At 54.9% G+C, this 70,789-nt stretch overlaps 4 pseudogenes; all 4 read left to right on the top strand.

Annotated features, from left to right (window-relative positions):
- Positions 1 to 13,151: 13,151 nt before the first annotated feature.
- On the top strand, positions 13,152 to 24,188 carry LOC133053639 (testis-specific Y-encoded protein 1-like; annotated as a pseudogene).
- A 2,903-nt stretch (positions 24,189 to 27,091) lies between these two features.
- LOC133053657 (testis-specific Y-encoded protein 1-like) lies at positions 27,092 to 29,329 on the top strand (annotated as a pseudogene).
- Positions 29,330 to 48,021: 18,692 nt separating this feature from the next.
- LOC133053575 (testis-specific Y-encoded protein 1-like) lies at positions 48,022 to 50,237 on the top strand (annotated as a pseudogene).
- A 4,763-nt stretch (positions 50,238 to 55,000) lies between these two features.
- LOC133053572 (testis-specific Y-encoded protein 1-like) lies at positions 55,001 to 57,216 on the top strand (annotated as a pseudogene).
- The last annotated feature ends 13,573 nt before the right edge of the window (positions 57,217 to 70,789 follow it).

The raw sequence follows: 70,789 nt of genomic DNA, 5'->3' as shown, positions 1-70,789 counted from the left end.
CCGAGGAGTATCTGGTCAGAGCCACACCTGTAAGTGTCAAAGCCATGACTCGTGGTTTCCCCTTCAGGCCTCCGTCTGAGTAGAATCAGTACCCAGGGCCTCTAGGTCAGGATAACCAGAGAGAGTACACTAGAGCAGCAACTGCAGACATTTATTGTTGTAAATGTGGATGATCACCGGAAATAGCTCAGACGTGGACGTCTCTCACACACACACACACACACACACACATTCAGACATACATATAAACACACACACACCCCAGTTTCCTTCAGATTCAATAATCACAAGGACTGCAAGTCCTAACCATGTTACCAGTGACATGCCACTACCCAGCAAACACGGGCCAGGAGGCGCGCAGCAGAGGTGAGAAATCACCCCTGCTTTTGGGTTGCAGACCACCTGAGCTGCAAAACAGCACAGGAAACCCAGAGCCATGAGCAGGTCTGATGGTAAGGCTTGGTCTGAAGGAGAGAGTCGTGGCCGGGCAAGCGCGAGTGCCAAGCAACCTTGCAGATGCTTGTTCCAGTGTCCTTCTCCAGGCCAGACTAGAGCTGTTGCCCCAGGCTCTTTTTGGCCCGGCATGTGACCTGAATGTCTCCTTGACCCAAAGCAGATTATGAACAACCCTCAAGTGTCAATCATAATCAGCGCCCAGGATGAAGATTTTCTAAGGTACATGATTGACTTCAAGGTCAGAGAGGGAGGCTGAGGATGGGTCGGTAGGGCACTTAACAGGGAGGTGGGGGATGGTGTTATTCATGGGCCTGTACTGTGAGACTTTACAGAGGCGTCATGGAGGCTGTTAAGGCCCGCCTGGGAGGCAAGCAGAGGCCCCTCGATGCTTGCACCTTTTCCTTCCTCCCTGTGCTGGCAGGTGCAAGTACGGAGCCATCCAAGGTCCCGCTGCAAGCTGATCTTCTCCTTTCGGGACAACCCGTACTTCTGGCACACGGTGATTGATAAGGAATGTTACCCTGACATCACTGGTAAACGTGGCTCCCACGGTGGTGAGTGTGGGTATGCAAGGGGGCCGGGGTTTGGGGTGTGGGTGGACATTTCTCCTGCTGCATCTGCCCCTTTCTCCCTGTCTTTCTACAGGGTATAGGGCACGTCATTCCACACCAGTCCACTGGTTCTGGGACTTTGTATGGGGAGCACCCAGCCGCAGGCTGGACACCAGGAGCCTGAAATTTCTCAATTGGCAGTCAGGCCACAACTGCCCAGAATCGAACAGGATTGCTGAGGTGCGTTTGGTTTGGGCCTGCGCACAGTTGGCGATTGATGTTGGAGCTCTTGGCTTCTCACGGGAGGCTTAGGGGCCTGGTCAGCCCCGGGCTGACCTTGCTCTTATTGCCATCAGATCATTGGCCAGGACGCGTGGGACGATCCCCTGAAGTACTACCCCAGGGAGGAAATTTGTGCCACGAGAGGTAGCTGACAGAAACAAAGGTGGTCAGCGGGTCTGCAGGGGGACCCTGAGGGGACATCCGTTTAGAGGCAGAGGCCCTGTCCTTTCCCACAATGGAATCCTGAGGCTCATGCGAGCTGGCTGCGGAGCCTGGGATTGGGTCATGCACGTAGCAGGTGACGTGCTGAGACTGGAGGCGTGGGGACTCGGTGTGGCCGTGAGTGAAGGAAGTCTCCCTCCAAGCAGCTGTGGTTGCAATGCCAGAATCCTCGGTGATTCTGCTCGAGGCAGGGTGAATGACGTCTGTTTGTCAGAATCACCCTTTGGTCAATCGCGCTATCCCCGGCCTTCTGCTGCTCAGAAAGTTTGAGATTTTCTGGGTCCTTGCCTCCCGCCACTGCTCCTGGGATAGCCTATGACTAGAGGGTGTCCTCTCTGGGATCCCAGTGCACTTAGGTGCTGACTTTGGGGTCGTCTGTGAATTTCCACATCCACCACTTGCCGTCTCACCGCCACCACGCAGGACATGCTGGGACCGGTTTCAGGCCGGCTTCGGAAAATACGGAAGAGCTGCGGGACGAGGTGGGCAGCGGGCCCCAAGGCAAGGACATGGTGCCTACTGATGCCATTTCCCACATTGCTGGGAACGGGCATCTTCAGCTACTGACAGAGCTGTGTTCCCTGTTTGTGTTTGGGTCCACATGTCGAGTGTGTGTGTATATACACATGTGGTCTTGTGTCACCTGTGTTGATGTGGGTCTGTGTGTGTGTGTGTGTGTTCCTGGCTCAGGGCAGACGCACAGATGAAGGTGTCAGGAGATGAACTGCCAAGCGACGAGAAGAAAAGTCATGAGGCGTCCCCAGAATGAGGGTTGTTGTTCAAAGTATCTCTGCAGTGATCCTGTCCATGGTGGGAAAGAGGAACGGAGGGCCATTGATAATTCAGAGCATGGACACCTTGTGTGCAACTAGACCGAAAAAGAAAACATGTTCACATTTTCTACCGTATTATATTGTGTATTTGGACCAGGTCGAGGTTTGGGTTGTCAGAGGATTCGTCCAGGGCAAATCAGGTGCGGCTGGGCTTTGAAACCACTGCCTGTGTACCCCTGAGTCTGTGGCAGAGTGGGCCAGCTGATGGAAATGTTGGACGTGGCTATGGCAGGACCTGTGGTGGTGAGGAGGCTAAGGTCCTGTAGAGAAAGGCAGAGACCCGGAGGAGGAGGAATCACAGAGAGCCTGCTGCCCTGGAGCCTTGTTCCACATACGTGAGAAAATACATGGGAGAAGTCCTGGGTCCGTGCTGCCAAGGATCAGCCTGTCAGGCAGCACGCTCCCTCCCGAAGGAGCACACACTGGCATGATCGAACACTACGTGTCAGCTGTGCTGAGGTAGGCTGTCCGTGTGAAACCCCAGGCAACCTAGCAGGCACAGGGTGTGAGCGTGGCATGCCGCCAGGCACTTGCAACCTCCCTGGAAGTGCAGAAATGCGAGGAGAGCACATGTGTGGGGTGTACATGTGTGTCCCTCTGCCGAGTGTGCCTGTGAGGCAGGAAAGTGGGAGGACACAAAGATGGTGGGCTGGCTGCTTGTCCCAAGGTACCTTGAGACAGTGGGAGACAGGAGGGCCCTGGGGTCCTCTCAGAGCCTGCTGGTTTTCCATGGTCTTGCCAAAAGGCACCTCAAGGTTCGTGCTGAGCCCCCTGACGTGAATCCCTTCCCTCCTCTGGGGTCTTGCCCTTGGCTGTAATGCCAGCGTGGCAAAGCTGACAGTCTGAAATTGAGGGTGGATTCTGGCAGTCTCGCTGGAGCAGAATCTCCGATTTGGTCTTAGGGGATCTGCACCATGCGAGACTAAGAGGGATCCTACTTTCCAGGTGTCCGTGTTCTTTGTCACTGGGCACAGCTTGGGACTGCCTTCCTTGGCACGTGGGCTAGGTCGGCAAGCATGGATGCCTGTCTTTCCAGAGTCCTACCCGGGCCTCGTGAGAGCAACTGAAATAAAGGCTTGGCATTTATCAAATTATTGAGGGCTTGGGTGAGATCAAGCCCTCTGGCTGCACTTGAGATAGAAATGGTGCTTTCTGCCCAAGAAGGACATGAGCTCTTGGCCTAAAAGGGCCAGTTTGCCAGGGCATCATCTGTTCAGGGACTCCGTGGGTCTGGGTAATAGTAAACTGAAGGGACTAGTTCTAGGGGTGCCACCTTCCCTTTCTGGCCTCAGATCCCATGCCGTCTACTGGAAGAGACCCTGTAGATGCATGTGCAACTTCTTCATGACATTGTATCATTCCCGGCTTGCCACAGTCTCTTGGGGCTGTTGGAGCCTTGGGCATCTCGTTGGACTTTTCCAGCTACAGGGAGGGAGCGCTGGGGGCACAGTAGTCAGGTGCACACAGAAAGTTCCAAGAAAAGGAGGAGAGGGGCCCACAGCCAGAATGCTGTGGGCCTTAATGGGTTTAGGCATGCAATGGGGCACAGACTTGACAAGGCATGATGTAGAGACGTGCACACGGAGAATGCAGTTCTCCAAGTCAGCTGAGCCCAAAGGCCCTTGTTTTCTGGTTCCCTGAAGCAAAGCACAAGTAATGGAATCATGCCAACATGACTGGTATTGTGAACCTGCACGATGTTATGGGAGAATGTGGAACACAGGCACAACTCACTCAGCTGTCCATACCGAGCACTTCCAGGCCTGCCAGACTCTCTGCAGGTCTGTCCCTGTCATGAACAATGCCAAGATTTTGTCAACATTGAGCACACATCAATAAGATAGAAGTGCAAGCTGACAGGATCAACCAGCAAGTGAAGGAAAATAACATGGACAAAGCATGTCGGGTGCTTACCAAAATCCATATTTCTGGACAAGAAAGCCTGTACCTCCACACATGTGTAAGTCTCCTCTCAGGGATGTGAGTGTGGACATGTGTGCATATTCGTGCACAGAAGCGCCTACAAGAACACTTGTGAGGGTGAGCAGTCGGAAGACACCGAGCTACGTGACGCAAGAAAGGACATCTGAAACATGAAGGGAACATAAACTCTGGCCAGCAGAAGCAGTGAAGCCAGGGAATCATGCCCTATGATCTCACTGAGTTAGCCAGTTCTACATGGAAATAGACGCCTGCATCCCAGACCTCTGGCAGAAAGGAGAGGCAGGAAGAAATCACCTGGGCATGGTCGGTGAGTGCAGCCGAGCCGAGACACAGATTGGGCTGCAATCCCAGCACAGAAGCTGCGGTGGTTGAGCCTACAGCCCTTTGAACAAACAGCTACGAGGGCCTTGGCATCCATCTTAAGTGCTGGGCATTCTTTCCATGTCCTGGCCAGGAGCATCAGCACCCCTTGCCTTTTGTGTAAGGTTTTGGAGATACATCGACACTGGAGCATAAGCACCTGCTACGTGCAGAATCATCGAGTGTGAGACATCTCTCTTTGTACAATTTGCAGAACACAGATACCGCATATGAGGACTATAGGTAAGATGGATTAGCTGGGTCGTTTTGTTGGTAGCAGCCTCACAGCTTCAGGGCCACTTGGTAGGCTGGGATGTGTTCTCACCTGGAGAACAGAACCTCTTTGAAAGGGCCTGCATAGGGTAAATGGGCCATCGTGCAGGCCTCCGGCACTGGTGTGTCATGGAACTCAGCGTGGTGGTGTCCTTAGCCTCTCACTGGTAGGCATTCCAGCATGCTTCAGGGAATTCCGTCATGCCAATAGACTGTGACACGTTTCTCCCTCTGCGCAAGGTGTGGCCGTGCCACCAGAGTCCTGAGCAGCATTCATGTCTGCCCAGAGAGGGAAGGAGGGTCGTCTGTCCCTTCTGTGCTTCAGCAGTGACCACCCACCGTGTGCTTTCCAGTTTGAGAGAGCACTCTCCGACCCTGTGGCCCAGAACCATCTCATCTGCCGTGGGTGCGACTCATTGAGGAGAAGGGCTTGACTTCACTCCAAGTTTAAGCGTCTCTTCTGATCGCTGGTGTCCAGAGAATAGCAGAGGACCACAGTACCACTTATTGAGTCGGAGACAAAGAGACAGCATTCCTTGGTGCACACACAGCAGGATCGCCAGAAACAGTGATAGCCGTGAAGCAGAGACAAACAGAGATCTCTGCCGTATTGCTCATGTGCCCCAGAAGAGTGGAGGTCAATTGTTGCAAACGTTGAGGTTTGTACACACCCCCCGACCATCCAGACAGCAGCAGGCTCCTATCCCTGGGAGGAAAGTATCCAGCCACTTTGTGCCCCTGCCTAACATTTAGACACTCAGGGAGAGCTCCCACGGATGGGCCGTCCCATGCGACACAGCAGTGTGCTCTTTGGATTACAGAGCGAGTACACATGGCTTGAAATTCCAGAGGCCAATTCAATGCCAGCGCCTTCAGGAACGCCAGATGCAATAGCCCTGCCCTCCCTGAAGCCGAGTGTGGCCACGTCTCTGCCCTGGAGCCAAAGAAGAGAAGAAGCCACCCTCTGGTCTAGGGGCATTTCCCTCAGGGTGCCGCCCACTACCCTCTCTGCCATTGGTCGCGATTTGACCCAGCAACCTGAGCCTGTCTCACAGCCTAGGGGTCTCGCGTGTTGGGCTGATCTCCGGGCACCCTCTCCTGGCCTTTCTGGAAGCCCTTTCTTCAACCTCAGGACACCCGCACACACCAGGCCCAAAGTGCTGCCCATTCCGATCTCACCCCACCCCAAAGTGGTAGCGAGCCACATCCGGTTACACCTGGGCCGCCATTGCGCACCACTTGCTGTGATATTATGTCCGGTCCCTTTGCATCTGCCCCAGCTCGGGGTCACAGCCATGTCCCAGAGGAGCCTGAGAGGGGGCCAGAGGAAGGTGGGAGCGTCCCGGGACTCCGGACCTTCTTAGCTGGGAGCCCGGGTGCTCAGGGGGCAGTGGCCAGGTGGCCTGCCATTGCCATGCCATGCACAGATGGGACTTTGGAGCCACCAGGTAGCACAGCAGTTGAAGAGGTCACCCTTTATGTGGTGTAGGCGGTGGAGGACAGCGGGGTCGGAGGGGGACTGGTGGACGAGACGAGGCGGGAATTGGGCGAGTGTGCCAGCTGCTGGCGGAAGACGTTATGGAGGAGGTGGAGGTTGTGGCAGATTAGGAGCGGGATCAGGGATCCTCCCAGGATCTGAAGGAGAAGACACTGGAGAAGCAGGGCCTGGAAAGACCTGGAGGCCCGAGTGAGCAGCCGGCGCCAAATGTGCTACAGGCACTGACCGCCCTGCAGTTGGAAGTGAGATCCCTGCGTGACGAAAACTGCCGGGCCTCCGTTCGCTTCATGCGAATGAACCATGTGAGAAGGATGCGTCACTTGGTTCGGAGAAGCGCCATACTGCAGGGCATCCCCGGCTTCTGGGCCAAAGCTGTATCCTTCCTGCGGCAACTAGCTGTTTGCCTGTCAGGAAGAGGAGGAGGAAGTGGAGCAAAAGCAGCAGCATGTGCAGGAGTGGGGGGTGAAGTTGTGTGGCGAGGGTAGAGGAAGGGTCGTGCAGGCCATTGACAGAAGTGTGTTCCTGGGTATTGGCAGGTTCCAAAGGCACAGCCGAGGAGTATCTGGTCAGAGCCACACCTGTAAGTGTCAAAGCCATGACTCGTGGTTTCCCCTTCAGGCCTCCGTCTGAGTAGAATCAGTACCCAGGGCCTCTAGGTCAGGATGACCAGAGAGAGTACACTAGAGCAGCAACTGCAGACATTTATTGTTGTAAATGTGGATGATCACCGGAAATAGCTCAGACGTGGACGTCTCTCTCTCACACACACACACACACACACACACACACATTCAGACATACATATAAACACACACACACCCCAGTTTCCTTCAGATTCAATAATCACAAGGACTGCAAGTCCTAACCATGTTACCAGTGACATGCCACTACCCAGCAAACACGGGCCAGGAGGCGCGCAGCAGAGGTGAGAAATCACCCCTGCTTTTGGGTTGCAGACCACCTGAGCTGCAAAACAGCACAGGAAACCCAGAGCCATGAGCAGGTCTGATGGTAAGGCTTGGTCTCAAGGAGAGAGTCGTGGCCGGGCAAGCGCGAGTGCCAAGCAACCTTGCAGATGCTTGTTCCAGTGTCCTTCTCCAGGCCAGACTAGAGCTGTTGCCCCAGGCTCTTTTTGGCCTGGCATGTGACCTGAATGTCTCCTTGACCCAAAGCAGATTATGAACAACCCTCAAGTGTCAATCATAACCAGCGCCCAGGATGAAGATTTTCTAAGGTACATGATTGACTTCAAGGTCAGAGAGGGAGGCTGAGGATGGGTCGGTAGGGCACTTGACAGGGAGGTGGGGGATGGTGTTATTCATGGGCCTGTACTGTGAGACTTTACAGAAGCGTCATGGAGGCTGTTAAGGCCCGCCTGGGAGGCAAGCAGAGGCCCCTCGATGCTTGCACCTTTTCCTTCCTCCCTGTGCTGGCAGGTGCAAGTACGGAGCCATCCAAGGTCCCGCTGCAAGCTGATCTTCTCCTTTCGGGACAACCCGTACTTCTGGCACACGGTGATTGATAAGGAATGTTACCCTGACATCACTGCTAAACGTGGCTCCCACGGTGGTGAGTGTGGGTATGCAAGGGGGCCGGGGTTTGGGGTGTGGGTGGACGTTTCTCCTGCTGCATCTGCCCCTTTCTCCCTGTCTTTCTACAGGGTATAGGGCACGTCATTCCACACCAGTCCACTGGTTCTGGGACTTTGTATGGGGAGCACCCAGCCGCAGGCTGGACACCAGGAGCCTGAAATTTCTCAATTGGCAGTCAGGCCACAACTGCCCAGAATCGAACAGGATTGCTGAGGTGCGTTTGGTTTGGGCCTGCGCACAGTTGGCGATTGATGTTGGAGCTCTTGGCTTCTCACGGGAGGCTTAGGGGCCTGGTCAGCCCCGGGCTGACCTTGCTCTTATTGCCATCAGATCATTGGCCAGGACGCGTGGGACGATCCCCTGAAGTACTACCCCAGGGAGGAAATTTGTGCCACGAGAGGTAGCTGACAGAAACAAAGGTGGTCAGCGGGTCTGCAGGGGGACCCTGAGGGGACATCCGTTTAGAGGCAGAGGCCCTGTCCTTTCCCACAATGGAATCCTGAGGCTCATGCGAGCTGGCTCCGGAGCCTGGGATTGGGTCATGCACGTAGCAGGTGACGTGCTGAGACTGGAGGCGTGGGGACTCGGTGTGGCCGTGAGTGAAGGAAGTCTCCCTCCAAGCAGCTGTGGTTGCAATGCCAGAATCCTCGGTGATTCTGCTCGAGGCAGGGTGAATGACGTCTGTTTGTCAGAATCACCCTTTGGTCAATCGCGCTATCCCCGGCCTTCTGCTGCTCAGAAAGTTTGAGATTTTCTGGGTCCTTGCCTCCCGCCACTGCTCCTGGGATAGCCTATGACTAGAGGGTGTCCTCTCTGGGATCCCAGTGCACTTAGGTGCTGACTTTGGGGTCGTCTGTGAATTTCCACATCCACCACTTGCCGTCTCACCGCCACCACGCAGGACATGCTGGGACCGGTTTCAGGCCGGCTTCGGAAAATACGGAAGAGCTGCGGGACGAGGTGGGCAGCGGGCCCCAAGGCAAGGACATGGTGCCTACTGATGCCATTTCCCACATTGCTGGGAACGGGCATCTTCAGCTACTGACAGAGCTGTGTTCCCTGTTTGTGTTTGGGTCCACATGTCGAGTGTGTGTGTATATACACATGTGGTCTTGTGTCACCTGTGTTGATGTGGGTCTGTGTGTGTGTGTGTGTGTTCCTGGCTCAGGGCAGACGCACAGATGAAGGTGTCAGGAGATGAACTGCCAAGCGACGAGAAGAAAAGTCATGAGGCGTCCCCAGAATGAGGGTTGTTGTTCAAAGTATCTCTGCAGTGATCCTGTCCATGGTGGGAAAGAGGAACGGAGGGCCATTGATAATTCAGAGCATGGACACCTTGTGTGCAACTAGACCGAAAAAGAAAACATGTTCACATTTTCTACCGTGTTATATTGTGTATTTGGACCAGGTCGAGGTTTGGGTTGTGAGAGGATTCGTCCAGGGCAAATCAGGTGCGGCTGGGCTTTGAAACCACTGCCTGTGTACCCCTGAGTCTGTGGCAGAGTGGGCCAGCTGATGGAAATGTTGGACGTGGCTATGGCAGGACCTGTGGTGGTGAGGAGGCTAAGGTCCTGTAGAGAAAGGCAGAGACCCGGAGGAGGAGGAATCACAGAGAGCCTGCTGCCCTGGAGCCTTGTTCCACATACGTGAGAAAATACATGGGAGAAGTCCTGGGTCCGTGCTGCCAAGGATCAGCCTGTCAGGCAGCACGCTCCCTCCCGAAGGAGCACACACTGGCATGATCGAACACTACGTGTCAGCTGTGCTGAGGTAGGCTGTCCGTGTGAAACCCCAGGCAACCTAGCAGGCACAGGGTGTGAGCGTGGCATGCCGCCAGGCACTTGCAACCTCCCTGGAAGTGCAGAAATGCGAGGAGAGCACATGTGTGGGGTGTACATGTGTGTCCCTCTGCCGAGTGTGCCTGTGAGGCAGGAAAGTGGGAGGACACAAAGATGGTGGGCTGGCTGCTTGTCCCAAGGTACCTTGAGGCAGTGGGAGACAGGAGGGCCCTGGGGTCCTCTCAGAGCCTGCTGGTTTTCCATGGTCTTGCCAAAAGGCACCTCAAGGTTCGTGCTGAGCCCCCTGACGTGAATCCCTTCCCTCCTCTGGGGTCTTGCCCTTGGCTGTAATGCCAGTGTGGCAAAGCTGACAGTCTGAAATTGAGGGTGGATTCTGGCAGTCTCGCTGGAGCAGAATCTCCGATTTGGTCTTAGGGGATCTGCACCATGCGAGACTAAGAGGGATCCTACTTTCCAGGTGTCCGTGTTCTTTGTCACTGGGCACAGCTTGGGACTGCCTTCCTTGGCACGTGGGCTAGGTCGGCAAGCATGGATGCCTGTCTTTCCAGAGTCCTACCCGGGCCTCGTGAGAGCAACTGAAATAAAGGCTTGGCATTTATCAAATTATTGAGGGCTTGGGTGAGATCAAGCCCTCTGGCTGCACTTGAGATAGAAATGGTGCTTTCTGCCCAAGAAGGACATGAGCTCTTGGCCTAAAAGGGCCAGTTTGCCAGGGCATCATCTGTTCAGGGACTCCGTGGGTCTGGGTAATAGTAAACTGAAGGGACTAGTTCTAGGGGTGCCACCTTCCCTTTCTGGCCTCAGATCCCATGCCGTCTACTGGAAGAGACCCTGTAGATGCATGTGCAACTTCTTCATGACATTGTATCATTCCCGGCTTGCCACAGTCTCTTGGGGCTGTTGGAGCCTTGGGCATCTCGTTGGACTTTTCCAGCTACAGGGAGGGAGCGCTGGGGGCACAGTAGTCAGGTGCACACAGAAAGTTCCAAGAAAAGGAGGAGAGGGGCCCACAGCCAGAATGCTGTGGGCCTTAATGGGTTTAGGCATGCAATGGGGCACAGACTTGACAAGGCATGATGTAGAGACGTGCACACGGAGAATGCAGTTCTCCAAGTCAGCTGAGCCCAAAGGCCCTTGTTTTCTGGTTCCCTGAAGCAAAGCACAAGTAATGGAATCATGCCAACATGACTGGTATTGTGAACCTGCACGATGTTATGGGAGAATGTGGAACACAGGCACAACTCACTCAGCTGTCCATACCGAGCACTTCCAGGCCTGCCAGACTCTCTGCAGGTCTGTCCCTGTCATGAACAATGCCAAGATTTTGTCAACATTGAGCACACATCAATAAGATAGAAGTGCAAGCTGACAGGATCAACCAGCAAGTGAAGGAAAATAACATGGACAAAGCATGTCGGGTGCTTACCAAAATCCATATTTCTGGACAAGAAAGCCTGTACCTCCACACATGTGTAAGTCTCCTCTCAGGGATGTGAGTGTGGACATGTGTGCATATTCGTGCACAGAAGCGCCTACAAGAACACTTGTGAGGGTGAGCAGTCGGAAGACACCGAGCTAGGTGACGCAAGAAAGGACATCTGAAACATGAAGGGAACATAAACTCTGGCCAGCAGAAGCAGTGAAGCCAGGGAATCATGCCCTATGATCTCACTGAGTTAGCCAGTTCTACATGGAAATAGACGCCTGCATCCCAGACCTCTGGCAGAAAGGAGAGGCAGGAAGAAATCACCTGGGCATGGTCGGTGAGTGCAGCCGAGCCGAGACACAGATTGGGCTGCAATCCCAGCACAGAAGCTGCGGTGGTTGAGCCTACAGCCCTTTGCACAAACAGCTACGAGGGCCTTGGCATCCATCTTAAGTGCTGGGCATTCTTTCCATGTCCTGGCCAGGAGCATCAGCACCCCTTGCCTTTTGTGTAAGGTTTTGGAGATACATCGACACAGGAGCATAAGCACCTGCTACGTGCAGAATCATCGAGTGTGAGACATCTCTCTTTGTACAATTTGCAGAACACAGATACCGCATATGAGGACTATAGGTAAGATGGATTAGCTGGGTCGTTTTGTTGGTAGCAGCCTCACAGCTTCAGGGCCACTTGGTAGGCTGGGATGTGTTCTCACCTGGAGAACAGAACCTCTTTGAAAGAGCCTGCATAGGGTAAATGGGCCATCGTGCAGGCCTCCGGCACTGGTGTGTCATGGAACTCAGCGTGGTGGTGTCCTTAGCCTCTCACTGGTAGGCATTCCAGCATGCTTCAGGGAATTCCGTCATGCCAATAGACTGTGACACGTTTCTCCCTCTGCGCAAGGTGTGGCCGTGCCACCAGAGTCCTGAGCAGCATTCATGTCTGCCCAGAGAGGGAAGGAGGGTCGTCTGTCCCTTCTGTGCTTCAGCAGTGACCACCCACCGTGTGCTTTCCAGTTTGAGAGAGCACTCTCCGACCCTGTGGCCCAGAACCATCTCATCTGCCGTGGGTGCGACTCATTGAGGAGAAGGGCTTGACTTCACTCCAAGTTTAAGCGTCTCTTCTGATCGCTGGTGTCCAGAGAATAGCAGAGGACCACAGTACCACTTATTGAGTCGGAGACAAAGAGACAGCATTCCTTGGTGCACACACAGCAGGATCGCCAGAAACAGTGATAGCCGTGAAGCAGAGACAAACAGAGATCTCTGCCGTATTGCTCATGTGCCCCAGAAGAGTGGAGGTCAATTGTTGCAAACGTTGAGGTTTGTACACACCCCCCGACCATCCAGACAGCAGCAGGCTCCTATCCCTGGGAGGAAAGTATCCAGCCACTTTGTGCCCCTGCCTAACATTTAGACACTCAGGGAGAGCTCCCACGGATGGGCCGTCCCATGCGACACAGCAGTGTGCTCTTTGGATTACAGAGCGAGTACACATGGCTTGAAATTCCAGAGGCCAATTCAATGCCAGCGCCTTCAGGAACGCCAGATGCAATAGCCCTGCCCTCCCTGAAGCCGAGTGTGGCCACGTCTCTGCCCTGGAGCCAAAGAAGAGAAGAAGCCACCCTCTGGTCTAGGGGCGTTTCCCTCAGGGTGCCGCCCACTACCCTCTCTGCCATTGGTCTCGATTTGACCCAGCAACCTGAGCCTGTCTCACAGCCTAGGGGTCTCGCGTGTTGGGCTGATCTCCGGGCACCCTCTCCTGGCCTTTCTGGAAGCCCTTTCTTCAACCTCAGGACACCCGCACACACCAGGCCCAAAGTGCTGCCCATTCCGATCTCACCCCACCCCAAAGTGGTAGCGAGCCACATCCGGTTACACCTGGGCCGCCATTGCGCACCACTTGCTGTGATATTATGTCCGGTCCCTTTGCATCTGCCCCAGCTCGGGGTCACAGCCATGTCCCAGAGGAGCCTGAGAGGGGGCCAGAGGAAGGTGGGAGCATCCCGGGACTCCGGACCTTCTTAGCTGGGAGCCCGGGTGCTCAGGGGGCAGTGGCCAGGTGGCCTGCCATTGCCATGCCATGCACAGATGGGACTTTGGAGCCACCAGGTAGCACAGCAGTTGAAGAGGTCACCCTTTATGTGGTGTAGGTGGTGGAGGACAGCGGGGTCGGAGGGGGACTGGTGGACGAGACGAGGCGGGAATTGGGCGAGTGTGCCAGCTGCTGGCGGAAGACGTTATGGAGGAGGTGGAGGTTGTGGCAGATTAGGAGCGGGATCAGGGATCCTCCCAGGATCTGAAGGAGAAGACACTGGAGAAGCAGGGCCTGGAAAGACCTGGAGGCCCGAGTGAGCAGCCGGCGCCAAATGTGCTACAGGCACTGACCGCCCTGCAGTTGGAAGTGAGATCCCTGCGTGACGAAAACTGCCGGGCCTCCGTTCGCTTCATGCGAATGAACCATGTGAGAAGGATGCGTCACTTGGTTCGGAGAAGCGCCATACTGCAGGGCATCCCCGGCTTCTGGGCCAAAGCTGTATCCTTCCTGCGGCAACTAGCTGTTTGCCTGTCAGGAAGAGGAGGAGGAAGTGGAGCAAAAGCAGCAGCATGTGCAGGAGTGGGGGGTGAAGGTGTGTGGCGAGGGTAGAGGAAGGGTCCTGCAGGCCATTGACAGAAGTGTGTTCCTGGGTATTGGCAGGTTCCAAAGGCACAGCCGAGGAGTATCTGGTCAGAGCCACACCTGTAAGTGTCAAAGCCATGACTCGTGGTTTCCCCTTCAGGCCTCCGTCTGAGTAGAATCAGTACCCAGGGCCTCTAGGTCAGGATGACCAGAGAGAGTACACTAGAGCAGCAACTGCAAACATTTATTGTTGTAAATGTGGATGATCACCGGAAATAGCTCAGACGTGGACGTCTCTCACACACACACACACACATTCAGACACACATATAAACACACACACACCCCAGTTTCCTTCAGATTCAATAATCACAAGGACTGCAAGTCCTAACCATGTTACCAGTGACATGCCACTACCCAGCAAACACGGGCCAGGAGGCGCGCAGCAGAGGTGAGAAATCACCCCTGCTTTTGGGTTGCAGACCACCTGAGCTGCAAAACAGCACAGGAAACCCAGAGCCATGAGCAGGTCTGATGGTAAGGCTTGGTCTCAAGGAGAGAGTCGTGGCCGGGCAAGCGCGAGTGCCAAGCAACCTTGCAGATGCTTGTTCCAGTGTCCTTCTCCAGGCCAGACTAGAGCTGTTGCCCCAGGCTCTTTTTGGCCTGGCATGTGACCTGAATGTCTCCTTGACCCAAAGCAGATTATGAACAACCCTCAAGTGTCAATCATAACCAGCGCCCAGGATGAAGATTTTCTAAGGTACATGATTGACTTCAAGGTCAGAGAGGGAGGCTGAGGATGGGTCGGTAGGGCACTTGACAGGGAGGTGGGGGATGGTGTTATTCATGGGCCTGTACTGTGAGACTTTACAGAAGCGTCATGGAGGCTGTTAAGGCCCGCCTGGGAGGCAAGCAGAGGCCCCTCGATGCTTGCACCTTTTCCTTCCTCCCTGTGCTGGCAGGTGCAAGTACGGAGCCATCCAAGGTCCCGCTGCAAGCTGATCTTCTCCTTTCGGGACAACCCGTACTTCTGGCACACGGTGATTGATAAGGAATGTTACCCTGACATCACTGGTAAACGTGGCTCCCACGGTGGTGAGTGTGGGTATGCAAGGGGGCCGGGGTTTGGGGTGTGGGTGGACGTTTCTCCTGCTGCATCTGCCCCTTTCTCCCTGTCTTTCTACAGGGTATAGGGCACGTCATTCCACACCAGTCCACTGGTTCTGGGACTTTGTATGGGGAGCACCCAGCCGCAGGCTGGACACCAGGAGCCTGAAATTTCTCAATTGGCAGTCAGGCCACAACTGCCCAGAATCGAACAGGATTGCTGAGGTGCGTTTGGTTTGGGCCTGCGCACAGTTGGCGATTGATGTTGGAGCTCTTGGCTTGTCACGGGAGGCTTAGGGGCCTGGTCAGCCCCGGGCTGACCTTGCTCTTATTGCCATCAGATCATTGGCCAGGACGCGTGGGACGATCCCCTGAAGTACTACCCCAGGGAGGAAATTTGTGCCACGAGAGGTAGCTGACAGAAACAAAGGTGGTGAGCGGGTCTGCAGGGGGACCCTGAGGGGACATCCGTTTAGAGGCAGAGGCCCTGTCCTTTCCCACAATGGAATCCTGAGGCTCATGCGAGCTGGCTGCGGAGCCTGGGATTGGGTCATGCACGTAGCAGGTGACGTGCTGAGACTGGAGGCGTGGGGACTCGGTGTGGCCGTGAGTGAAGGAAGTCTCCCTCCAAGCAGCTGTGGTTGCAATGCCAGAATCCTCGGTGATTCTGCTCGAGGCAGGGTGAATGACGTCTGTTTGTCAGAATCACCCTTTGGTCAATCGCGCTATCCCCGGCCTTCTGCTGCTCAGAAAGTTTGAGATTTTCTGGGTCCTTGCCTCCCGCCACTGCTCCTGGGATAGCCTATGACTAGAGGGTGTCCTCTCTGGGATCCCAGTGCACTTAGGTGCTGACTTTGGGGTCGTCTGTGAATTTCCACATCCACCACTTGCCGTCTCACCGCCACCACGCAGGACATGCTGGGACCGGTTTCAGGCCGGCTTCGGAAAATACGGAAGAGCTGCGGGACGAGGTGGGCAGCGGGCCCCAAGGCAAGGACATGGTGCCTACTGATGCCATTTCCCACATTGCTGGGAACGGGCATCTTCAGCTACTGACAGAGCTGTGTTCCCTGTTTGTGTTTGGGTCCACATGTCGAGTGTGTGTGTATATACACATGTGGTCTTGTGTCACCTGTGTTGATGTGGGTCTGTGTGTGTGTGTGTGTGTTCCTGGCTCAGGGCAGACGCACAGATGAAGGTGTCAGGAGATGAACTGCCAAGCGACGAGAAGAAAAGTCATGAGGCGTCCCCAGAATGAGGGTTGTTGTTCAAAGTATCTCTGCAGTGATCCTGTCCATGGTGGGAAAGAGGAACGGAGGGCCATTGATAATTCAGAGCATGGACACCTTGTGTGCAACTAGACCGAAAAAGAAAACATGTTCACATTTTCTACCGTGTTATATTGTGTATTTGGACCAGGTCGAGGTTTGGGTTGTCAGAGGATTCGTCCAGGGCAAATCAGGTGCGGCTGGGCTTTGAAACCACTGCCTGTGTACCCCTGAGTCTGTGGCAGAGTGGGCCAGCTGATGGAAATGTTGGACGTGGCTATGGCAGGACCTGTGGTGGTGAGGAGGCTAAGGTCCTGTAGAGAAAGGCAGAGACCCGGAGGAGGAGGAATCACAGAGAGCCTGCTGCCCTGGAGCCTTGTTCCACATACGTGAGAAAATACATGGGAGAAGTCCTGGGTCCGTGCTGCCAAGGATCAGCCTGTCAGGCAGCACGCTCCCTCCCGAAAGAGCACACACTGGCATGATCGAACACTACGTGTCAGCTGTGCTGAGGTAGGCTGTCCGTGTGAAACCCCAGGCAACCTAGCAGGCACAGGGTGTGAGCGTGGCATGCCGCCAGGCACTTGCAACCTCCCTGGAAGTGCAGAAATGCGAGGAGAGCACATGTGTGGGGTGTACATGTGTGTCCCTCTGCCGAGTGTGCCTGTGAGGCAGGAAAGTGGGAGGACACAAAGATGGTGGGCTGGCTGCTTGTCCCAAGGTACCTTGAGACAGTGGGAGACAGGAGGGCCCTGGGGTCCTCTCAGAGCCTGCTGGTTTTCCATGGTCTTGCCAAAAGGCACCTCAAGGTTCGTGCTGAGCCCCCTGACGTGAATCCCTTCCCTCCTCTGGGGTCTTGCCCTTGGCTGTAATGCCAGCGTGGCAAAGCTGACAGTCTGAAATTGAGGGTGGATTCTGGCAGTCTCGCTGGAGCAGAATCTCCGATTTGGTCTTAGGGGATCTGCACCATGCGAGACTAAGAGGGATCCTACTTTCCAGGTGTCCGTGTTCTTTGTCACTGGGCACAGCTTGGGACTGCCTTCCTTGGCACGTGGGCTAGGTCGGCAAGCATGGATGCCTGTCTTTCCAGAGTCCTACCCGGGCCTCGTGAGAGCAACTGAAATAAAGGCTTGGCATTTATCAAATTATTGAGGGCTTGGGTGAGATCAAGCCCTCTGGCTGCACTTGAGATAGAAATGGTGCTTTCTGCCCAAGAAGGACATGAGCTCTTGGCCTAAAAGGGCCAGTTTGCCAGGGCATCATCTGTTCAGGGACTCCGTGGGTCTGGGTAATAGTAAACTGAAGGGACTAGTTCTAGGGGTGCCACCTTCCCTTTCTGGCCTCAGATCCCATGCCGTCTACTGGAAGAGACCCTGTAGATGCATGTGCAACTTCTTCATGACATTGTATCATTCCCGGCTTGCCACAGTCTCTTGGGGCTGTTGGAGCCTTGGGCATCTCGTTGGACTTTTCCAGCTACAGGGAGGGAGCGCTGGGGGCACAGTAGTCAGGTGCACACAGAAAGTTCCAAGAAAAGGAGGAGAGGGGCCCACAGCCAGAATGCTGTGGGCCTTAATGGGTTTAGGCATGCAATGGGGCACAGACTTGACAAGGCATGATGTAGAGACGTGCACACGGAGAATGCAGTTCTCCAAGTCAGCTGAGCCCAAAGGCCCTTGTTTTCTGGTTCCCTGAAGCAAAGCACAAGTAATGGAATCATGCCAACATGACTGGTATTGTGAGCCTGCACGATGTTATGGGAGAATGTGGAACACAGGCACAACTCACTCAGCTGTCCATACCGAGCACTTCCAGGCCTGCCAGACTCTCTGCAGGTCTGTCCCTGTCATGAACAATGCCAAGATTTTGTCAACATTGAGCACACATCAATAAGATAGAAGTGCAAGCTGACAGGATCAACCAGCAAGTGAAGGAAAATAACATGGACAAAGCATGTCGGGTGCTTACCAAAATCCATATTTCTGGACAAGAAAGCCTGTACCTCCACACATGTGTAAGTCTCCTCTCAGGGATGTGAGTGTGGACATGTGTGCATATTCGTGCACAGAAGCGCCTACAAGAACACTTGTGAGGGTGAGCAGTCGGAAGACACCGAGCTACGTGACACAAGAAAGGACATCTGAAACATGAAGGGAACATAAACTCTGGCCAGCAGAAGCAGTGAAGCCAGGGAATCATGCCCTATGATCTCACTGAGTTAGCCAGTTCTACATGGAAATAGACGCCTGCATCCCAGACCTCTGGCAGAAAGGAGAGGCAGGAAGAAATCACCTGGGCATGGTCGGTGAGTGCAGCCGAGTCGAGACACAGATTGGGCTGCAATCCCAGCACAGAAGCTGCGGTGGTTGAGCCTACAGCCCTTTGCACAAACAGCTACAAGGGCCTTGGCATCCATCTTAAGTGCTGGGCATTCTTTCCATGTCCTGGCCAGGAGCATCAGCACCCCTTGCCTTTTGTGTAAGGTTTTGGAGATACATCGACACTGGAGCATAAGCACCTGCTACGTGCAGAATCATCGAGTGTGAGACATCTCTCTTTGTACAATTTGCAGAACACAGATACCGCATATGAGGACTATAGGTAAGATGGCTTAGCTGGGTTGTTTTGTTGGTAGCAGCCTCACAGCTTCGGGGCCACTTGGTAGGCTGGGATGTGTTCTCACCTGGAGAACAGAACCTCTTTGAAAGGGCCTGCATAGGGTAAATGGACCATCGTGCAGGCCTCCGGCACTGGTGTGTCATGGAACTCAGCGTGGTGGTGTCCTTAGCTTCTCACTGGTAGGCATTCCAGCAAGCTTCAGGGAATTCCGTCATGCCAATAGACTGTGACACGTTTCTCCCTCTGCGCAAGGTGTGGCCGTGCCACCAGAGTCCTGAGCAGCATTCATGTCTGCCCAGAGAGGGAAGGAGGGTCGTCTGTCCCTTCTGTGCTTCAGCAGTGACCACCCACCGTGTGCTTTCCAGTTTGAGAGAGCACTCTCCGACCCTGTGGCCCAGAACCATCTCATCTGCCGTGGGTGCGACTCATTGAGGAGAAGGGCTTGACTTCACTCCAAGTTTAAGCGTCTCTTCTGATCGCTGGTGTCCAGAGGATAGCAGAGGACCACAGTACCACTTATTGAGTCGGAGACAAAGAGACAGCATTCCTTGGTGCACACACAGCAGGATCGCCAGAAACAGTGATAGCCGTGAAGCAGAGACAAACAGAGATCTCTGCCGTATTGCTCATGTGCCCCAGAAGAGTGGAGGTCAATTGTTGCAAACGTTGAGGTTTGTACACACCCCCCGACCATCCAGACAGCAGCAGGCTCCTATCCCTGGGAGGAAAGTATCCAGCCACTTTGTGCCCCTGCCTAACATTTAGACACTCAGGGAGAGCTCCCAGGGATGGGCCGTCCCATGGGACACAGCAGTGTGCTCTTTGGATTACAGAGCGAGTACACATGGCTTGAAATTCCAGAGGCCAATTCAATGCCAGCGCCTTCAGGAACGCCAGATGCAATAGCCCTGCCCTCCCTGAAGCCGAGTGTGGCCACGTCTCTGCCCTGGAGCCAAAGAAGAGAAGAAGCCACCCTCTGGTCTAGGGGCGTTTCCCTCAGGGTGCCGCCCACTACCCTCTCTGCCATTGGTCTCGATTTGACCCAGCAACCTGAGCCTGTCTCACAGCCTAGGGGTCTCGCGTGTTGGGCTGATCTCCGGGCACCCTCTCCTGGCCTTTCTGGAAGCCCTTTCTTCAACCTGAGGACACCCGCACACACCAGGCCCAAAGTGCTGCCCATTCCGATCTCACCCCACCCCAAAGTGGTAGCGAGCCACATCCGGTTACACCTGGGCCGCCATTGCGCACCACTTGCTGTGATATTATGTCCGGTCCCTTTGCATCTGCCCCAGCTTGGGGTCACAGCCATGTCCCAGAGGAGCCTGAGAGGGGGCCAGAGGAAGGTGGGAGCGTCCCGGGACTCCGGACCTTCTTAGCTGGGAGCCCGGGTGCTCAGGGGGCAGTGGCCAGGTGGCCTGCCATTGCCATGCCATGCACAGATGGGACTTTGGAGCCACCAGGTAGCACAGCAGTTGAAGAGGTCACCCTTTATGTGGTGTAGGCGGTGGAGGACAGCGGGGTCGGAGGGGGACTGGTGGACGAGACGAGGCGGGAATTGGGCGAGTGTGCCAGCTGCTGGCGGAAGACGTTATGGAGGAGGTGGAGGTTGTGGCAGATTAGGAGCGGGATCAGGGATCCTCCCAGGATCTGAAGGAGAAGACACTGGAGAAGCAGGGCCTGGAAAGACCTGGAGGCCCGAGTGAGCAGCCGGCGCCAAATGTGCTACAGGCACTGACCGCCCTGCAGTTGGAAGTGAGATCCCTGCGTGACGAAAACTGCCGGGCCTCCGTTCGCTTCATGCGAATGAACCATGTGAGAAGGATGCGTCACTTGGTTCGGAGAAGCGCCATACTGCAGGGCATCCCCGGCTTCTGGGCCAAAGCTGTATCCTTCCTGCGGCAACTAGCTGTTTGCCTGTCAGGAAGAGGAGGAGGAAGTGGAGCAAAAGCAGCAGCATGTGCAGGAGTGGGGGGTGAAGGTGTGTGGCGAGGGTAGAGGAAGGGTCGTGCAGGCCATTGACAGAAGTGTGTTCCTGGGTATTGGCAGGTTCCAAAGGCACAGCCGAGGAGTATCTGGTCAGAGCCACACCTGTAAGTGTCAAAGCCATGACTCGTGGTTTCCCCTTCAGGCCTCCGTCTGAGTAGAATCAGTACCCAGGGCCTCTAGGTCAGGATGACCAGAGAGAGTACACTAGAGCAGCAACTGCAGACATTTATTGTTGTAAATGTGGATGATCACCGGAAATAGCTCAGACGTGGACGTCTCTCTCTCACACACACACACACACACACACACACACATTCAGACATACATATAAACACACACACACCCCAGTTTCCTTCAGATTCAATAATCACAAGGACTGCAAGTCCTAACCATGTTACCAGTGACATGCCACTACCCAGCAAACACGGGCCAGGAGGCGCGCAGCAGAGGTGAGAAATCACCCCTGCTTTTGGGTTGCAGACCACCTGAGCTGCAAAACAGCACAGGAAACCCAGAGCCATGAGCAGGTCTGATGGTAAGGCTTGGTCTCAAGGAGAGAGTCGTGGCCGGGCAAGCGCGAGTGCCAAGCAACCTTGCAGATGCTTGTTCCAGTGTCCTTCTCCAGGCCAGACTAGAGCTGTTGCCCCAGGCTCTTTTTGGCCCGGCATGTGACCTGAATGTCTCCTTGACCCAAAGCAGATTATGAACAACCCTCAAGTGTCAATCATAACCAGCGCCCAGGATGAAGATTTTCTAAGGTACATGATTGACTTCAAGGTCAGAGAGGGAGGCTGAGGATGGGTCGGTAGGGCACTTGACAGGGAGGTGGGGGATGGTGTTATTCATGGGCCTGTACTGTGAGACTTTACAGAAGCGTCATGGAGGCTGTTAAGGCCCGCCTGGGAGGCAAGCAGAGGCCCCTCGATGCTTGCACCTTTTCCTTCCTCCCTGTGCTGGCAGGTGCAAGTACGGAGCCATCCAAGGTCCCGCTGCAAGCTGATCTTCTCCTTTCGGGACAACCCGTACTTCTGGCACACGGTGATTGATAAGGAATGTTACCCTGACATCACTGCTAAACGTGGCTCCCACGGTGGTGAGTGTGGGTATGCAAGGGGGCCGGGGTTTGGGGTGTGGGTGGACGTTTCTCCTGCTGCATCTGCCCCTTTCTCCCTGTCTTTCTACAGGGTATAGGGCACGTCATTCCACACCAGTCCACTGGTTCTGGGACTTTGTATGGGGAGCACCCAGCCGCAGGCTGGACACCAGGAGCCTGAAATTTCTCAATTGGCAGTCAGGCCACAACTGCCCAGAATCGAACAGGATTGCTGAGGTGCGTTTGGTTTGGGCCTGCGCACAGTTGGCGATTGATGTTGGAGCTCTTGGCTTCTCACGGGAGGCTTAGGGGCCTGGTCAGCCCCGGGCTGACCTTGCTCTTATTGCCATCAGATCATTGGCCAGGACGCGTGGGACGATCCCCTGAAGTACTACCCCAGGGAGGAAATTTGTGCCACGAGAGGTAGCTGACAGAAACAAAGGTGGTCAGCGGGTCTGCAGGGGGACCCTGAGGGGACATCCGTTTAGAGGCAGAGGCCCTGTCCTTTCCCACAATGGAATCCTGAGGCTCATGCGAGCTGGCTCCGGAGCCTGGGATTGGGTCATGCACGTAGCAGGTGACGTGCTGAGACTGGAGGCGTGGGGACTCGGTGTGGCCGTGAGTGAAGGAAGTCTCCCTCCAAGCAGCTGTGGTTGCAATGCCAGAATCCTCGGTGATTCTGCTCGAGGCAGGGTGAATGACGTCTGTTTGTCAGAATCACCCTTTGGTCAATCGCGCTATCCCCGGCCTTCTGCTGCTCAGAAAGTTTGAGATTTTCTGGGTCCTTGCCTCCCGCCACTGCTCCTGGGATAGCCTATGACTAGAGGGTGTCCTCTCTGGGATCCCAGTGCACTTAGGTGCTGACTTTGGGGTCGTCTGTGAATTTCCACATCCACCACTTGCCGTCTCACCGCCACCACGCAGGACATGCTGGGACCGGTTTCAGGCCGGCTTCGGAAAATACGGAAGAGCTGCGGGACGAGGTGGGCAGCGGGCCCCAAGGCAAGGACATGGTGCCTACTGATGCCATTTCCCACATTGCTGGGAACGGGCATCTTCAGCTACTGACAGAGCTGTGTTCCCTGTTTGTGTTTGGGTCCACATGTCGAGTGTGTGTGTATATACACATGTGGTCTTGTGTCACCTGTGTTGATGTGGGTCTGTGTGTGTGTGTGTGTGTTCCTGGCTCAGGGCAGACGCACAGATGAAGGTGTCAGGAGATGAACTGCCAAGCGACGAGAAGAAAAGTCATGAGGCGTCCCCAGAATGAGGGTTGTTGTTCAAAGTATCTCTGCAGTGATCCTGTCCATGGTGGGAAAGAGGAACGGAGGGCCATTGATAATTCAGAGCATGGACACCTTGTGTGCAACTAGACCGAAAAAGAAAACATGTTCACATTTTCTACCGTGTTATATTGTGTATTTGGACCAGGTCGAGGTTTGGGTTGTCAGAGGATTCGTCCAGGGCAAATCAGGTGCGGCTGGGCTTTGAAACCACTGCCTGTGTACCCCTGAGTCTGTGGCAGAGTGGGCCAGCTGATGGAAATGTTGGACGTGGCTATGGCAGGACCTGTGGTGGTGAGGAGGCTAAGGTCCTGTAGAGAAAGGCAGAGACCCGGAGGAGGAGGAATCACAGAGAGCCTGCTGCCCTGGAGCCTTGTTCCACATACGTGAGAAAATACATGGGAGAAGTCCTGGGTCCGTGCTGCCAAGGATCAGCCTGTCAGGCAGCACGCTCCCTCCCGAAGGAGCACACACTGGCATGATCGAACACTACGTGTCAGCTGTGCTGAGGTAGGCTGTCCGTGTGAAACCCCAGGCAACCTAGCAGGCACAGGGTGTGAGCGTGGCATGCCGCCAGGCACTTGCAACCTCCCTGGAAGTGCAGAAATGCGAGGAGAGCACATGTGTGGGGTGTACATGTGTGTCCCTCTGCCGAGTGTGCCTGTGAGGCAGGAAAGTGGGAGGACACAAAGATGGTGGGCTGGCTGCTTGTCCCAAGGTACCTTGAGGCAGTGGGAGACAGGAGGGCCCTGGGGTCCTCTCAGAGCCTGCTGGTTTTCCATGGTCTTGCCAAAAGGCACCTCAAGGTTCGTGCTGAGCCCCCTGACGTGAATCCCTTCCCTCCTCTGGGGTCTTGCCCTTGGCTGTAATGCCAGTGTGGCAAAGCTGACAGTCTGAAATTGAGGGTGGATTCTGGCAGTCTCGCTGGAGCAGAATCTCCGATTTGGTCTTAGGGGATCTGCACCATGCGAGACTAAGAGGGATCCTACTTTCCAGGTGTCCGTGTTCTTTGTCACTGGGCACAGCTTGGGACTGCCTTCCTTGGCACGTGGGCTAGGTCGGCAAGCATGGATGCCTGTCTTTCCAGAGTCCTACCTGGGCCTCGTGAGAGCAACTGAAATAAAGGCTTGGCATTTATCAAATTATTGAGGGCTTGGGTGAGATCAAGCCCTCTGGCTGCACTTGAGATAGAAATGGTGCTTTCTGCCCAAGAAGGACATGAGCTCTTGGCCTAAAAGGGCCAGTTTGCCAGGGCATCATCTGTTCAGGGACTCCGTGGGTCTGGGTAATAGTAAACTGAAGGGACTAGTTCTAGGGGTGCCACCTTCCCTTTCTGGCCTCAGATCCCATGCCGTCTACTGGAAGAGACCCTGTAGATGCATGTGCAACTTCTTCATGACATTGTATCATTCCCGGCTTGCCACAGTCTCTTGGGGCTGTTGGAGCCTTGGGCATCTCGTTGGACTTTTCCAGCTACAGGGAGGGAGCGCTGGGGGCACAGTAGTCAGGTGCACACAGAAAGTTCCAAGAAAAGGAGGAGAGGGGCCCACAGCCAGAATGCTGTGGGCCTTAATGGGTTTAGGCATGCAATGGGGCACAGACTTGACAAGGCATGATGTAGAGACGTGCACACGGAGAATGCAGTTCTCCAAGTCAGCTGAGCCCAAAGGCCCTTGTTTTCTGGTTCCCTGAAGCAAAGCACAAGTAATGGAATCATGCCAACATGACTGGTATTGTGAACCTGCACGATGTTATGGGAGAATGTGGAACACAGGCACAACTCACTCAGCTGTCCATACCGAGCACTTCCAGGCCTGCCAGACTCTCTGCAGGTCTGTCCCTGTCATGAACAATGCCAAGATTTTGTCAACATTGAGCACACATCAATAAGATAGAAGTGCAAGCTGACAGGATCAACCAGCAAGTGAAGGAAAATAACATGGACAAAGCATGTCGGGTGCTTACCAAAATCCATATTTCTGGACAAGAAAGCCTGTACCTCCACACATGTGTAAGTCTCCTCTCAGGGATGTGAGTGTGGACATGTGTGCATATTCGTGCACAGAAGCGCCTACAAGAACACTTGTGAGGGTGAGCAGTCGGAAGACACCAAGCTAGGTGACGCAAGAAAGGACATCTGAAACATGAAGGGAACATAAACTCTGGCCAGCAGAAGCAGTGAAGCCAGGGAATCATGCCCTATGATCTCACTGAGTTAGCCAGTTCTACATGGAAATAGACGCCTGCATCCCAGACCTCTGGCAGAAAGGAGAGGCAGGAAGAAATCACCTGGGCATGGTCGGTGAGTGCAGCCGAGCCGAGACACAGATTGGGCTGCAATCCCAGCACAGAAGCTGCGGTGGTTGAGCCTACAGCCCTTTGCACAAACAGCTACGAGGGCCTTGGCATCCATCTTAAGTGCTGGGCATTCTTTCCATGTCCTGGCCAGGAGCATCAGCACCCCTTGCCTTTTGTGTAAGGTTTTGGAGATACATCGACACAGGAGCATAAGCACCTGCTACGTGCAGAATCATCGAGTGTGAGACATCTCTCTTTGTACAATTTGCAGAACACAGATACCGCATATGAGGACTATAGGTAAGATGGATTAGCTGGGTCGTTTTGTTGGTAGCAGCCTCACAGCTTCAGGGCCACTTGGTAGGCTGGGATGTGTTCTCACCTGGAGAACAGAACCTCTTTGAAAGGGCCTGCATAGGGTAAATGGGCCATCGTGCAGGCCTCCGGCACTGGTGTGTCATGGAACTCAGCGTGGTGGTGTCCTTAGCCTCTCACTGGTAGGCATTCCAGCATGCTTCAGGGAATTCCGTCATGCCAATAGACTGTGACACGTTTCTCCCTCTGCGCAAGGTGTGGCCGTGCCACCAGAGTCCTGTGTAGCATTCATGTCTGCCCAGAGAGGGAAGGAGTGTCGTCTGTCCCTTCTGTGCTTCAGCAGTGACCACCCACCGTGTGCTTTCCAGTTTGAGAGAGCACTCTCCGACCCTGTGGCCCAGAACCATCTCATCTGCCGTGGGTGCGACTCATTGAGGAGAAGGGCTTGACTTCACTCCAAGTTTAAGCGTCTCTTCTGATCGCTGGTGTCCAGAGAATAGCAGAGGACCACAGTACCACTTATTGAATCGGAGACAAAGAGACAGCATTCCTTGGTGCACACACAGCAGGATCGCCAGAAACAGTGATAGCCGTGAAGCAGAGACAAACAGAGATCTCTGCCGTATTGCTCATGTGCCCCAGAAGAGTGGAGGTCAATTGTTGCAAACGTTGAGGTTTGTACACACCCCCCGACCATCCAGACAGCAGCAGGCTCCTATCCCTGGGAGGAAAGTATCCAGCCACTTTGTGCCCCTGCCTAACATTTAGACACTCAGGGAGAGCTCCCAGGGATGGGCCGTCCCATGGGACACAGCAGTGTGCTCTTTGGATTACAGAGCGAGTACACATGGCTTGAAATTCCAGAGGCCAATTCAATGCCAGCGACTTCAGGAACGCCAGATGCCATAGCCCTGCCCTCCCTGAAGCCGAGTGTGGCCACGTCTCTGCCCTGGAGCCAAAGAAGAGAGGAAGCCACCCTCTGGTCTAGGGGCGTTTCCCTCAGGGTGCCGCCCACTACCCTCTCTGCCATTGGTCTCGATTTGACCCAGCAACCTGAGCCTGTCTCACAGCCTAGGGGTCTCGCGTGTTGGGCTGATCTCCGGGCACCCTCTCCTGGCCTTTCTGGAAGCCCTTTCTTCAACCTCAGGACACCCGCACACACCAGGCCCAAAGTGCTGCCCATTCCGATCTCACCCCACCCCAAAGTGGTAGCGAGCCACATCCGGTTACACCTCGGCCGCCATTGCGCACCACTTGCTGTGATATTATGTCCGGTCCCTTTGCATCTGCCCCAGCTCGGGGTCACAGCCATGTCCCAGAGGAGCCTGAGAGGGGGCCAGAGGAAGGTGGGAGCGTCCCGGGACTCCGGACCTTCTTAGCTGGGAGCCCCGGTGCTCAGGGGGCAGTGGCCAGGTGGCCTGCCATTGCCATGCCATGCACAGATGGGACTTTGGAGCCACCAGGTAGCGCAGCAGTTGAAGAGGTCACCCTTTATGTGGTGTAGGCGGTGGAGGACAGCGGGGTCGGAGGGGGACTGGTGGACGAGACGAGGCGGGAATTGGGCGAGTGTGCCAGCTGCTGGCGGAAGACGTTATGGAGGAGGTGGAGGTTGTGGCAGATTAGGAGCGGGATCAGGGATCCTCCCAGGATCTGAAGGAGAAGACACTGGAGAAGCAGGGCCTGGAAAGACCTGGAGGCCCGAGTGAGCAGCCGGCGCCAAATGTGCTACAGGCACTGACCGCCCTGCAGTTGGAAGTGAGATCCCTGCGTGACGAAAACTGCCGGGCCTCCGTTCGCTTCATGCGAATGAACCATGTGAGAAGGATGCGTCACTTGGCTCGGAGAAGCGCCATACTGCAGGGCATCCCCGGCTTCTGGGCCAAAGCTGTATCCTTCCTGCGGCAACTAGCTGTTTGCCTGTCAGGAAGAGGAGGAGGAAGTGGAGCAAAAGCAGCAGCATGTGCAGGAGTGGGGGGTGAAGGTGTGTGGCGAGGGTAGAGGAAGGGTCCTGCAGGCCATTGACAGAAGTGTGTTCCTGGGTACTGGCAGGTTCCAAAGGCACAGCCGAGGAGTATCTGGTCAGAGCCACACCTGTAAGTGTCAAAGCCATGACTCGTGGTTTCCCCTTCAGGCCTCCGTCTGAGTAGAATCAGTACCCAGGGCCTCTAGGTCAGGATGACCAGAGAGAGTACACTAGAGCAGCAACTGCAGACATTTATTGTTGTAAATGTGGATGATCACCGGAAATAGCTCAGACGTGGACGTCTCTCACACACACACACACACACACACACATTCAGACACACATATAAACACACACACACCCCAGTTTCCTTCAGATTCAATAATCACAAGGACTGCAAGTCCTAACCATGTTACCAGTGACATGCCACTACCCAGCAAACACGGGCCAGGAGGCGCGCAGCAGAGGTGAGAAATCACCCCTGCTTTTGGGTTGCAGACCACCTGACCTGCAAAACAGCACAGGAAACCCAGAGCCATGAGCAGGTCTGGTGGTAAGGCTTGGTCTGAAGGAGAGAGTCGTGGCCGTGCAAGCGCGAGTGCCAAGCATCCTTGCAGATGCTTGTTCCAGTGTCCTTCTCCAGGCCAGACTAGAGTTGTTGCCCCAGGCTGTTTTTGGCCCGGCATGTGACCTGAATGTCTCCTTGACCCAAAGCAGATTATGAACAACCCTCAAGTGTCAATCATAATCAGCGCCCAGGATGAAGATTTTCTAAGGTACATGATTGACTTCAAGGTCAGAGAGGGAGGCTGAGGATGGGTCGGTAGGGCACTTGACAGGGAGGTGGGGGATGGTGTTATTCATGGGCCTGTACTGTGAGACTTTACAGAGGCGTCATGGAGGCTGTTAAGGCCCGCCTGGGAGGCAAGCAGAGGCCCCTCGATGCTTGCACCTTTTCCTTCCTCCCTGTGCTGGCAGGTGCAAGTGCGGAGCCATCCAAGGTCCCGCTGCAAGCTGATCTTCTCCTTTCGGGACAACCCGTACTTCTGGCACACGGTGATTGATAAGGAATGTTACCCTGACATCACTGGTAAACGTGGCTCCCACGGTGGTGAGTGTGGGTATGCAAGGGGGCCGGGGTTTGGGGTGTGGGTGGACGTTTCTCCTGCCGCATCTGCCCCTTTCTCCCTGTCTTTCTACGGGGTATAGGGCACGTCATTCCACACCAGTCCACTGGTTCTGGGACTTTGAACGGGGAGCACCCAGCCGCAGGCTGGACACCAGGAGCCTGAAATTTCTCAATTGGCAGTCAGGCCACAACTGCCCAGAATCGAACAGGATTGCTGAGGTGCGTTTGGTTTGGGCCTGCGCACAGTTGGCGATTGATGTTGGAGCTCTTGGCTTCTCACGGGAGGCTTAGGGGCCTGGTCAGCCCCGGGCTGACCTTGCTCTTATTGCCATCAGATCATTGGCCAGGACGCGTGGGACGATCCCCTGAAGTACTACCCCAGGGAGGAAATTTGTGCCATGAGAGATAGCTGACAGAAACAAAGGTGGTGAGCGGGTCTGCAGGGGGACCCTGAGGGGACATCCGTTAAGAGGCAGAGGCCCTGTCCTTTCCCACAATGGAATCCTGAGGCTTATGCGAGCTGGCTGCGGAGCCTGGGATTGGGTCATGCACGTAGCAGGTGACGTGCTGAGACTGGAGGCGTGGGGACTCGGTGTGGCCGTGAGTGAAGGAAGTCTCCCTCCAAGCAGATGTGGTTGCAATGCCAGAAACCTCGGTGATTCTGCTCGAGGCAGGGTGAATGACGTCTGTTTGTCAGAATCACCCTTTGGTCAATCGCGCTATCCCCGGCCTTCTGCTGCTCAGAAAGTTTGAGATTTTCTGGGTCCTTGCCTCCCGCCTCTGCTCCTGGGATAGCCTATGACTAGAGGGTGTCCTCTCTGGGATTCCAGTGTACTTAGGTGCTGACTTTGGGGTCGTCTGTGAATTTCCACATCCACCAATTGCCGTCTCACCGCCACCACGCAGGACATGCTGGGACCGGTTTCAGGCCGGCTTCGGAAAATACGGAAGAGCTGCGGGACGAGGTGGGCAGCGGGCCCCAAGGCAAGGACATGGTGCCTACTGATGCCATTTCCCACATTGCTGGGAACGGGCATCTTCAGCTACTGACAGAGCTGTGTTCCCTGTTTGTGTTTGGGTCCACATGTCGAGTGTGTGTGTATATACACATGTGGTCTTGTGTCACCTGTGTTAATGTGGGTCTGTGTGTGTGTGTGTGTGTTCCTGGCTCAGGGCAGACGCACAGATGAAGGTGTCAGGAGATGAACTGCCAAGCGACGAGAAGAAAAGTCATGAGGCGTCCCCAGAATGAGGGTTGTTGTTCAAAGTATCTCTGCAGTGATCCTGTCCATGGTGGGAAAGAGGAACGGAGGGCCATTGATAATTCAGAGCATGGACACCTTGTGTGCAACTAGACCGAAAAAGAAAACATGTTCACATTTTCTACCGTGTTATATTGTGTATTTGGACCAGGTCGAGGTTTGGGTTGTCAGAGGATTCGTCCAGGGCAAATCAGGTGCGGCTGGGCTTTGAAACCACTGCCTGTGTACCCCTGAGTCTGTGGCAGAGTGGGCCAGCTGATGGAAATATTGGACGTGGCTATGGCAGGACCTGTGGTGGTGAGGAGGCTAAGGTCCTGTAGAGAAGGGCAGAGACCCGGAGGAGGAGGAGTCACAGAGAGCCTGCTGCCCTGGAGCCTTGTTCCACATATGTGAAAAAATAATGGGAGAAGTCCTGGGTCCGTGCTGCCAAGGATCAGCCTGTCAGGCAGCACGCTCCCTCCCGAAGGAGCACACACTGACATGATCGAATACTACGTGTCAGCTGTGCTGAGGTAGGCTGTCCGTGTGAAACCCCAGGCAACCTAGCAGGCACAGGGTGTGAGCGTGGCATGCCGCCAGGCACTTGCAACCTCCCTGGAAGTGCAGAAATGCGAGGAGAGCACATGTGTGGGGTGTACATGTGTGTCCCTCTGCCGAGTGTGCCTGTGAGGCAGGAAAGTGGGAGGACGCAAAGATGGTGGGCTGGCTGCTTGTCCCAAGGTACCTTGAGACAGTGGGAGACAAGGAGGGCCCTGGGGTCCTCTCAGAGCCTGCTGGTTTTCCGTGGTCTTGCCAAAAGACACCTCAAGGTTCGTGCTGAGCCCCCTGACGTGAATCCCTTCCCTCCTCTGGGGTCTTGCCCTTGGCTGTAATGCCAGCGTGGCAAAGCTGACAGTCTGAAATTGAGGGTGGATTCTGGCAGTCTCGCTGGAGCAGAATCTCCGATTTGGTCTTAGGGGATCTGCACCATGCGAGACTAAGAGGGATCCTACTTTCCAGGTGTCCGTGTTCTTTGTCACTGGGCACAGCTTGGGACTGCCTTCCTTGGCACGTGGGCTAGGTCGGCAAGCATGGATGCCTGTCTTTCCAGAGTCCTACCTGGGCCTCGTGAGAGCAACTGAAATAAAGGCTTGGCATTTATCAAATTATTGAGGGCTTGGGTGAGATCAAGCCCTCTGGCTGCACTTGAGATAGAAATGGTGCTTTCTGCCCAAGAAGGACATGAGCTCTTGGCCTAAAAGGGCCAGTTTGCCAGGGCATCATCTGTTCAGGGACTCCGTGGGTCTGGGTAATAGTAAACTGAAGGGACTAGTTCTAGGGGTGCCACCTTCCCTTTCTGGCCTCAGATCCCATGCCGTCTACTGGAAGAGACCCTGTAGATGCATGTGCAACTTCTTCATGACATTGTATCATTCCCGGCTTGCCACAGTCTCTTGGGGCTGTTGGAGCCTTGGGCATCTCGTTGGACTTTTCCAGCTACAGGGAGGGAGCGCTGGGGGCACAGTAGTCAGGTGCACACAGAAAGTTCCAAGAAAAGGAGGAGAGGGGCCCACAGCCAGAATGCTGTGGGCCTTAATGGGTTTAGGCATGCAATGGGGCACAGACTTGACAAGGCATGATGTAGAGACGTGCACACGGAGAATGCAGTTCTCCAAGTCAGCTGAGCCCAAAGGCCCTTGTTTTCTGGTTCCCTGAAGCAAAGCACAAGTAATGGAATCATGCCAACATGACTGGTATTGTGAACCTGCACGATGTTATGGGAGAATGTGGAACACAGGCACAACTCACTCAGCTGTCCATACCGAGCACTTCCAGGCCTGCCAGACTCTCTGCAGGTCTGTCCCTGTCATGAACAATGCCAAGATTTTGTCAACATTGAGCACACATCAATAAGATAGAAGTGCAAGCTGACAGGATCAACCAGCAAGTGAAGGAAAATAACATGGACAAAGCATGTCGGGTGCTTACCAAAATCCATATTTCTGGACAAGAAAGCCTGTACCTCCACACATGTGTAAGTCTCCTCTCAGGGATGTGAGCGTGGACATGTGTGCATATTCGTGCACAGAAGCGCCTACAAGACACTTGTGAGGGTGAGCAGTCGGAAGACACCGAGCTAGGTGTCGCAAGAAAGGACATCTGAAACATGAAGGGAACATAAACTCTGGCCAGCAGAAGCAGTGAAGCCAGGGAATCATGCCCTATGATCTCACTGAGTTAGCCAGTTCTACATGGAAATAGACGCCTGCATCCCAGACCTCTGGCAGAAAGGAGAGGCAGGAAGAAATCACCTGGGCGTGGTCGGTGAGTGCAGCCGAGCCGAGACACAGATTGGGCTGCAATCCCAGCACAGAAGCTGCGGTGGTTGAGCCTACAGCCCTTTGCACAAACAGCTACGAGGGCCTTGGCATCCATCTTAAGTGCTGGGCATTCTTTCCATGTCCTGGCCAGGAGCATCAGCACCCCTTGCCTTTTGTGTAAGGTTTTGGAGATACATCGACACTGGAGCATAAGCACCTGCTACGTGCAGAATCATCGAGTGTGAGACATCTCTCTTTGTACAATTTGCAGAACACAGATACCGCATATGAGGACTATAGGTAAGATGGCTTAGCTGGGTCGTTTTGTTGGTAGCAGCCTCACAGCTTCGGGGCCACTTGGTAGGCTGGGATGTGTTCTCACCTGGAGAACAGAACCTCTTTGAAAGAGCCTGCATAGGGTAAATGGGCCATCGTGCAGGCCTCCGGCACTGGTGTGTCATGGAACTCAGCGTGGTTGGTGTCCTTAGCCTCTCACTGGTAGGCATTCCAGCATGCTTCAGGGAATTCCGTCATGCCAATAGACTGTGACACGTTTCTCCCTCTGCACAAGGTGTGGCCGTGCCACCAGAGTCCTGTGCAGCATTCATGTCTGCCCAGAGAGGGAAGGAGGGTCGTCTGTCCCTTCTGTGCTTCAGCAGTGACCACCCACCGTGTGCTTTCCAGTTTGAGAGAGCACTCTCCGACCCTGTGGCCCAGAACCATCTCATCTGCCGTGGGTGCGACTCATTGAGGAGAAGGGCTTGACTTCACTCCAAGGTTAAGCGTCTCTTCTGATCGCTGGTGTCCAGAGAATAGCAGAGGACCACAGTACCACTTATTGAGTCGGAGACAAAGAGACAGCATTCCTTGGTGCACACACAGCAGGATCGCCAGAAACAGTGATAGGCGTGAAGCAGAGACAAACAGAGATCTCTGCCGTATTGCTCTTTTGCCCCTGAAGAGTGGAGGTCAATTTTTGCAAACGTTGAGGTTTGTACACACCCCCCGACCATCCAGACAGCAGCAGGCTCCTATCCCTGGGAGGAAAGTATCCAGCCACTTTGTGCCCCTGCCTAACATTTAGACACTCAGGGAGAGCTCCCACGGATGGGCCGTCCCATGGGACACAGCAGTGTGCTCTTTGGATTACAGAGCGAGTACACATGGCTTGAAATTCCAGAGGCCAATTCAATGCCAGCGCCTTCAGGAACGCCAGATGCAATAGCCCTGCCCTCCCTGAAGCCGAGTGTGGCCACGTCTCTGCCCTGGAGCCAAAGAAGAGAGGAAGCCACCCTCTGGTCTAGGGGCGTTTCCCTCAGGGTGCCGCCCACTACCCTCTCTGCCATTGGTCTCAATTTGACCCAGCAACCTGAGCCTGTCTCACAGCCTAGGGGTCTCGCGTGTTGGGCTGATCTCCGGGCACCCTCTCCTGGCCTTTCTGGAAGCCCTTTCTTCAACCTCAGGACACCCGCACACACCAGGCCCAAAGTGCTGCCCATTCCGATCTCACCCCACCCCAATGTGGTAGCGAGCCACATCCGGTTACACCTGGGCCGCCATTGCGCACCACTTGCTGTGATATTATGTCCGGTCCCTTTGCATCTGCCCCAGCTCGGGGTCACAGCCATGTCCCAGAGGAGCCTGAGAGGGGGCCAGAGGAAGGTGGGAGCGTCCCGGGACTCCGGACCTTCTTAGCTGGGAGCCCGGGTGCTCAGGGGGCAGTGGCCAGGTGGCCTGCCATTGCCATGCCATGCACAGATGGGACTTTGGAGCCACCAGGTAGCACAGCAGTTGAAGAGGTCACCCTTTATGTGGTGTAGGCGGTGGAGGACAGCGGGGTCGGAGGGGGACTGGTGGACGAGACGAGGCGGGAATTGGGCGAGTGTGCCAGCTGCTGGTGGAAGACGTTATGGAGGAGGTGGAGGTTGTGGCAGATTAGGAGCGGGATCAGGGATCCTCCCAGGATCTGAAGGAGAAGACACTGGAGAAGCAGGGCCTGGAAAGACCTGGAGGCCCGAGTGAGCAGCCGGCGCCAAATGTGCTACAGGCACTGACCGCCCTGCAGTTGGAAGTGAGATCCCTGCGTGACGAAAACTGCCGGGCCTCCGTTCGCTTCATGCGAATGAACCATGTGAGAAGGATGCGTCACTTGGTTCGGAGAAGCGCCATACTGCAGGGCATCCCCGGCTTCTGGGCCAAAGCTGTATCCTTCCTGCGGCAACTAGCTGTTTGCCTGTCAGGAAGAGGAGGAGGAAGTGGAGCAAAAGCAGCAGCATGTGCAGGAGTGGGGGGTGAAGGTGTGTGGCGAGGGTAGAGGAAGGGTCCTGCAGGCCATTGACAGAAGTGTGTTCCTGGGTATTGGCAGGTTCCAAAGGCACAGCCGAGGAGTATCTGGTCAGAGCCACACCTGTAAGTGTCAAAGCCATGACTCGTGGTTTCCCCTTCAGGCCTCCGTCTGAGTAGAATCAGTACCCAGGGCCTCTAGGTCAGGATGACCAGAGAGAGTACACTAGAGCAGCAACTGCAGACATTTATTGTTGTAAATGTGGATGATCACCGGAAATAGCTCAGACGTGGACGTCTCTCTCTCTCACACACACACACACACACACACACACACATTCAGACATACATATAAACACACACACACCCCAGTTTCCTTCAGATTCAATAATCACAAGGACTGCAAGTCCTAACCATGTTACCAGTGACATGCCACTACCCAGCAAACACGGGCCAGGAGGCGCGCAGCAGAGGTGAGAAATCACCCCTGCTTTTGGGTTGCAGACCACCTGAGCTGCAAAACAGCACAGGAAACCCAGAGCCATGAGCAGGTCTGATGGTAAGGCTTGGTCTGAAGGAGAGAGTCGTGGCCGGGCAAGCGCGAGTGCCAAGCAACCTTGCAGATGCTTGTTCCAGTGTCCTTCTCCAGGCCAGACTAGAGCTGTTGCCCCAGGCTCTTTTTGGCCCGGCATGTGACCTGAATGTCTCCTTGACCCAAAGCAGATTATGAACAACCCTCAAGTGTCAATCATAATCAGCGCCCAGGATGAAGATTTTCTAAGGTACATGATTGACTTCAAGGTCAGAGAGGGAGGCTGAGGATGGGTCGGTAGGGCACTTAACAGTGAGGTGGGGGATGGTGTTATTCATGGGCCTGTACTGTGAGACTTTACAGAGGCGTCATGGAGGCTGTTAAGGCCCGCCTGGGAGGCAAGCAGAGGCCCCTCGATGCTTGCACCTTTTCCTTCCTCCCTGTGCTGGCAGGTGCAAGTACGGAGCCATCCAAGGTCCCGCTGCAAGCTGATCTTCTCCTTTCGGGACAACCCGTACTTCTGGCACACGGTGATTGATAAGGAATGTTACCCTGACATCACTGGTAAACGTGGCTCCCACGGTGGTGAGTGTGGGTATGCAAGGGGGCCGGGGTTTGGGGTGTGGGTGGACGTTTCTCCTGCTGCATCTGCCCCTTTCTCCCTGTCTTTCTACAGGGTATAGGGCACGTCATTCCACACCAGTCCACTGGTTCTGGGACTTTGTATGGGGAGCACCCAGCCGCAGGCTGGACACCAGGAGCCTGAAATTTCTCAATTGGCAGTCAGGCCACAACTGCCCAGAATCGAACAGGATTGCTGAGGTGCGTTTGGTTTGGGCCTGCGCACAGTTGGCGATTGATGTTGGAGCTCTTGGCTTCTCACGGGAGGCTTAGGGGCCTGGTCAGCCCCGGGCTGACCTTGCTCTTATTGCCATCAGATCATTGGCCAGGACGCGTGGGACGATCCCCTGAAGTACTACCCCAGGGAGGAAATTTGTGCCACGAGAGGTAGCTGACAGAAACAAAGGTGGTCAGCGGGTCTGCAGGGGGACCCTGAGGGGACATCCGTTTAGAGGCAGAGGCCCTGTCCTTTCCCACAATGGAATCCTGAGGCTCATGCGAGCTGGCTGCGGAGCCTGGGATTGGGTCATGCACGTAGCAGGTGACGTGCTGAGACTGGAGGCGTGGGGACTCGGTGTGGCCGTGAGTGAAGGAAGTCTCCCTCCAAGCAGCTGTGGTTGCAATGCCAGAATCCTCGGTGATTCTGCTCGAGGCAGGGTGAATGACGTCTGTTTGTCAGAATCACCCTTTGGTCAATCGCGCTATCCCCGGCCTTCTGCTGCTCAGAAAGTTTGAGATTTTCTGGGTCCTTGCCTCCCGCCACTGCTCCTGGGATAGCCTATGACTAGAGGGTGTCCTCTCTGGGATCCCAGTGCACTTAGGTGCTGACTTTGGGGTCGTCTGTGAATTTCCACATCCACCACTTGCCGTCTCACCGCCACCACGCAGGACATGCTGGGACCGGTTTCAGGCCGGCTTCGGAAAATACGGAAGAGCTGCGGGACGAGGTGGGCAGCGGGCCCCAAGGCAAGGACATGGTGCCTACTGATGCCATTTCCCACATTGCTGGGAACGGGCATCTTCAGCTACTGACAGAGCTGTGTTCCCTGTTTGTGTTTGGGTCCACATGTCGAGTGTGTGTGTATATACACATGTGGTCTTGTGTCACCTGTGTTGATGTGGGTCTGTGTGTGTGTGTGTGTGTTCCTGGCTCAGGGCAGACGCACAGATGAAGGTGTCAGGAGATGAACTGCCAAGCGACGAGAAGAAAAGTCATGAGGCGTCCCCAGAATGAGGGTTGTTGTTCAAAGTATCTCTGCAGTGATCCTGTCCATGGTGGGAAAGAGGAACGGAGGGCCATTGATAATTCAGAGCATGGACACCTTGTGTGCAACTAGACCGAAAAAGAAAACATGTTCACATTTTCTACCGTATTATATTGTGTATTTGGACCAGGTCGAGGTTTGGGTTGTCAGAGGATTCGTCCAGGGCAAATCAGGTGCGGCTGGGCTTTGAAACCACTGCCTGTGTACCCCTGAGTCTGTGGCAGAGTGGGCCAGCTGATGGAAATGTTGGACGTGGCTATGGCAGGACCTGTGGTGGTGAGGAGGCTAAGGTCCTGTAGAGAAAGGCAGAGACCCGGAGGAGGAGGAGTCACAGAGAGCCTGCTGCCCTGGAGCCTTGTTCCACATACGTGAGAAAATACATGGGAGAAGTCCTGGGTCCGTGCTGCCAAGGATCAGCCTGTCAGGCAGCACGCTCCCTCCCGAAGGAGCACACACTGGCATGATCGAACACTACGTGTCAGCTGTGCTGAGGTAGGCTGTCCGTGTGAAACCCCAGGCAACCTAGCAGGCCCAGGGTGTGAGCGTGGCATGCCGCCAGGCACTTGCAACCTCCCTGGAAGTGCAGAAATGCGAGGAGAGCACATGTGTGGGGTGTACATGTGTGTCCCTCTGCCGAGTGTGCCTGTGAGGCAGGAAAGTGGGAGGACACAAAGATGGTGGGCTGGCTGCTTGTCCCAAGGTACCTTGAGACAGTGGGAGACAGGAGGGCCCTGGGGTCCTCTCAGAGCCTGCTGGTTTTCCATGGTCTTGCCAAAAGGCACCTCAAGGTTCGTGCTGAGCCCCCTGACGTGAATCCCTTCCCTCCTCTGGGGTCTTGCCCTTGGCTGTAATGCCAGCGTGGCAAAGCTGACAGTCTGAAATTGAGGGTGGATTCTGGCAGTCTCGCTGGAGCAGAATCTCCGATTTGGTCTTAGGGGATCTGCACCATGCGAGACTAAGAGGGATCCTACTTTCCAGGTGTCCGTGTTCTTTGTCACTGGGCACAGCTTGGGACTGCCTTCCTTGGCACGTGGGCTAGGTCGGCAAGCATGGATGCCTGTCTTTCCAGAGTCCTACCCGGGCCTCGTGAGAGCAACTGAAATAAAGGCTTGGCATTTATCAAATTATTGAGGGCTTGGGTGAGATCAAGCCCTCTGGCTGCACTTGAGATAGAAATGGTGCTTTCTGCCCAAGAAGGACATGAGCTCTTGGCCTAAAAGGGCCAGTTTGCCAGGGCATCATCTGTTCAGGGACTCCGTGGGTCTGGGTAATAGTAAACTGAAGGGACTAGTTCTAGGGGTGCCACCTTCCCTTTCTGGCCTCAGATCCCATGCCGTCTACTGGAAGAGACCCTGTAGATGCATGTGCAACTTCTTCATGACATTGTATCATTCCCGGCTTGCCACAGTCTCTTGGGGCTGTTGGAGCCTTGGGCATCTCGTTGGACTTTTCCAGCTACAGGGAGGGAGCGCTGGGGGCACAGTAGTCAGGTGCACACAGAAAGTTCCAAGAAAAGGAGGAGAGGGGCCCACAGCCAGAATGCTGTGGGCCTTAATGGGTTTAGGCATGCAATGGGGCACAGACTTGACAAGGCATGATGTAGAGACGTGCACACGGAGAATGCAGTTCTCCAAGTCAGCTGAGCCCAAAGGCCCTTGTTTTCTGGTTCCCTGAAGCAAAGCACAAGTAATGGAATCATGCCAACATGACTGGTATTGTGAACCTGCACGATGTTATGGGAGAATGTGGAACACAGGCACAACTCACTCAGCTGTCCATACCGAGCACTTCCAGGCCTGCCAGACTCTCTGCAGGTCTGTCCCTGTCATGAACAATGCCAAGATTTTGTCAACATTGAGCACACATCAATAAGATAGAAGTGCAAGCTGACAGGATCAACCAGCAAGTGAAGGAAAATAACATGGACAAAGCATGTCGGGTGCTTACCAAAATCCATATTTCTGGACAAGAAAGCCTGTACCTCCACACATGTGTAAGTCTCCTCTCAGGGATGTGAGCGTGGACATGTGTGCATATTCGTGCACAGAAGCGCCTACAAGACACTTGTGAGGGTGAGCAGTCGGAAGACACCGAGCTAGGTGTCGCAAGAAAGGACATCTGAAACATGAAGGGAACATAAACTCTGGCCAGCAGAAGCAGTGAAGCCAGGGAATCATGCCCTATGATCTCACTGAGTTAGCCAGTTCTACATGGAAATAGACGCCTGCATCCCAGACCTCTGGCAGAAAGGAGAGGCAGGAAGAAATCACCTGGGCGTGGTCGGTGAGTGCAGCCGAGCCGAGACACAGATTGGGCTGCAATCCCAGCACAGAAGCTGCGGTGGTTGAGCCTACAGCCCTTTGCACAAACAGCTACGAGGGCCTTGGCATCCATCTTAAGTGCTGGGCATTCTTTCCATGTCCTGGCCAGGAGCATCAGCACCCCTTGCCTTTTGTGTAAGGTTTTGGAGATACATCGACACTGGAGCATAAGCACCTGCTACGTGCAGAATCATCGAGTGTGAGACATCTCTCTTTGTACAATTTGCAGAACACAGATACCGCATATGAGGACTATAGGTAAGATGGCTTAGCTGGGTCGTTTTGTTGGTAGCAGCCTCACAGCTTCGGGGCCACTTGGTAGGCTGGGATGTGTTCTCACCTGGAGAACAGAACCTCTTTGAAAGGGCCTGCATAGGGTAAATGGGCCATCGTGCAGGCCTCCGGCACTGGTGTGTCATGGAACTCAGCGTGGTTGGTGTCCTTAGCCTCTCACTGGTAGGCATTCCAGCATGCTTCAGGGAATTCCGTCATGCCAATAGACTGTGACACGTTTCTCCCTCTGCACAAGGTGTGGCCGTGCCACCAGAGTCCTGTGCAGCATTCATGTCTGCCCAGAGAGGGAAGGAGGGTCGTCTGTCCCTTCTGTGCTTCAGCAGTGACCACCCACCGTGTGCTTTCCAGTTTGAGAGAGCACTCTCCGACCCTGTGGCCCAGAACCATCTCATCTGCCGTGGGTGCGACTCATTGAGGAGAAGGGCTTGACTTCACTCCAAGGTTAAGCGTCTCTTCTGATCGCTGGTGTCCAGAGAATAGCAGAGGACCACAGTACCACTTATTGAGTCGGAGACAAAGAGACAGCATTCCTTGGTGCACACACAGCAGGATCGCCAGAAACAGTGATAGGCGTGAAGCAGAGACAAACAGAGATCTCTGCCGTATTGCTCTTTTGCCCCTGAAGAGTGGAGGTCAATTTTTGCAAACGTTGAGGTTTGTACACACCCCCCGACCATCCAGACAGCAGCAGGCTCCTATCCCTGGGAGGAAAGTATCCAGCCACTTTGTGCCCCTGCCTAACATTTAGACACTCAGGGAGAGCTCCCACGGATGGGCCGTCCCATGGGACACAGCAGTGTGCTCTTTGGATTACAGAGCGAGTACACATGGCTTGAAATTCCAGAGGCCAATTCAATGCCAGCGCCTTCAGGAACGCCAGATGCAATAGCCCTGCCCTCCCTGAAGCCGAGTGTGGCCACGTCTCTGCCCTGGAGCCAAAGAAGAGAGGAAGCCACCCTCTGGTCTAGGGGCGTTTCCCTCAGGGTGCCGCCCACTACCCTCTCTGCCATTGGTCTCAATTTGACCCAGCAACCTGAGCCTGTCTCACAGCCTAGGGGTCTCGCGTGTTGGGCTGATCTCCGGGCACCCTCTCCTGGCCTTTCTGGAAGCCCTTTCTTCAACCTCAGGACACCCGCACACACCAGGCCCAAAGTGCTGCCCATTCCGATCTCACCCCACCCCAATGTGGTAGCGAGCCACATCCGGTTACACCTGGGCCGCCATTGCGCACCACTTGCTGTGATATTATGTCCGGTCCCTTTGCATCTGCCCCAGCTCGGGGTCACAGCCATGTCCCAGAGGAGCCTGAGAGGGGGCCAGAGGAAGGTGGGAGCGTCCCGGGACTCCGGACCTTCTTAGCTGGGAGCCCGGGTGCTCAGGGGGCAGTGGCCAGGTGGCCTGCCATTGCCATGCCATGCACAGATGGGACTTTGGAGCCACCAGGTAGCACAGCAGTTGAAGAGGTCACCCTTTATGTGGTGTAGGCGGTGGAGGACAGCGGGGTCGGAGGGGGACTGGTGGACGAGACGAGGCGGGAATTGGGCGAGTGTGCCAGCTGCTGGTGGAAGACGTTATGGAGGAGGTGGAGGTTGTGGCAGATTAGGAGCGGGATCAGGGATCCTCCCAGGATCTGAAGGAGAAGACACTGGAGAAGCAGGGCCTGGAAAGACCTGGAGGCCCGAGTGAGCAGCCGGCGCCAAATGTGCTACAGGCACTGACCGCCCTGCAGTTGGAAGTGAGATCCCTGCGTGACGAAAACTGCCGGGCCTCCGTTCGCTTCATGCGAATGAACCATGTGAGAAGGATGCGTCACTTGGTTCGGAGAAGCGCCATACTGCAGGGCATCCCCGGCTTCTGGGCCAAAGCTGTATCCTTCCTGCGGCAACTAGCTGTTTGCCTGTCAGGAAGAGGAGGAGGAAGTGGAGCAAAAGCAGCAGCATGTGCAGGAGTGGGGGGTGAAGGTGTGTGGCGAGGGTAGAGGAAGGGTCCTGCAGGCCATTGACAGAAGTGTGTTCCTGGGTATTGGCAGGTTCCAAAGGCACAGCCGAGGAGTATCTGGTCAGAGCCACACCTGTAAGTGTCAAAGCCATGACTCGTGGTTTCCCCTTCAGGCCTCCGTCTGAGTAGAATCAGTACCCAGGGCCTCTAGGTCAGGATGACCAGAGAGAGTACACTAGAGCAGCAACTGCAGACATTTATTGTTGTAAATGTGGATGATCACCGGAAATAGCTCAGACGTGGACGTCTCTCTCTCTCACACACACACACACACACACACACACACATTCAGACATACATATAAACACACACACACCCCAGTTTCCTTCAGATTCAATAATCACAAGGACTGCAAGTCCTAACCATGTTACCAGTGACATGCCACTACCCAGCAAACACGGGCCAGGAGGCGCGCAGCAGAGGTGAGAAATCACCCCTGCTTTTGGGTTGCAGACCACCTGAGCTGCAAAACAGCACAGGAAACCCAGAGCCATGAGCAGGTCTGATGGTAAGGCTTGGTCTGAAGGAGAGAGTCGTGGCCGGGCAAGCGCGAGTGCCAAGCAACCTTGCAGATGCTTGTTCCAGTGTCCTTCTCCAGGCCAGACTAGAGCTGTTGCCCCAGGCTCTTTTTGGCCCGGCATGTGACCTGAATGTCTCCTTGACCCAAAGCAGATTATGAACAACCCTCAAGTGTCAATCATAATCAGCGCCCAGGATGAAGATTTTCTAAGGTACATGATTGACTTCAAGGTCAGAGAGGGAGGCTGAGGATGGGTCGGTAGGGCACTTAACAGGGAGGTGGGGGATGGTGTTATTCATGGGCCTGTACTGTGAGACTTTACAGAGGCGTCATGGAGGCTGTTAAGGCCCGCCTGGGAGGCAAGCAGAGGCCCCTCGATGCTTGCACCTTTTCCTTCCTCCCTGTGCTGGCAGGTGCAAGTACGGAGCCATCCAAGGTCCCGCTGCAAGCTGATCTTCTCCTTTCGGGACAACCCGTACTTCTGGCACACGGTGATTGATAAGGAATGTTACCCTGACATCACTGGTAAACGTGGCTCCCACGGTGGTGAGTGTGGGTATGCAAGGTGGCCGGGGTTTGGGGTGTGGGTGGACGTTTCTCCTGCTGCATCTGCCCCTTTCTCCCTGTCTTTCTACAGGGTATAGGGCACGTCATTCCACACCAGTCCACTGGTTCTGGGACTTTGTATGGGGAGCACCCAGCCGCAGGCTGGACACCAGGAGCCTGAAATTTCTCAATTGGCAGTCAGGCCACAACTGCCCAGAATCGAACAGGATTGCTGAGGTGCGTTTGGTTTGGGCCTGCGCACAGTTGGCGATTGATGTTGGAGCTCTTGGCTTCTCACGGGAGGCTTAGGGGCCTGGTCAGCCCCGGGCTGACCTTGCTCTTATTGCCATCAGATCATTGGCCAGGACGCGTGGGACGATCCCCTGAAGTACTACCCCAGGGAGGAAATTTGTGCCACGAGAGGTAGCTGACAGAAACAAAGGTGGTGAGCGGGTCTGCAGGGGGACCCTGAGGGGACATCCGTTTAGAGGCAGAGGCCCTGTCCTTTCCCACAATGGAATCCTGAGGCTCATGCGAGCTGGCTGCGGAGCCTGGGATTGGGTCATGCACGTAGCAGGTGACGTGCTGAGACTGGAGGCGTGGGGACTCGGTGTGGCCGTGAGTGAAGGAAGTCTCCCTCCAAGCAGCTGTGGTTGCAATGCCAGAATCCTCGGTGATTCTGCTCGAGGCAGGGTGAATGACGTCTGTTTGTCAGAATCACCCTTTGGTCAATCGCGCTATCCCCGGCCTTCTGCTGCTCAGAAAGTTTGAGATTTTCTGGGTCCTTGCCTCCCGCCACTGCTCCTGGGATAGCCTATGACTAGAGGGTGTCCTCTCTGGGATCCCAGTGCACTTAGGTGCTGACTTTGGGGTCGTCTGTGAATTTCCACATCCACCACTTGCCGTCTCACCGCCACCACGCAGGACATGCTGGGACCGGTTTCAGGCCGGCTTCGGAAAATACGGAAGAGCTGCGGGACGAGGTGGGCAGCGGGCCCCAAGGCAAGGACATGGTGCCTACTGATGCCATTTCCCACATTGCTGGGAACGGGCATCTTCAGCTACTGACAGAGCTGTGTTCCCTGTTTGTGTTTGGGTCCACATGTCGAGTGTGTGTGTATATACACATGTGGTCTTGTGTCACCTGTGTTGATGTGGGTCTGTGTGTGTGTGTGTGTGTTCCTGGCTCAGGGCAGACGCACAGATGAAGGTGTCAGGAGATGAACTGCCAAGCGACGAGAAGAAAAGTCATGAGGCGTCCCCAGAATGAGGGTTGTTGTTCAAAGTATCTCTGCAGTGATCCTGTCCATGGTGGGAAAGAGGAACGGAGGGCCATTGATAATTCAGAGCATGGACACCTTGTGTGCAACTAGACCGAAAAAGAAAACATGTTCACATTTTCTACCGTATTATATTGTGTATTTGGACCAGGTCGAGGTTTGGGTTGTCAGAGGATTCGTCCAGGGCAAATCAGGTGCGGCTGGGCTTTGAAACCACTGCCTGTGTACCCCTGAGTCTGTGGCAGAGTGGGCCAGCTGATGGAAATGTTGGACGTGGCTATGGCAGGACCTGTGGTGGTGAGGAGGCTAAGGTCCTGTAGAGAAAGGCAGAGACCCGGAGGAGGAGGAATCACAGAGAGCCTGCTGCCCTGGAGCCTTGTTCCACATACGTGAGAAAATACATGGGAGAAGTCCTGGGTCCGTGCTGCCAAGGATCAGCCTGTCAGGCAGCACGCTCCCTCCCGAAGGAGCACACACTGGCATGATCGAACACTACGTGTCAGCTGTGCTGAGGTAGGCTGTCCGTGTGAAACCCCAGGCAACCTAGCAGGCACAGGGTGTGAGCGTGGCATGCCGCCAGGCACTTGCAACCTCCCTGGAAGTGCAGAAATGCGAGGAGAGCACATGTGTGGGGTGTACATGTGTGTCCCTCTGCCGAGTGTGCCTGTGAGGCAGGAAAGTGGGAGGACACAAAGATGGTGGGCTGGCTGCTTGTCCCAAGGTACCTTGAGACAGTGGGAGACAGGAGGGCCCTGGGGTCCTCTCAGAGCCTGCTGGTTTTCCATGGTCTTGCCAAAAGGCACCTCAAGGTTCGTGCTGAGCCCCCTGACGTGAATCCCTTCCCTCCTCTGGGGTCTTGCCCTTGGCTGTAATGCCAGCGTGGCAAAGCTGACAGTCTGAAATTGAGGGTGGATTCTGGCAGTCTCGCTGGAGCAGAATCTCCGATTTGGTCTTAGGGGATCTGCACCATGCGAGACTAAGAGGGATCCTACTTTCCAGGTGTCCGTGTTCTTTGTCACTGGGCACAGCTTGGGACTGCCTTCCTTGGCACGTGGGCTAGGTCGGCAAGCATGGATGCCTGTCTTTCCAGAGTCCTACCCGGGCCTCGTGAGAGCAACTGAAATAAAGGCTTGGCATTTATCAAATTATTGAGGGCTTGGGTGAGATCAAGCCCTCTGGCTGCACTTGAGATAGAAATGGTGCTTTCTGCCCAAGAAGGACATGAGCTCTTGGCCTAAAAGGGCCAGTTTGCCAGGGCATCATCTGTTCAGGGACTCCGTGGGTCTGGGTAATAGTAAACTGAAGGGACTAGTTCTAGGGGTGCCACCTTCCCTTTCTGGCCTCAGATCCCATGCCGTCTACTGGAAGAGACCCTGTAGATGCATGTGCAACTTCTTCATGACATTGTATCATTCCCGGCTTGCCACAGTCTCTTGGGGCTGTTGGAGCCTTGGGCATCTCGTTGGACTTTTCCAGCTACAGGGAGGGAGCGCTGGGGGCACAGTAGTCAGGTGCACACAGAAAGTTCCAAGAAAAGGAGGAGAGGGGCCCACAGCCAGAATGCTGTGGGCCTTAATGGGTTTAGGCATGCAATGGGGCACAGACTTGACAAGGCATGATGTAGAGACGTGCACACGGAGAATGCAGTTCTCCAAGTCAGCTGAGCCCAAAGGCCCTTGTTTTCTGGTTCCCTGAAGCAAAGCACAAGTAATGGAATCATGCCAACATGACTGGTATTGTGAACCTGCACGATGTTATGGGAGAATGTGGAACACAGGCACAACTCACTCAGCTGTCCATACCGAGCACTTCCAGGCCTGCCAGACTCTCTGCAGGTCTGTCCCTGTCATGAACAATGCCAAGATTTTGTCAACATTGAGCACACATCAATAAGATAGAAGTGCAAGCTGACAGGATCAACCAGCAAGTGAAGGAAAATAACATGGACAAAGCATGTCGGGTGCTTACCAAAATCCATATTTCTGGACAAGAAAGCCTGTACCTCCACACATGTGTAAGTCTCCTCTCAGGGATGTGAGTGTGGACATGTGTGCATATTCGTGCACAGAAGCGCCTACAAGAACACTTGTGAGGGTGAGCAGTCGGAAGACACCGAGCTAGGTGACGCAAGAAAGGACATCTGAAACATGAAGGGAACATAAACTCTGGCCAGCAGAAGCAGTGAAGCCAGGGAATCATGCCCTATGATCTCACTGAGTTAGCCAGTTCTACATGGAAATAGACGCCTGCATCCCAGACCTCTGGCAGAAAGGAGAGGCAGGAAGAAATCACCTGGGCATGGTCGGTGAGTGCAGCCGAGCCGAGACACAGATTGGGCTGCAATCCCAGCACAGAAGCTGCGGTGGTTGAGCCTACAGCCCTTTGCACAAACAGCTACGAGGGCCTTGGCATCCATCTTAAGTGCTGGGCATTCTTTCCATGTCCTGGCCAGGAGCATCAGCACCCCTTGCCTTTTGTGTAAGGTTTTGGAGATACATCGACACTGGAGCATAAGCACCTGCTACGTGCAGAATCATCGAGTGTGAGACATCTCTCTTTGTACAATTTGCAGAACACAGATACCGCATATGAGGACTATAGGTAAGATGGATTAGCTGGGTCGTTTTGTTGGTAGCAGCCTCACAGCTTCAGGGCCACTTGGTAGGCTGGGATGTGTTCTCACCTGGAGAACAGAACCTCTTTGAAAGGGCCTGCATAGGGTAAACGGGCCATCGTGCAGGCCTCCGGCACTGGTGTGTCATGGAACTCAGCGTGGTGGTGTCCTTAGCCTCTCACTGGTAGGCATTCCAGCATGCTTCAGGGAATTCCGTCATGCCAATAGACTGTGACACGTTTCTCCCTCTGCGCAAGGTGTGGCCGTGCCACCAGAGTCCTGAGCAGCATTCATGTCTGCCCAGAGAGGGAAGGAGGGTCGTCTGTCCCTTCTGTGCTTCAGCAGTGACCACCCACCGTGTGCTTTCCAGTTTGAGAGAGCACTCTCCGACCCTGTGGCCCAGAACCATCTCATCTGCCGTGGGTGCGACTCATTGAGGAGAAGGGCTTGACTTCACTCCAAGTTTAAGCGTCTCTTCTGATCGCTGGTGTCCAGAGGATAGCAGAGGACCACAGTACCACTTATTGAGTCGGAGACAAAGAGACAGCATTCCTTGGTGCACACACAGCAGGATCGCCAGAAACAGTGATAGCCGTGAAGCAGAGACAAACAGAGATCTCTGCCGTATTGCTCATGTGCCCCAGAAGAGTGGAGGTCAATTGTTGCAAACGTTGAGGTTTGTACACACCCCCCGACCATCCAGACAGCAGCAGGCTCCTATCCCTGGGAGGAAAGTATCCAGCCACTTTGTGCCCCTGCCTAACATTTAGACACTCAGGGAGAGCTCCCACGGATGGGCCGTCCCATGGGACACAGCAGTGTGCTCTTTGGATTACAGAGCGAGTACACATGGCTTGAAATTCCAGAGGCCAATTCAATGCCAGCGCCTTCAGGAACGCCAGATGCAATAGCCCTGCCCTCCCTGAAGCCGAGTGTGGCCACGTCTCTGCCCTGGAGCCAAAGAAGAGAAGAAGCCACCCTCTGGTCTAGGGGCGTTTCCCTCAGGGTGCCGCCCACTACCCTCTCTGCCATTGGTCTCGATTTGACCCAGCAACCTGAGCCTGTCTCACAGCCTAGGGGTCTCGCGTGTTGGGCTGATCTCCGGGCACCCTCTCCTGGCCTTTCTGGAAGCCCTTTCTTCAACCTCAGGACACCCGCACACACCAGGCCCAAAGTGCTGCCCATTCCGATCTCACCCCACCCCAAAGTGGTAGCGAGCCACATCCGGTTACACCTGGGCCGCCATTGCGCACCACTTGCTGTGATATTATGTCCGGTCCCTTTGCATCTGCCCCAGCTCGGGGTCACAGCCATGTCCCAGAGGAGCCTGAGAGGGGGCCAGAGGAAGGTGGGAGCGTCCCGGGACTCCGGACCTTCTTAGCTGGGAGCCCGGGTGCTCAGGGGGCAGTGGCCAGGTGGCCTGCCATTGCCATGCCATGCACAGATGGGACTTTGGAGCCACCAGGTAGCACAGCAGTTGAAGAGGTCACCCTTTATGTGGTGTAGGCGGTGGAGGACAGCGGGGTCGGAGGGGGACTGGTGAACGAGACGAGGCGGGAATTGGGCGAGTGTGCCAGCTGCTGGCGGAAGACGTTATGGAGGAGGTGGAGGTTGTGGCAGATTAGGAGCGGGATCAGGGATCCTCCCAGGATCTGAAGGAGAAGACACTGGAGAAGCAGGGCCTGGAAAGACCTGGAGGCCCGAGTGAGCAGCCGGCGCCAAATGTGCTACAGGCACTGACCGCCCTGCAGTTGGAAGTGAGATCCCTGCGTGACGAAAACTGCCGGGCCTCCGTTCGCTTCATGCGAATGAACCATGTGAGAAGGATGCGTCACTTGGTTCGGAGAAGCGCCATACTGCAGGGCATCCCCGGCTTCTGGGCCAAAGCTGTATCCTTCCTGCGGCAACTAGCTGTTTGCCTGTCAGGAAGAGGAGGAGGAAGTGGAGCAAAAGCAGCAGCATGTGCAGGAGTGGGGGGTGAAGGTGTGTGGCGAGGGTAGAGGAAGGGTCGTGCAGGCCATTGACAGAAGTGTGTTCCTGGGTATTGGCAGGTTCCAAAGGCACAGCCGAGGAGTATCTGGTCAGAGCCACACCTGTAAGTGTCAAAGCCATGACTCGTGGTTTCCCCTTCAGGCCTCCGTCTGAGTAGAATCAGTACCCAGGGCCTCTAGGTCAGGATGACCAGAGAGAGTACACTAGAGCAGCAACTGCAGACATTTATTGTTGTAAATGTGGATGATCACCGGAAATAGCTCAGACGTGGACGTCTCTCTCTCTCACACACACACACACACACACACACACATTCAGACATACATATAAACACACACACACCCCAGTTTCCTTCAGATTCAATAATCACAAGGACTGCAAGTCCTAACCATGTTACCAGTGACATGCCACTACCCAGCAAACACGGGCCAGGAGGCGCGCAGCAGAGGTGAGAAATCACCCCTGCTTTTGGGTTGCAGACCACCTGAGCTGCAAAACAGCACAGGAAACCCAGAGCCATGAGCAGGTCTGATGGTAAGGCTTGGTCTCAAGGAGAGAGTCGTGGCCGGGCAAGCGCGAGTGCCAAGCAACCTTGCAGATGCTTGTTCCAGTGTCCTTCTCCAGGCCAGACTAGAGCTGTTGCCCCAGGCTCTTTTTGGCCTGGCATGTGACCTGAATGTCTCCTTGACCCAAAGCAGATTATGAACAACCCTCAAGTGTCAATCATAACCAGCGCCCAGGATGAAGATTTTCTAAGGTACATGATTGACTTCAAGGTCAGAGAGGGAGGCTGAGGATGGGTCGGTAGGGCACTTGACAGGGAGGTGGGGGATGGTGTTATTCATGGGCCTGTACTGTGAGACTTTACAGAAGCGTCATGGAGGCTGTTAAGGCCCGCCTGGGAGGCAAGCAGAGGCCCCTCGATGCTTGCACCTTTTCCTTCCTCCCTGTGCTGGCAGGTGCAAGTACGGAGCCATCCAAGGTCCCGCTGCAAGCTGATCTTCTCCTTTCGGGACAACCCGTACTTCTGGCACACGGTGATTGATAAGGAATGTTACCCTGACATCACTGGTAAACGTGGCTCCCACGGTGGTGAGTGTGGGTATGCAAGGGGGCCGGGGTTTGGGGTGTGGGTGGACGTTTCTCCTGCTGCATCTGCCCCTTTCTCCCTGTCTTTCTACAGGGTATAGGGCACGTCATTCCACACCAGTCCACTGGTTCTGGGACTTTGTATGGGGAGCACCCAGCCGCAGGCTGGACACCAGGAGCCTGAAATTTCTCAATTGGCAGTCAGGCCACAACTGCCCAGAATCGAACAGGATTGCTGAGGTGCGTTTGGTTTGGGCCTGCGCACAGTTGGCGATTGATGTTGGAGCTCTTGGCTTCTCACGGGAGGCTTAGGGGCCTGGTCAGCCCCGGGCTGACCTTGCTCTTATTGCCATCAGATCATTGGCCAGGACGCGTGGGACGATCCCCTGAAGTACTACCCCAGGGAGGAAATTTGTGCCACGAGAGGTAGCTGACAGAAACAAAGGTGGTCAGCGGGTCTGCAGGGGGACCCTGAGGGGACATCCGTTTAGAGGCAGAGGCCCTGTCCTTTCCCACAATGGAATCCTGAGGCTCATGCGAGCTGGCTCCGGAGCCTGGGATTGGGTCATGCACGTAGCAGGTGACGTGCTGAGACTGGAGGCGTGGGGACTCGGTGTGGCCGTGAGTGAAGGAAGTCTCCCTCCAAGCAGCTGTGGTTGCAATGCCAGAATCCTCGGTGATTCTGCTCGAGGCAGGGTGAATGACGTCTGTTTGTCAGAATCACCCTTTGGTCAATCGCGCTATCCCCGGCCTTCTGCTGCTCAGAAAGTTTGAGATTTTCTGGGTCCTTGCCTCCCGCCACTGCTCCTGGGATAGCCTATGACTAGAGGGTGTCCTCTCTGGGATCCCAGTGCACTTAGGTGCTGACTTTGGGGTCGTCTGTGAATTTCCACATCCACCACTTGCCGTCTCACCGCCACCACGCAGGACATGCTGGGACCGGTTTCAGGCCGGCTTCGGAAAATACGGAAGAGCTGCGGGACGAGGTGGGCAGTGGGCCCCAAGGCAAGGACATGGTGCCTACTGATGCCATTTCCCACATTGCTGGGAACGGGCATCTTCAGCTACTGACAGAGCTGTGTTCCCTGTTTGTGTTTGGGTCCACATGTCGAGTGTGTGTGTATATACACATGTGGTCTTGTGTCACCTGTGTTGATGTGGGTCTGTGTGTGTGTGTGTGTGTTCCTGGCTCAGGGCAGACGCACAGATGAAGGTGTCAGGAGATGAACTGCCAAGCGACGAGAAGAAAAGTCATGAGGCGTCCCCAGAATGAGGGTTGTTGTTCAAAGTATCTCTGCAGTGATCCTGTCCATGGTGGGAAAGAGGAACGGAGGGCCATTGATAATTCAGAGCATGGACACCTTGTGTGCAACTAGACCGAAAAAGAAAACATGTTCACATTTTCTACCGTGTTATATTGTGTATTTGGACCAGGTCGAGGTTTGGGTTGTCAGAGGATTCGTCCAGGGCAAATCAGGTGCGGCTGGGCTTTGAAACCACTGCCTGTGTACCCCTGAGTCTGTGGCAGAGTGGGCCAGCTGATGGAAATGTTGGACGTGGCTATGGCAGGACCTGTGGTGGTGAGGAGGCTAAGGTCCTGTAGAGAAAGGCAGAGACCCGGAGGAGGAGGAATCACAGAGAGCCTGCTGCCCTGGAGCCTTGTTCCACATACGTGAGAAAATACATGGGAGAAGTCCTGGGTCCGTGCTGCCAAGGATCAGCCTGTCAGGCAGCACGCTCCCTCCCGAAGGAGCACACACTGGCATGATCGAACACTACGTGTCAGCTGTGCTGAGGTAGGCTGTCCGTGTGAAACCCCAGGCAACCTAGCAGGCACAGGGTGTGAGCGTGGCATGCCGCCAGGCACTTGCAACCTCCCTGGAAGTGCAGAAATGCGAGGAGAGCACATGTGTGGGGTGTACATGTGTGTCCCTCTGCCGAGTGTGCCTGTGAGGCAGGAAAGTGGGAGGACACAAAGATGGTGGGCTGGCTGCTTGTCCCAAGGTACCTTGAGACAGTGGGAGACAAGGAGGGCCCTGGGGTCCTCTCAGAGCCTGCTGGTTTTCCGTGGTCTTGCCAAAAGACACCTCAAGGTTCGTGCTGAGCCCCCTGACGTGAATCCCTTCCCTCCTCTGGGGTCTTGCCCTTGGCTGTAATGCCAGCGTGGCAAAGCTGACAGTCTGAAATTGAGGGTGGATTCTGGCAGTCTCGCTGGAGCAGAATCTCCGATTTGGTCTTAGGGGATCTGCACCATGCGAGACTAAGAGGGATCCTACTTTCCAGGTGTCCGTGTTCTTTGTCACTGGGCACAGCTTGGGACTGCCTTCCTTGGCACGTGGGCTAGGTCGGCAAGCATGGATGCCTGTCTTTCCAGAGTCCTACCTGGGCCTCGTGAGAGCAACTGAAATAAAGGCTTGGCATTTATCAAATTATTGAGGGCTTGGGTGAGATCAAGCCCTCTGGCTGCACTTGAGATAGAAATGGTGCTTTCTGCCCAAGAAGGACATGAGCTCTTGGCCTAAAAGGGCCAGTTTGCCAGGGCATCATCTGTTCAGGGACTCCGTGGGTCTGGGTAATAGTAAACTGAAGGGACTAGTTCTAGGGGTGCCACCTTCCCTTTCTGGCCTCAGATCCCATGCCGTCTACTGGAAGAGACCCTGTAGATGCATGTGCAACTTCTTCATGACATTGTATCATTCCCGGCTTGCCACAGTCTCTTGGGGCTGTTGGAGCCTTGGGCATCTCGTTGGACTTTTCCAGCTACAGGGAGGGAGCGCTGGGGGCACAGTAGTCAGGTGCACACAGAAAGTTCCAAGAAAAGGAGGAGAGGGGCCCACAGCCAGAATGCTGTGGGCCTTAATGGGTTTAGGCATGCAATGGGGCACAGACTTGACAAGGCATGATGTAGAGACGTGCACACGGAGAATGCAGTTCTCCAAGTCAGCTGAGCCCAAAGGCCCTTGTTTTCTGGTTCCCTGAAGCAAAGCACAAGTAATGGAATCATGCCAACATGACTGGTATTGTGAACCTGCACGATGTTATGGGAGAATGTGGAACACAGGCACAACTCACTCAGCTGTCCATACCGAGCACTTCCAGGCCTGCCAGACTCTCTGCAGGTCTGTCCCTGTCATGAACAATGCCAAGATTTTGTCAACATTGAGCACACATCAATAAGATAGAAGTGCAAGCTGACAGGATCAACCAGCAAGTGAAGGAAAATAACATGGACAAAGCATGTCGGGTGCTTACCAAAATCCATATTTCTGGACAAGAAAGCCTGTACCTCCACACATGTGTAAGTCTCCTCTCAGGGATGTGAGTGTGGACATGTGTGCATATTCGTGCACAGAAGCGCCTACAAGAACACTTGTGAGGGTGAGCAGTCGGAAGACACCGAGCTACGTGACGCAAGAAAGGACATCTGAAACATGAAGGGAACATAAACTCTGGCCAGCAGAAGCAGTGAAGCCAGGGAATCATGCCCTATGATCTCACTGAGTTAGCCAGTTCTACATGGAAATAGACGCCTGCATCCCAGACCTCTGGCAGAAAGGAGAGGCAGGAAGAAATCACCTGGGCATGGTCGGTGAGTGCAGCCGAGTCGAGACACAGATTGGGCTGCAATCCCAGCACAGAAGCTGCGGTGGTTGAGCCTACAGCCCTTTGCACAAACAGCTACGAGGGCCTTGGCATCCATCTTAAGTGCTGGGCATTCTTTCCATGTCCTGGCCAGGAGCATCAGCACCCCTTGCCTTTTGTGTAAGGTTTTGGAGATACATCGACACTGGAGCATAAGCACCTGCTACGTGCAGAATCATCGAGTGTGAGACATCTCTCTTTGTACAATTTGCAGAACACAGATACCGCATATGAGGACTATAGGTAAGATGGCTTAACTGGGTTGTTTTGTTGGTAGCAGCCTCACAGCTTCGGGGCCACTTGGTAGGCTGGGATGTGTTCTCACCTGGAGAACAGAACCTCTTTGAAAGGGCCTGCATAGGGTAAATGGACCATCGTGCAGGCCTCCGGCACTGGTGTGTCATGGAACTCAGCGTGGTGGTGTCCTTAGCCTCTCACTGGTAGGCATTCCAGCAAGCTTCAGGGAATTCCGTCATGCCAATAGACTGTGACACGTTTCTCCCTCTGCGCAAGGTGTGGCCGTGCCACCAGAGTCCTGAGCAGCATTCATGTCTGCCCAGAGAGGGAAGGAGGGTCGTCTGTCCCTTCTGTGCTTCAGCAGTGACCACCCACCGTGTGCTTTCCAGTTTGAGAGAGCACTCTCCGACCCTGTGGCCCAGAACCATCTCATCTGCCGTGGGTGCGACTCATTGAGGAGAAGGGCTTGACTTCACTCCAAGTTTAAGCGTCTCTTCTGATCGCTGGTGTCCAGAGGATAGCAGAGGACCACAGTACCACTTATTGAGTCGGAGACAAAGAGACAGCATTCCTTGGTGCACACACAGCAGGATCGCCAGAAACAGTGATAGCCGTGAAGCAGAGACAAACAGAGATCTCTGCCGTATTGCTCATGTGCCCCAGAAGAGTGGAGGTCAATTGTTGCAAACGTTGAGGTTTGTACACACCCCCCGACCATCCAGACAGCAGCAGGCTCCTATCCCTGGGAGGAAAGTATCCAGCCACTTTGTGCCCCTGCCTAACATTTAGACACTCAGGGAGAGCTCCCACGGATGGGCCGTCCCATGGGACACAGCAGTGTGCTCTTTGGATTACAGAGCGAGTACACATGGCTTGAAATTCCAGAGGCCAATTCAATGCCAGCGCCTTCAGGAACGCCAGATGCAATAGCCCTGCCCTCCCTGAAGCCGAGTGTGGCCACGTCTCTGCCCTGGAGCCAAAGAAGAGAAGAAGCCACCCTCTGGTCTAGGGGCGTTTCCCTCAGGGTGCCGCCCACTACCCTCTCTGCCATTGGTCTCGATTTGACCCAGCAACCTGAGCCTGTCTCACAGCCTAGGGGTCTCGCGTGTTGGGCTGATCTCCGGGCACCCTCTCCTGGCCTTTCTGGAAGCCCTTTCTTCAACCTCAGGACACCCGCACACACCAGGCCCAAAGTGCTGCCCATTCCGATCTCACCCCACCCCAAAGTGGTAGCGAGCCACATCCGGTTACACCTGGGCCGCCATTGCGCACCACTTGCTGTGATATTATGTCCGGTCCCTTTGCATCTGCCCCAGCTCGGGGTCACAGCCATGTCCCAGAGGAGCCTGAGAGGGGGCCAGAGGAAGGTGGGAGCGTCCCGGGACTCCGGACCTTCTTAGCTGGGAGCCCGGGTGCTCAGGGGGCAGTGGCCAGGTGGCCTGCCGTTGCCATGCCATGCACAGATGGGACTTTGGAGCCACCAGGTAGCACAGCAGTTGAAGAGGTCACCCTTTATGTGGTGTAGGCGGTGGAGGACAGCGGGGTCGGAGGGGGACTGGTGGACGAGACGAGGCGGGAATTGGGCGAGTGTGCCAGCTGCTGGCGGAAGACGTTATGGAGGAGGTGGAGGTTGTGGCAGATTAGGAGCGGGATCAGGGATCCTCCCAGGATCTGAAGGAGAAGACACTGGAGAAGCAGGGCCTGGAAAGACCTGGAGGCCCGAGTGAGCAGCCGGCGCCAAATGTGCTACAGGCACTGACCGCCCTGCAGTTGGAAGTGAGATCCCTGCGTGACGAAAACTGCCGGGCCTCCGTTCGCTTCATGCGAATGAACCATGTGAGAAGGATGCGTCACTTGGTTCGGAGAAGCGCCATACTGCAGGGCATCCCCGGCTTCTGGGCCAAAGCTGTATCCTTCCTGCGGCAACTAGCTGTTTGCCTGTCAGGAAGAGGAGGAGGAAGTGGAGCAAAAGCAGCAGCATGTGCAGGAGTGGGGGGTGAAGGTGTGTGGCGAGGGTAGAGGAAGGGTCGTGCAGGCCATTGACAGAAGTGTGTTCCTGGGTATTGGCAGGTTCCAAAGGCACAGCCGAGGAGTATCTGGTCAGAGCCACACCTGTAAGTGTCAAAGCCATGACTCGTGGTTTCCCCTTCAGGCCTCCGTCTGAGTAGAATCAGTACCCAGGGCCTCTAGGTCAGGATGACCAGAGAGAGTACACTAGAGCAGCAACTGCAGACATTTATTGTTGTAAATGTGGATGATCACCGGAAATAGCTCAGACGTGGACGTCTCTCTCTCACACACACACACACACACACACACACACATTCAGACATACATATAAACACACACACACCCCAGTTTCCTTCAGATTCAATAATCACAAGGACTGCAAGTCCTAACCATGTTACCAGTGACATGCCACTACCCAGCAAACACGGGCCAGGAGGCGCGCAGCAGAGGTGAGAAATCACCCCTGCTTTTGGGTTGCAGACCACCTGAGCTGCAAAACAGCACAGGAAACCCAGAGCCATGAGCAGGTCTGATGGTAAGGCTTGGTCTGAAGGAGAGAGTCGTGGCCGGGCAAGCGCGAGTGCCAAGCAACCTTGCAGATGCTTGTTCCAGTGTCCTTCTCCAGGCCAGACTAGAGCTGTTGCCCCAGGCTCTTTTTGGCCCGGCATGTGACCTGAATGTCTCCTTGACCCAAAGCAGATTATGAACAACCCTCAAGTGTCAATCATAACCAGCGCCCAGGATGAAGATTTTCTAAGGTACATGATTGACTTCAAGGTCAGAGAGGGAGGCTGAGGATGGGTCGGTAGGGCACTTGACAGGGAGGTGGGGGATGGTGTTATTCATGGGCCTGTACTGTGAGACTTTACAGAAGCGTCATGGAGGCTGTTAAGGCCCGCCTGGGAGGCAAGCAGAGGCCCCTCGATGCTTGCACCTTTTCCTTCCTCCCTGTGCTGGCAGGTGCAAGTACGGAGCCATCCAAGGTCCCGCTGCAAGCTGATCTTCTCCTTTCGGGACAACCCGTACTTCTGGCACACGGTGATTGATAAGGAATGTTACCCTGACATCACTGGTAAACGTGGCTCCCACGGTGGTGAGTGTGGGTATGCAAGGGGGCCGGGGTTTGGGGTGTGGGTGGACGTTTCTCCTGCTGCATCTGCCCCTTTCTCCCTGTCTTTCTACAGGGTATAGGGCACGTCATTCCACACCAGTCCACTGGTTCTGGGACTTTGTATGGGGAGCACCCAGCCGCAGGCTGGACACCAGGAGCCTGAAATTTCTCAATTGGCAGTCAGGCCACAACTGCCCAGAATCGAACAGGATTGCTGAGGTGCGTTTGGTTTGGGCCTGCGCACAGTTGGCGATTGATGTTGGAGCTCTTGGCTTCTCACGGGAGGCTTAGGGGCCTGGTCAGCCCCGGGCTGACCTTGCTCTTATTGCCATCAGATCATTGGCCAGGACGCGTGGGACGATCCCCTGAAGTACTACCCCAGGGAGGAAATTTGTGCCACGAGAGGTAGCTGACAGAAACAAAGGTGGTCAGCGGGTCTGCAGGGGGACCCTGAGGGGACATCCGTTTAGAGGCAGAGGCCCTGTCCTTTCCCACAATGGAATCCTGAGGCTCATGCGAGCTGGCTCCGGAGCCTGGGATTGGGTCATGCACGTAGCAGGTGACGTGCTGAGACTGGAGGCGTGGGGACTCGGTGTGGCCGTGAGTGAAGGAAGTCTCCCTCCAAGCAGCTGTGGTTGCAATGCCAGAATCCTCGGTGATTCTGCTCGAGGCAGGGTGAATGACGTCTGTTTGTCAGAATCACCCTTTGGTCAATCGCGCTATCCCCGGCCTTCTGCTGCTCAGAAAGTTTGAGATTTTCTGGGTCCTTGCCTCCCGCCACTGCTCCTGGGATAGCCTATGACTAGAGGGTGTCCTCTCTGGGATCCCAGTGCACTTAGGTGCTGACTTTGGGGTCGTCTGTGAATTTCCACATCCACCACTTGCCGTCTCACCGCCACCACGCAGGACATGCTGGGACCGGTTTCAGGCCGGCTTCGGAAAATACGGAAGAGCTGCGGGACGAGGTGGGCAGCGGGCCCCAAGGCAAGGACATGGTGCCTACTGATGCCATTTCCCACATTGCTGGGAACGGGCATCTTCAGCTACTGACAGAGCTGTGTTCCCTGTTTGTGTTTGGGTCCACATGTCGAGTGTGTGTGTATATACACATGTGGTCTTGTGTCACCTGTGTTGATGTGGGTCTGTGTGTGTGTGTGTGTGTTCCTGGCTCAGGGCAGACGCACAGATGAAGGTGTCAGGAGATGAACTGCCAAGCGACGAGAAGAAAAGTCATGAGGCGTCCCCAGAATGAGGGTTGTTGTTCAAAGTATCTCTGCAGTGATCCTGTCCATGGTGGGAAAGAGGAACGGAGGGCCATTGATAATTCAGAGCATGGACACCTTGTGTGCAACTAGACCGAAAAAGAAAACATGTTCACATTTTCTACCGTGTTATATTGTGTATTTGGACCAGGTCGAGGTTTGGGTTGTCAGAGGATTCGTCCAGGGCAAATCAGGTGCGGCTGGGCTTTGAAACCACTGCCTGTGTACCCCTGAGTCTGTGGCAGAGTGGGCCAGCTGATGGAAATGTTGGACGTGGCTATGGCAGGACCTGTGGTGGTGAGGAGGCTAAGGTCCTGTAGAGAAAGGCAGAGACCTGGAGGAGGAGGAGTCACAGAGAGCCTGCTGCCCTGGAGCCTTGTTCCACATACGTGAGAAAATACATGGGAGAAGTCCTGGGTCCGTGCTGCCAAGGATCAGCCTGTCAGGCAGCACGCTCCCTCCCGAAGGAGCACACACTGGCATGATCGAACACTACGTGTCAGCTGTGCTGAGGTAGGCTGTCCGTGTGAAACCCCAGGCAACCTAGCAGGCACAGGGTGTGAGCGTGGCATGCCGCCAGGCACTTGCAACCTCCCTGGAAGTGCAGAAATGCGAGGAGAGCACATGTGTGGGGTGTACATGTGTGTCCCTCTGCCGAGTGTGCCTGTGAGGCAGGAAAGTGGGAGGACACAAAGATGGTGGGCTGGCTGCTTGTCCCAAGGTACCTTGAGACAGTGGGAGACAGGAGGGCCCTGGGGTCCTCTCAGAGCCTGCTGGTTTTCCATGGTCTTGCCAAAAGGCACCTCAAGGTTCGTGCTGAGCCCCCTGACGTGAATCCCTTCCCTCCTCTGGGGTCTTGCCCTTGGCTGTAATGCCAGCGTGGCAAAGCTGACAGTCTGAAATTGAGGGTGGATTCTGGCAGTCTCGCTGGAGCAGAATCTCCGATTTGGTCTTAGGGGATCTGCACCATGCGAGACTAAGAGGGATCCTACTTTCCAGGTGTCCGTGTTCTTTGTCACTGGGCACAGCTTGGGACTGCCTTCCTTGGCACGTGGGCTAGGTCGGCAAGCATGGATGCCTGTCTTTCCAGAGTCCTACCCGGGCCTCGTGAGAGCAACTGAAATAAAGGCTTGGCATTTATCAAATTATTGAGGGCTTGGGTGAGATCAAGCCCTCTGGCTGCACTTGAGATAGAAATGGTGCTTTCTGCCCAAGAAGGACATGAGCTCTTGGCCTAAAAGGGCCAGTTTGCCAGGGCATCATCTGTTCAGGGACTCCGTGGGTCTGGGTAATAGTAAACTGAAGGGACTAGTTCTAGGGGTGCCACCTTCCCTTTCTGGCCTCAGATCCCATGCCGTCTACTGGAAGAGACCCTGTAGATGCATGTGCAACTTCTTCATGACATTGTATCATTCCCGGCTTGCCACAGTCTCTTGGGGCTGTTGGAGCCTTGGGCATCTCGTTGGACTTTTCCAGCTACAGGGAGGGAGCGCTGGGGGCACAGTAGTCAGGTGCACACAGAAAGTTCCAAGAAAAGGAGGAGAGGGGCCCACAGCCAGAATGCTGTGGGCCTTAATGGGTTTAGGCATGCAATGGGGCACAGACTTGACAAGGCATGATGTAGAGACGTGCACACGGAGAATGCAGTTCTCCAAGTCAGCTGAGCCCAAAGGCCCTTGTTTTCTGGTTCCCTGAAGCAAAGCACAAGTAATGGAATCATGCCAACATGACTGGTATTGTGAACCTGCACGATGTTATGGGAGAATGTGGAACACAGGCACAACTCACTCAGCTGTCCATACCGAGCACTTCCAGGCCTGCCAGACTCTCTGCAGGTCTGTCCCTGTCATGAACAATGCCAAGATTTTGTCAACATTGAGCACACATCAATAAGATAGAAGTGCAAGCTGACAGGATCAACCAGCAAGTGAAGGAAAATAACATGGACAAAGCATGTCGGGTGCTTACCAAAATCCATATTTCTGGACAAGAAAGCCTGTACCTCCACACATGTGTAAGTCTCCTCTCAGGGATGTGAGTGTGGACATGTGTGCATATTCGTGCACAGAAGCGCCTACAAGAACACTTGTGAGGGTGAGCAGTCGGAAGACACCGAGCTACGTGACGCAAGAAAGGACATCTGAAACATGAAGGGAACATAAACTCTGGCCAGCAGAAGCAGTGAAGCCAGGGAATCATGCCCTATGATCTCACTGAGTTAGCCAGTTCTACATGGAAATAGACGCCTGCATCCCAGACCTCTGGCAGAAAGGAGAGGCAGGAAGAAATCACCTGGGCATGGTCGGTGAGTGCAGCCGAGTCGAGACACAGATTGGGCTGCAATCCCAGCACAGAAGCTGCGGTGGTTGAGCCTACAGCCCTTTGCACAAACAGCTACGAGGGCCTTGGCATCCATCTTAAGTGCTGGGCATTCTTTCCATGTCCTGGCCAGGAGCATCAGCACCCCTTGCCTTTTGTGTAAGGTTTTGGAGATACATCGACACTGGAGCATAAGCACCTGCTACGTGCAGAATCATCGAGTGTGAGACATCTCTCTTTGTACAATTTGCAGAACACAGATACCGCATATGAGGACTATAGGTAAGATGGCTTAACTGGGTTGTTTTGTTGGTAGCAGCCTCACAGCTTCGGGGCCACTTGGTAGGCTGGGATGTGTTCTCACCTGGAGAACAGAACCTCTTTGAAAGGGCCTGCATAGGGTAAATGGACCATCGTGCAGGCCTCCGGCACTGGTGTGTCATGGAACTCAGCGTGGTGGTGTCCTTAGCCTCTCACTGGTAGGCATTCCAGCAAGCTTCAGGGAATTCCGTCATGCCAATAGACTGTGACACGTTTCTCCCTCTGCGCAAGGTGTGGCCGTGCCACCAGAGTCCTGAGCAGCATTCATGTCTGCCCAGAGAGGGAAGGAGGGTCGTCTGTCCCTTCTGTGCTTCAGCAGTGACCACCCACCGTGTGCTTTCCAGTTTGAGAGAGCACTCTCCGACCCTGTGGCCCAGAACCATCTCATCTGCCGTGGGTGCGACTCATTGAGGAGAAGGGCTTGACTTCACTCCAAGTTTAAGCGTCTCTTCTGATCGCTGGTGTCCAGAGGATAGCAGAGGACCACAGTACCACTTATTGAGTCGGAGACAAAGAGACAGCATTCCTTGGTGCACACACAGCAGGATCGCCAGAAACAGTGATAGCCGTGAAGCAGAGACAAACAGAGATCTCTGCCGTATTGCTCATGTGCCCCAGAAGAGTGGAGGTCAATTGTTGCAAACGTTGAGGTTTGTACACACCCCCCGACCATCCAGACAGCAGCAGGCTCCTATCCCTGGGAGGAAAGTATCCAGCCACTTTGTGCCCCTGCCTAACATTTAGACACTCAGGGAGAGCTCCCAGGGATGGGCCGTCCCATGGGACACAGCAGTGTGCTCTTTGGATTACAGAGCGAGTACACATGGCTTGATATTCCAGAGGCCAATTCAATGCCAGCGCCTTCAGGAACGCCAGATGCAATAGCCCTGCCCTCCCTGAAGCCGAGTGTGGCCACGTCTCTGCCCTGGAGCCAAAGAAGAGAAGAAGCCACCCTCTGGTCTAGGGGCGTTTCCCTCAGGGTGCCGCCCACTACCCTCTCTGCCATTGGTCTTGATTTGACCCAGCAACCTGAGCCTGTCTCACAGCCTAGGGGTCTCGCGTGTTGGGCTGATCTCCGGGCACCCTCTCCTGGCCTTTCTGGAAGCCCTTTCTTCAACCTCAGGACACCCGCACACACCAGGCCCAAAGTGCTGCCCATTCCGATCTCACCCCACCCCAAAGTGGTAGCGAGCCACATCCGGTTACACCTGGGCCGCCATTGCGCACCACTTGCTGTGATATTATGTCCGGTCCCTTTGCATCTGCCCCAGCTCGGGGTCACAGCCATGTCCCAGAGGAGCCTGAGAGGGGGCCAGAGGAAGGTGGGAGCGTCCCGGGACTCCGGACCTTCTTAGCTGGGAGCCCGGGTGCTCAGGGGGCAGTGGCCAGGTGGCCTGCCGTTGCCATGCCATGCACAGATGGGACTTTGGAGCCACCAGGTAGCACAGCAGTTGAAGAGGTCACCCTTTATGTGGTGTAGGCGGTGGAGGACAGCGGGGTCGGAGGGGGACTGGTGGACGAGACGAGGCGGGAATTGGGCGAGTGTGCCAGCTGCTGGCGGAAGACGTTATGGAGGAGGTGGAGGTTGTGGCAGATTAGGAGCGGGATCAGGGATCCTCCCAGGATCTGAAGGAGAAGACACTGGAGAAGCAGGGCCTGGAAAGACCTGGAGGCCCGAGTGAGCAGCCGGCGCCAAATGTGCTACAGGCACTGACCGCCCTGCAGTTGGAAGTGAGATCCCTGCGTGACGAAAACTGCCGGGCCTCCGTTCGCTTCATGCGAATGAACCATGTGAGAAGGATGCGTCACTTGGTTCGGAGAAGCGCCATACTGCAGGGCATCCCCGGCTTCTGGGCCAAAGCTGTATCCTTCCTGCGGCAACTAGCTGTTTGCCTGTCAGGAAGAGGAGGAGGAAGTGGAGCAAAAGCAGCAGCATGTGCAGGAGTGGGGGGTGAAGGTGTGTGGCGAGGGTAGAGGAAGGGTCGTGCAGGCCATTGACAGAAGTGTGTTCCTGGGTATTGGCAGGTTCCAAAGGCACAGCCGAGGAGTATCTGGTCAGAGCCACACCTGTAAGTGTCAAAGCCATGACTCGTGGTTTCCCCTTCAGGCCTCCGTCTGAGTAGAATCAGTACCCAGGGCCTCTAGGTCAGGATGACCAGAGAGAGTACACTAGAGCAGCAACTGCAGACATTTATTGTTGTAAATGTGGATGATCACCGGAAATAGCTCAGACGTGGACGTCTCTCTCTCACACACACACACACACACACACACACACATTCAGACATACATATAAACACACACACACCCCAGTTTCCTTCAGATTCAATAATCACAAGGACTGCAAGTCCTAACCATGTTACCAGTGACATGCCACTACCCAGCAAACACGGGCCAGGAGGCGCGCAGCAGAGGTGAGAAATCACCCCTGCTTTTGGGTTGCAGACCACCTGAGCTGCAAAACAGCACAGGAAACCCAGAGCCATGAGCAGGTCTGATGGTAAGGCTTGGTCTGAAGGAGAGAGTCGTGGCCGGGCAAGCGCGAGTGCCAAGCAACCTTGCAGATGCTTGTTCCAGTGTCCTTCTCCAGGCCAGACTAGAGCTGTTGCCCCAGGCTCTTTTTGGCCCGGCATGTGACCTGAATGTCTCCTTGACCCAAAGCAGATTATGAACAACCCTCAAGTGTCAATCATAATCAGCGCCCAGGATGAAGATTTTCTAAGGTACATGATTGACTTCAAGGTCAGAGAGGGAGGCTGAGGATGGGTCGGTAGGGCACTTGACAGGGAGGTGGGGGATGGTGTTATTCATGGGCCTGTACTGTGAGACTTTACAGAAGCGTCATGGAGGCTGTTAAGGCCCGCCTGGGAGGCAAGCAGAGGCCCCTCGATGCTTGCACCTTTTCCTTCCTCCCTGTGCTGGCAGGTGCAAGTACGGAGCCATCCAAGGTCCCGCTGCAAGCTGATCTTCTCCTTTCGGGACAACCCGTACTTCTGGCACACGGTGATTGATAAGGAATGTTACCCTGACATCACTGGTAAACGTGGCTCCCACGGTGGTGAGTGTGGGTATGCAAGGGGGCCGGGGTTTGGGGTGTGGGTGGACGTTTCTCCTGCTGCATCTGCCCCTTTCTCCCTGTCTTTCTACAGGGTATAGGGCACGTCATTCCACACCAGTCCACTGGTTCTGGGACTTTGTATGGGGAGCACCCAGCCGCAGGCTGGACACCAGGAGCCTGAAATTTCTCAATTGGCAGTCAGGCCACAACTGCCCAGAATCGAACAGGATTGCTGAGGTGCGTTTGGTTTGGGCCTGCGCACAGTTGGCGATTGATGTTGGAGCTCTTGGCTTCTCACGGGAGGCTTAGGGGCCTGGTCAGCCCCGGGCTGACCTTGCTCTTATTGCCATCAGATCATTGGCCAGGACGCGTGGGACGATCCCCTGAAGTACTACCCCAGGGAGGAAATTTGTGCCACGAGAGGTAGCTGACAGAAACAAAGGTGGTCAGCGGGTCTGCAGGGGGACCCTGAGGGGACATCCGTTTAGAGGCAGAGGCCCTGTCCTTTCCCACAATGGAATCCTGAGGCTCATGTGAGCTGGCTCCGGAGCCTGGGATTGGGTCATGCACGTAGCAGGTGACGTGCTGAGACTGGAGGCGTGGGGACTCGGTGTGGCCGTGAGTGAAGGAAGTCTCCCTCCAAGCAGCTGTGGTTGCAATGCCAGAATCCTCGGTGATTCTGCTCGAGGCAGGGTGAATGACGTCTGTTTGTCAGAATCACCCTTTGGTCAATCGCGCTATCCCCGGCCTTCTGCTGCTCAGAAAGTTTGAGATTTTCTGGGTCCTTGCCTCCCGCCACTGCTCCTGGGATAGCCTATGACTAGAGGGTGTCCTCTCTGGGATCCCAGTGCACTTAGGTGCTGACTTTGGGGTCGTCTGTGAATTTCCACATCCACCACTTGCCGTCTCACCGCCACCACGCAGGACATGCTGGGACCGGTTTCAGGCCGGCTTCGGAAAATACGGAAGAGCTGCGGGACGAGGTGGGCAGCGGGCCCCAAGGCAAGGACATGGTGCCTACTGATGCCATTTCCCACATTGCTGGGAACGGGCATCTTCAGCTACTGACAGAGCTGTGTTCCCTGTTTGTGTTTGGGTCCACATGTCGAGTGTGTGTGTATATACACATGTGGTCTTGTGTCACCTGTGTTGATGTGGGTCTGTGTGTGTGTGTGTGTGTTCCTGGCTCAGGGCAGACGCACAGATGAAGGTGTCAGGAGATGAACTGCCAAGCGACGAGAAGAAAAGTCATGAGGCGTCCCCAGAATGAGGGTTGTTGTTCAAAGTATCTCTGCAGTGATCCTGTCCATGGTGGGAAAGAGGAACGGAGGGCCATTGATAATTCAGAGCATGGACACCTTGTGTGCAACTAGACCGAAAAAGAAAACATGTTCACATTTTCTACCGTGTTATATTGTGTATTTGGACCAGGTCGAGGTTTGGGTTGTCAGAGGATTCGTCCAGGGCAAATCAGGTGCGGCTGGGCTTTGAAACCACTGCCTGTGTACCCCTGAGTCTGTGGCAGAGTGGGCCAGCTGATGGAAATGTTGGACGTGGCTATGGCAGGACCTGTGGTGGTGAGGAGGCTAAGGTCCTGTAGAGAAAGGCAGAGACCCGGAGGAGGAGGAGTCACAGAGAGCCTGCTGCCCTGGAGCCTTGTTCCACATACGTGAGAAAATACATGGGAGAAGTCCTGGGTCCGTGCTGCCAAGGATCAGCCTGTCAGGCAGCACGCTCCCTCCCGAAGGAGCACACACTGGCATGATCGAACACTACGTGTCAGCTGTGCTGAGGTAGGCTGTCCGTGTGAAACCCCAGGCAACCTAGCAGGCACAGGGTGTGAGCGTGGCATGCCGCCAGGCACTTGCAACCTCCCTGGAAGTGCAGAAATGCGAGGAGAGCACATGTGTGGGGTGTACATGTGTGTCCCTCTGCCGAGTGTGCCTGTGAGGCAGGAAAGTGGGAGGACACAAAGATGGTGGGCTGGCTGCTTGTCCCAAGGTACCTTGAGACAGTGGGAGACAGGAGGGCCCTGGGGTCCTCTCAGAGCCTGCTGGTTTTCCATGGTCTTGCCAAAAGGCACCTCAAGGTTCGTGCTGAGCCCCCTGACGTGAATCCCTTCCCTCCTCTGGGGTCTTGCCCTTGGCTGTAATGCCAGCGTGGCAAAGCTGACAGTCTGAAATTGAGGGTGGATTCTGGCAGTCTCGCTGGAGCAGAATCTCCGATTTGGTCTTAGGGGATCTGCACCATGCGAGACTAAGAGGGATCCTACTTTCCAGGTGTCCGTGTTCTTTGTCACTGGGCACAGCTTGGGACTGCCTTCCTTGGCACGTGGGCTAGGTCGGCAAGCATGGATGCCTGTCTTTCCAGAGTCCTACCCGGGCCTCGTGAGAGCAACTGAAATAAAGGCTTGGCATTTATCAAATTATTGAGGGCTTGGGTGAGATCAAGCCCTCTGGCTGCACTTGAGATAGAAATGGTGCTTTCTGCCCAAGAAGGACATGAGCTCTTGGCCTAAAAGGGCCAGTTTGCCAGGGCATCATCTGTTCAGGGACTCCGTGGGTCTGGGTAATAGTAAACTGAAGGGACTAGTTCTAGGGGTGCCACCTTCCCTTTCTGGCCTCAGATCCCATGCCGTCTACTGGAAGAGACCCTGTAGATGCATGTGCAACTTCTTCATGACATTGTATCATTCCCGGCTTGCCACAGTCTCTTGGGGCTGTTGGAGCCTTGGGCATCTCGTTGGACTTTTCCAGCTACAGGGAGGGAGCGCTGGGGGCACAGTAGTCAGGTGCACACAGAAAGTTCCAAGAAAAGGAGGAGAGGGGCCCACAGCCAGAATGCTGTGGGCCTTAATGGGTTTAGGCATGCAATGGGGCACAGACTTGACAAGGCATGATGTAGAGACGTGCACACGGAGAATGCAGTTCTCCAAGTCAGCTGAGCCCAAAGGCCCTTGTTTTCTGGTTCCCTGAAGCAAAGCACAAGTAATGGAATCATGCCAACATGACTGGTATTGTGAACCTGCACGATGTTATGGGAGAATGTGGAACACAGGCACAACTCACTCAGCTGTCCATACCGAGCACTTCCAGGCCTGCCAGACTCTCTGCAGGTCTGTCCCTGTCATGAACAATGCCAAGATTTTGTCAACATTGAGCACACATCAATAAGATAGAAGTGCAAGCTGACAGGATCAACCAGCAAGTGAAGGAAAATAACATGGACAAAGCATGTCGGGTGCTTACCAAAATCCATATTTCTGGACAAGAAAGCCTGTACCTCCACACATGTGTAAGTCTCCTCTCAGGGATGTGAGTGTGGACATGTGTGCATATTCGTGCACAGAAGCGCCTACAAGAACACTTGTGAGGGTGAGCAGTCGGAAGACACCGAGCTACGTGACGCAAGAAAGGACATCTGAAACATGAAGGGAACATAAACTCTGGCCAGCAGAAGCAGTGAAGCCAGGGAATCATGCCCTATGATCTCACTGAGTTAGCCAGTTCTACATGGAAATAGACGCCTGCATCCCAGACCTCTGGCAGAAAGGAGAGGCAGGAAGAAATCACCTGGGCATGGTCGGTGAGTGCAGCCGAGCCGAGACACAGATTGGGCTGCAATCCCAGCACAGAAGCTGCGGTGGTTGAGCCTACAGCCCTTTGCACAAACAGCTACGAGGGCCTTGGCATCCATCTTAAGTGCTGGGCATTCTTTCCATGTCCTGGCCAGGAGCATCAGCACCCCTTGCCTTTTGTGTAAGGTTTTGGAGATACATCGACACTGGAGCATAAGCACCTGCTACGTGCAGAATCATCGAGTGTGAGACATCTCTCTTTGTACAATTTGCAGAACACAGATACCGCATATGAGGACTATAGGTAAGATGGATTAGCTGGGTCGTTTTGTTGGTAGCAGCCTCACAGCTTCAGGGCCACTTGGTAGGCTGGGATGTGTTCTCACCTGGAGAACAGAACCTCTTTGAAAGGGCCTGCATAGGGTAAATGGGCCATCGTGCAGGCCTCCGGCACTGGTGTGTCATGGAACTCAGCGTGGTGGTGTCCTTAGCCTCTCACTGGTAGGCATTCCAGCATGCTTCAGGGAATTCCGTCATGCCAATAGACTGTGACACGTTTCTCCCTCTGCGCAAGGTGTGGCCGTGCCACCAGAGTCCTGAGCAGCATTCATGTCTGCCCAGAGAGGGAAGGAGGGTCGTCTGTCCCTTCTGTGCTTCAGCAGTGACCACCCACCGTGTGCTTTCCAGTTTGAGAGAGCACTCTCCGACCCTGTGGCCCAGAACCATCTCATCTGCCGTGGGTGCGACTCATTGAGGAGAAGGGCTTGACTTCACTCCAAGTTTAAGCGTCTCTTCTGATCGCTGGTGTCCAGAGAATAGCAGAGGACCACAGTACCACTTATTGAGTCGGAGAAAAAGAGACAGCATTCCTTGGTGCACACACAGCAGGATCGCCAGAAACAGTGATAGCCGTGAAGCAGAGACAAACAGAGATCTCTGCCGTATTGCTCATGTGCCCCAGAAGAGTGGAGGTCAATTGTTGCAAACGTTGAGGTTTGTACACACCCCCCGACCATCCAGACAGCAGCAGGCTCCTATCCCTGGGAGGAAAGTATCCAGCCACTTTGTGCCCCTGCCTAACATTTAGACACTCAGGGAGAGCTCCCACGGATGGGCCGTCCCATGGGACACAGCAGTGTGCTCTTTGGATTACAGAGCGAGTACACATGGCTTGAAATTCCAGAGGCCAATTCAATGCCAGCGCCTTCAGGAACGCCAGATGCAATAGCCCTGCCCTCCCTGAAGCCGAGTGTGGCCACGTCTCTGCCCTGGAGCCAAAGAAGAGAAGAAGCCACCCTCTGGTCTAGGGGCGTTTCCCTCAGGGTGCCGCCCACTACCCTCTCTGCCATTGGTCTCGATTTGACCCAGCAACCTGAGCCTGTCTCACAGCCTAGGGGTCTCGCGTGTTGGGCTGATCTCCGGGCACCCTCTCCTGGCCTTTCTGGAAGCCCTTTCTTCAACCTCAGGACACCCGCACACACCAGGCCCAAAGTGCTGCCCATTCCGATCTCACCCCACCCCAATGTGGTAGCGAGCCACATCCGGTTACACCTGGGCCGCCATTGCGCACCACTTGCTGTGATATTATGTCCGGTCCCTTTGCATCTGCCCCAGCTCGGGGTCACAGCCATGTCCCAGAGGAGCCTGAGAGGGGGCCAGAGGAAGGTGGGAGCGTCCCGGGACTCCGGACCTTCTTAGCTGGGAGCCCGGGTGCTCAGGGGGCAGTGGCCAGGTGGCCTGCCATTGCCATGCCATGCACAGATGGGACTTTGGAGCCACCAGGTAGCACAGCAGTTGAAGAGGTCACCCTTTATGTGGTGTAGGCGGTGGAGGACAGCGGGGTCGGAGGGGGACTGGTGGACGAGACGAGGCGGGAATTGGGCGAGTGTGCCAGCTGCTGGCGGAAGACGTTATGGAGGAGGTGGAGGTTGTGGCAGATTAGGAGCGGGATCAGGGATCCTCCCAGGATCTGAAGGAGAAGACACTGGAGAAGCAGGGCCTGGAAAGACCGGGAGGCCCGAGTGAGCAGCCGGCGCCAAATGTGCTACAGGCACTGACCGCCCTGCAGTTGGAAGTGAGATCCCTGCGTGACGAAAACTGCCGGGCCTCCGTTCGCTTCATGCGAATGAACCATGTGAGAAGGATGCGTCACTTGTTTCGGAGAAGCGCCATACTGCAGGGCATCCCCGGCTTCTGGGCCAAAGCTGTATCCTTCCTGCGGCAACTAGCTGTTTGCCTGTCAGGAAGAGGAGGAGGAAGTGGAGCAAAAGCAGCAGCATGTGCAGGAGTGGGGGGTGAAGGTGTGTGGCGAGGGTAGAGGAAGGGTCGTGCAGGCCATTGACAGAAGTGTGTTCCTGGGTATTGGCAGGTTCCAAAGGCACAGCCGAGGAGTATCTGGTCAGAGCCACACCTGTAAGTGTCAAAGCCATGACTCGTGGTTTCCCCTTCAGGCCTCCGTCTGAGTAGAATCAGTACCCAGGGCCTCTAGGTCAGGATGACCAGAGAGAGTACACTAGAGCAGCAACTGCAGACATTTATTGTTGTAAATGTGGATGATCACCGGAAATAGCTCAGACGTGGACGTCTCTCTCTCACACACACACACACACACACACACACACATTCAGACATACATATAAACACACACACACCCCAGTTTCCTTCAGATTCAATAATCACAAGGACTGCAAGTCCTAACCATGTTACCAGTGACATGCCACTACCCAGCAAACACGGGCCAGGAGGCGCGCAGCAGAGGTGAGAAATCACCCCTGCTTTTGGGTTGCAGACCACCTGAGCTGCAAAACAGCACAGGAAACCCAGAGCCATGAGCAGGTCTGATGGTAAGGCTTGGTCTGAAGGAGAGAGTCGTGGCCGGGCAAGCGCGAGTGCCAAGCAACCTTGCAGATGCTTGTTCCAGTGTCCTTCTCCAGGCCAGACTAGAGCTGTTGCCCCAGGCTCTTTTTGGCCCGGCATGTGACCTGAATGTCTCCTTGACCCAAAGCAGATTATGAACAACCCTCAAGTGTCAATCATAATCAGCGCCCAGGATGAAGATTTTCTAAGGTACATGATTGACTTCAAGGTCAGAGAGGGAGGCTGAGGATGGGTCGGTAGGGCACTTGACAGGGAGGTGGGGGATGGTGTTATTCATGGGCCTGTACTGTGAGACTTTACAGAAGCGTCATGGAGGCTGTTAAGGCCCGCCTGGGAGGCAAGCAGAGGCCCCTCGATGCTTGCACCTTTTCCTTCCTCCCTGTGCTGGCAGGTGCAAGTACGGAGCCATCCAAGGTCCCGCTGCAAGCTGATCTTCTCCTTTCGGGACAACCCGTACTTCTGGCACACGGTGATTGATAAGGAATGTTACCCTGACATCACTGGTAAACGTGGCTCCCACGGTGGTGAGTGTGGGTATGCAA

This window comes from Dama dama, chromosome Y (genome assembly GCF_033118175.1).
Source record: "Dama dama isolate Ldn47 chromosome Y, ASM3311817v1, whole genome shotgun sequence".
Taxonomy (NCBI): Eukaryota; Metazoa; Chordata; class Mammalia; order Artiodactyla; family Cervidae; genus Dama; species Dama dama.
The sequence above is the reverse complement of the archived record's forward strand: the minus strand, read 5'-3'. Positions and strand labels throughout refer to the sequence as shown.